This window comes from Lynx canadensis, chromosome C2 (genome assembly GCF_007474595.2).
Source record: "Lynx canadensis isolate LIC74 chromosome C2, mLynCan4.pri.v2, whole genome shotgun sequence".
Classification (NCBI taxonomy): Eukaryota; Metazoa; Chordata; class Mammalia; order Carnivora; family Felidae; genus Lynx; species Lynx canadensis.
The window spans coordinates 95,418,477-95,490,565 of NC_044311.2; the positions used below are offsets into that span (position 1 = coordinate 95,418,477).

The window sequence follows — 72,089 nt, forward strand, 5'->3', positions numbered from 1 at the left end:
TCTCCTTTCTCTTTCCTCCCTCCCTTCTCCCTCCTTCCCTCCTCCCTCTCTCTCTCCTCCTCTCTCCATCAGCCAGGTACACTGAAGCATCCTGCCACTTGGAATTCAGAGGAAAAGTGGTGGCTGCATAAAGAGGGCAATAAACATAAATGATACCTGTGGGTAATAGGTTTGAAATTGCTGTGTTCCTTGGTAACTGGATATAATTACAAGTACCCTGGATTCCATGGGGCTATGGTGCAATTATCAGTCTCATTTCCAGAATAAAAGGGAAGGATTACAACAGTGTTGCCACAATTCAGTAATGTGAGAAAAGGGATCTTACCAGAACATCAGTAGTTCTACATATTTTTCTCCGTGCTCATTTCACATTGAGAGACTGTGTATTTATAAGTCTAAAAACACACAAATCTATGTGATTAAATCCATATAAGTTATAATACATCATCATTATAGTGAGGCTACTGCAGGGGTCCTTAGTAAGTTTAAAAAAAAAAGTTGGGAAAGTAATGAGTGATATCACTGCATCATAGGCAGTGGGCAGGTTACCATATATTTTGGAGGTGATTAAAGACAATTGAGTGATACTTCCCAGCCTAATGAGTGATTCTGCGACAGCCTCGCAGCAGGAAGGCCCCTGTGTGTTACTGCACATTTCCACAGTATTTACTGGGGTAATGAGTGTTATTGCTGTGGTATAACAGCAGGGTGCACTGCTCACTGTGTTTCCCTGAGAGCTGTCATAATTACAAGGCAAAATGTGATTGCTGTTTTGCTAGGCACCATTCATGATCTAGTCCTATATGGTTCCATGGTAATTACCAAATGGCATAGTGCTATTTACCAGGGTATTTACTGTGGACAAACAAGGAATATATATGTGTGTGTGTGTGTGTGTGTGTGTATGCGTATATATATATGTGCGTGTATGTATACGTATATATATACATATATATATATATATATATATATATATATATATATATATATATATATATTTGCTATTGTGGCTTAACAGCATTGTTTCCAATTTGGTTATAGTATATAAAATTGCGAAATTGTTATTGACTTGTAATCACTGACTCATACACCATGTTTGACCTTGCTTCTGGGCCCTGGATGTAGGGTTGCTCTTGTGACCATGGTGCTGTTCAAGCTTCACAGCGAAAACAGGAGGGAAGGTCTGGCAGAAAGGAGAAGGCAGGCCTGTCACAAGTGGTTATCCTTTACACTTCAGCAGTTATATTTTGAGTATACTGCATCTACATTCCTTCCTTCGATTTTAAGAATAGTATCGGTACATCAATCAAGAGGACATATAGTCAGCAGAACAAAGACTCAAATCAGCCAATATTTTGATTTGACTTTACGTGATGTAAGTACAGAGAACCGTCTTGGTTTAAAGTATTTTGACTTACTGTCCACATCAATGACTAGAAAATTCCATGGATTCTTGGTGTTTTCACTTTGGAATCTGTCACTGTCTCCCACCTTAATTTTTATTTGGGAAAATGTGATCAGAGTAAGTCTGGGAGAATCCCTTTGGATGGGAGGGTCAGAGTATGTGATTCCGATCTGGCTCTACCATTACAGAGATCACACTTGACCATAAAGAGTGATGGTAAAGGATACGTGCTTTGATGTTTGATTGCCCGAGGTCAAGTCTTGACTTTACCACTTATGAGCAGGGGATCCATGGGTAAATGTCGTAATCTTCCAGCCTATTTCCTCCCTAGTTAAAGGGGGGGAAATGATAGTACCTGTTCATAGATTTGTTACAAGACTTAATGAGAGAATTATGTAAAATGTTTATCAAAATGCCTCTAAAGAATAAATTGTTATTAAATGTTAGTTAGGATTATTTAACTTGCTGTGTCATAATAGGAAAGAGTTATTTGCTCCTAAGGTCCCTTCTATCTCCCTAAAACTTGGATTCAGTGATGTTTTCTATTTGTGGCTATGTCAAAATAAAGCAGAGAATAGATACACATACACAATCAGGCTGACTTCATAACATGAACTATCTTGTCTAGTCAGTTTTCCAGTTTACACAAGACACCATCAAGAAATCTAAACTCTAGGTCAGACTGATCAAATAGGAAGAAAAATCTGTCTACCATTAACACTGGTATTTACAGCACTCCATGTGGAAAGGATCTCAGAAGTGTCAGCCAAATGAGAGAAAGCTGTGATGAGATAAAATCAGTAAGGTATAGGGACTGCTCTTCCTCAAAGAGTCTGGGTGAGGAGGGTTGAGAATTTAGGACTTCTCTAAAGAAAGGACTTAAAAGTGAACAACGCCCACCTATCCATTTTCATCCGTGTACTATTTAGTTTCCCTGTAAATTTCTTTAACTTGAAATTGCTTTATACCAACAGGGATCCTGGGACTAAAAGAATTTCTCCCATTGCTACATAGCACAGAGAGACTTAGGAAGTGGGTCTCTCAATAGGTAGGCTAGAACTGTAGTCAGTTAGTGGAAATAAACTACTATAGCTAGTGTTGTGGGAAGTGAGAATTGGAAGAGTGAACCTTCTGTGTTAGTGCTTCTGTGCACTGCTAGACATTAGGCATTTGATGCAAACTTCACACTTATGTTAATATGGAACACTTAAAGAATGACTCTGATTTCCCTGCAATCAGTGTTCAGCATCCCTAGATATGGAAGCCCATGCTACAGAAATAGCTTGAGAACTGGATGTCAAAGATCCACCAAAGACATAGACTGGATAGAATATAAAGTTAGGAAGACGCAGACACTTTTTATCCTCAAGCCATGTATCTGTGGATTTCAGCAACCCATACTGTGTTATATCATAGTGTTACATGTATAATAGCATACATATTAACTGTTCAGTAAGTCAGATGCATTTATCATTCTAGCTAGTGGATTCTTAGAGTGTGAGTTAACCCTTTTATTGTCTTCATAAGACCCTGGATAGAGAAGTAAACAGAACAGATCAAGATGAAAATTGCAGGCAAGGTTTCTTACATGCCGAGATGCCAGGCTTGGTGGGTGGTACCCCTGCAGAATTGTTCCTCCACATGTCTTATTTCTTGTCTAGGTCAGCTACATGGCACACGTGGCCCAGCGAATCTATTCCCTGCTAATGCTGTGTCCTCCATCATTTCACCATGGCATGTCCGTCCATCTTTGTGAGCACAGTTTTTTATTAATCAGCAAAACGTTTGGACCTTTGAAATTGAAATGGATTTCAGTCTTCTTTATATATTAATTATTGATAAATGGAGCCTGGGAGACAAGGAAGAAGCCTGGCATGATTATAGACAGATAGTTTTTAATTTTATGTCTCTTGCAATGACAGAGAAATTTAGTTTAATAGGAGTAATTTTTCAAAGGAGATGCAATCATGAGAGAGAGGGTGTAGAAAATGGGCAAAGCATACTAAAAAAGAAATAACTTGTAGGAGATATAGCGTCCTTTCATAGATTACCTAAAAATTTCCTAGAAGACCTTATCAAGAAGTAGGGGTAAAGGGATACAGGAGTACTGATACATAGGGGCACTTTTAGCCCAATGTTTATAGCAGCACTCTCAACAATAGCCAAATTGTGGAAAGAGCCTAAATGTCCATCAACTGATGAATGGATAAAGAAATTGTGGTTTATATACACAATGGAGTACTACGTGGCAATGAGAAAAAATGAAATATGGCCCTTTGTAGCAACGTGGATGGAACTGGAGAGTGTGATGCTGAGTGAAATAAGCCATACAGAGAAAGACAGATACCATGTTTTCACTCTTATGTGGATCCTGAGAAACTTAACAGAAACCCATGGGGGAGGGGAAGGAAAAAAAAAATGAGGTTAGAGTGGGAGAGAGCCAAAGCATAAGAGACTCTTAAAAACTGAGAACAAAACTGAGGGTTGTTGGGGGGGGTGGGAGGGAGTGAAGGGTAGGTGATGGGCATTGAAGAGGGCATCTTTTGGGATGAGCACTGGGTGTTGTATGGAAACCAATTTGACAATAAATTTCATATATTAAAAAAAAGAAGTAGGGGTAGAAATCTTTCAGTTTTTTCTTATACTTTTGCAGGTAAGAACGCTAACCCCCAAACCAGATCCTATTATTTTCAAAAGGCCCACATCTGCAACTAAGACAATTTCATGTCTTTTACATAATATTACATACTTTCCTAAGTTATACAATGCCTCAAACAGCCTTAATGATGTGTACCCCGAACATTGTGTAAAGAGACCATGAGGTTTAGTCGAAAAGGTGCCTCAAGGTTAAAAAGACTGTTTCTCCATATGAAAAATGGGAATGCTATTCCTTCCAGGTCCATAGGTAGTTTCTGAGGGTCAAATGAAGAAATTACCACGAATAGTTTCTGAGGCTCTTATTAGCTCAAAAAAAAAAAACCCAAAAAAACCCCTAAGATATTCTGATAAAAGAGAAACAAATCTTTTTATGAGTCCATCAGTTACTATTTACTCCATAAAACTATGGTTATTTTTTATTCTCCATATATGTGACTAATCCATTTCGACACCACAAACATAGTTGAGCCCTATGATAATTTTCCTGGGATCTGGAGATGAAAACAAGAAAACAGAAACCTACGATGCACCCCTCAGGATACTTCATTCTTCAAATCTCACTTCGTGTTGAAGTATCTGCATTTTCATGGGCTCCTTCCTATAAAATTGATAGGACCTCTCTGCCTCACTGCCAGTTTAGCCAGTGAGCCCTCAGTTGTTATTTAGAAGAGTGAACCAGGAAGGGGAAAGCATTACATTATGATGGATAACACAGGAAGAAGGAAGGAGAGAGACAAGGATTTGCTTTTGTTTAGAAGTGGGAAAACAGTGCTGGGTGGAGGCTTAGCTTCCAGTCTGCACACTTCAGACACTTCTGATTGATAGGGGAAAAAAAATTCCCTAGACACCTCCCTGCTTTGCCTATTTTAGTGATTATCGCTTAACTGGCATTCCATATTAATCTTCCTAAAACCTTTTCATTATGTTCTTACCCTGCTCAAAAGCCTTCAATGGCTCTCACTGATACCGCACTAAATCCATCTTTCTGCACTTCTTTCCTCTCTCCAATCTCTTTCCTCTTCACTTTTTTTCATATTTGGATGTGTCTCCTATCTCCTCAATAATATTGCTGGCTTCCTTAGAATGTGAAGTCTGTCTCACACAGTTATTCCCTTGTAACTTTAATAGAGGAGGGAACTGATTAAATTTTTCTGGATTGATTGTAACCCTGTAATTTAGCACTTGCTTTTGCAGTTTTATGGTCTATTCTGATTTTTGCAAGCATAACTGATTTCACAATGCATTATAATTTTTTTAAAATAATGTTGCCTTGAAATTCTCATACACCTGAAGGATCTATCAGCTAGATTTTGAAGAGGTCTTTGTTAATTGATTGATACTAAGATGCGAGTTTTTTTGGCAATAAAACCATTTTTATTCATGAAGTTCACAGAAAGTCTTGTCACGTGACATCCTTTCCTGGTCTGCCTACCCCTTCCTTTCCTCTAGCAGTTCAACATACATGTGCACACACAGGGACACATAAACTCATCAGGAATAATTACTGTTCAAGCCGCATTCTGCAGAAGGTGGTACAGTCCATTTGTCTTCTCTGGACACCGGAATCTCTACTGTGATTGACAGAGCCGCACTCTGCACAGTTATCTGTCTCTAACCTCTGAAAGCATACTTTAAGGACACTAGGACACAACATATACAGTAGTTGAGAAAGACTAAGCTTCTACATGTAATGAGAAGTGCATGCAATTTATCACACAAATAGCTTAAACATGCTACTAATTACAGACATTGCTTAACACGCATAAAAATGAGCAAGAGATTAATTGCCCTTCGGGTCCATTCTCTATTCTTCTTTCCACCGTTTAGTTTCTGTATATCTTCTTTGGTATAGTCCACTTCTTTTTCCCTCTCATGTGGGGATTGGTCAGGCCTTTGTATTGAGGTCTTATTACTATTTTCAGAAAATTCTAATTCTTTATCACAGTTTTACCAAGGAGGCTTTGCTTCCCTCCAATGAGCTTTGTATAATGCTGGCTGCCAGCCTTAGTTATTAGGCCAGAAATGACTATGCTGTGCCCCCGCTCACCCTTTTTCTAATCTGAGGACTCTGGGTTCTAGCCAACAGCATTTAGGCGCTGCTGCTGCTTCTTCTTCTTCTTTTTTTTTTTTTTTAATTTTTTTTTCAATGTTTTTATTTATTTTTGGGACAGAGAGAGACAGAGCATGAATGGGGGAGGGGCAGAGAGAGAGGGAGACACAGAATCGGAAACAGGCTCCAGGCTCTGAGCCATCAGCCCAGAGCCTGACGCGGGGCTCGAACTCACGGACCGCGAGATCGTGACCTGGCTGAAGTCGGACGCTTAACCGACTGCGCCACCCAGGCGCCCCTTCTTCTTCTTTTTTTAAGTAGGTTGAGGTTAGTTGAAACGTGAGCTGAAAACACATTCTACCACTACATAGATACACACTTCCTCTGTCAAGGTATTAAACAGCCCCTTGGCCTCAAATGTGTGGCAGGGGACCAGGCGTATGGTCTGAATAGGAGGATATCGTGTACTTATCGCTTGCAGTATTGGATGCACATATTCTGAAAATAAGTTCTCAGTGAATTACCAAGGTAAGTTGGTTTCCAAGGACTCTCAGACTTGGAATATAGATAAAGCACTTCTCATTACACTGAATACTACTCCCGAGGCTGAATAAAGAAACACAGACCCCAAAGATACTCAAATTTATAACAAGAAATATAGGACATTTTGCTCATTGGTAGTCACTGATTTAGTTTGAAAATGCAGATGAAAGATACCCCAGGTCCAAATGATACTTTGCAAGCTAAACCACAGTATAAATTGTGAACTCTGTCATTTGCCAGCACATTAACCTATATATAATGCAACATTTATGGAGCCCAGTGAAAGATTGGATCTGACTCAGTAATTTCTAACACAATTGGTCTCCTTCGTTCTTTAATTATCCTCGCCAATTTCAAGAATTAACCTTAACTTTAAATTACGTAGGCCTCCTCTTTTGGATTTGTGTTACAATTGTAGGCTTATCTAAATGTTAGATGGTAAGGGTTTCTTGTTTTGCTTTGTTTTGTTTTTCTCTTTTCGCTGAATAGAGATATTTGTTCCCAGTTATTATTGTCATAATGACCCTGCCAAAAAATAATAATATTAGAGGCCGAGAGTGTCTCCAACCAGGCTATTGTGGGACCCCTGATGCCAGAGCTAGATTGCCTGGCTGAAAATCATATCTCAACATAATTGGCTGCAGTGACAAAAAGAGAGAGTGAGAAATAGAGAAAGAGAAAGTCAGCAGGTCTGATAGGAAGGTTGCAGGCATTTATATCTAAATGGTCTCCAAATGTACCATTTTGCTCCTAATGACACAGGATTAGGAAGGGAATATAATGAGGTTTTATCAAATGTTAAAATAAGTAGCCTGACCCCCCCCTTCTCAGTACCCCTTTTTCTCCCTTATATAGATTTAAGCGTAATAGAGTTTAAGGATTAAGAAAGGCAAATTTAGCAGAAGGCTGGATGTCTTTTTTTGGCCTTTTTTCTTATTTTTTTTCACCCTTCTCCGCCCCTATCATAATTAACCTTTGGAATAATCTCCCTTGTGATGCTGGTTACGCTACTCTTCTTTTTCCCGTTTCTTACTATTCTGATGTCAGAGCTTGTGTGAGCATCTTGACAAAGAATGACAGATGTCTAGAAATTGTACGAATTTATCTGGGAGTGTCAGTGTCCTTTTGAGGCGAAATAGCAATATCTGAGTGCGACACAATGGGATGCATGAACACTTGCAAAAGGAGATTCAAGGGCTAGGACCTGTAAGCACATGTTTTTTCCCCTCCCCTTGTCTTCACTGGCCAGACTCTTATTGCCTTCCTCTGCAGTGTCACTTCCAGCCAAATACTCCCTTTGTTCTTCTTCAGTTTACCTTCTCTTTACTGCATCTATGTTGTCCTTGCTCTGTAACCCTCTGTCCATCTAGGTATACACTGCTTTTCCCACTCATATGGCATCAGCACCTTCATAAGCACTTCAGGAGGCAGAACAGCAACTTCCACACATTTGTTTTAGCATTTGAAGTTGATAAACATTCAGTGCCTACACATAATATTCTGATTATTTGGCAATGCTAGATCAAAGAAATAATCTATTCCTTCATTTTATATATACACTTTGAATACACACACATAGTCCCGTTATGTGTGGTACATTTTACTAGACACCATGGGAATTAGGAAGATGAATTAGATCTGTTCCCTTTACTCACAATTATAATTTAGTAGTTTCTTGCACCATCTGCATAAAAGTGATTGTTAGAGCCATGAAGTGGATAATGTCCTAGTGAGAGAGTAATATGAAAAAAGCAGAAGGCAGAGGTTGGAGCCACAGGGATCAGTCCATGTTTAAAATGCAAAATAAGCGTGGGGGAAGCCAGTGAGAGAGACAGATAAAAACTGACTGAAATGACAGAAAGGAGATGGCAATAATGTAGTGCCAGAAAGATCGGAGAGTAGAGTTGCAAGAAGGAGGTGGGTATGACAAAGTGTCAGAGAGGCCAAAGAAAATCATAGCTAAGCAAAGGTTATTGCATTTGGCAATTAGGCAGATCTCTGAAGAAAGTGGTTTTTATAGATAGTGGGAATGCAGCTGAGTTGCATGGGGTTGAAGAGTGTTTGGTGGGGAAATAGACATAGCAAGTAGATTCTTTTGAGAAGTTTGATGCTAGGGGGAAGATACAGAAGAAGGAATTAATGATAAAGTAGTATGCATGCTTTGCTGTTTTGTGTGGCATGTGGGGGGGGGGCGGTGTGGTTGTCATGTAAGTATGGTTTAGGGGCAGCAGTATACCGGGTGTGTGAGTTAAAAACGTGGGATGGATAAGGGAGGGAGGGCAAGAGGGAAAGAGAGAAAAAGAATATGAGGAACCATGGAGTGGTTGATGGAGCCAGATCCTGGAAGAAGTGGAGGGATATGGACTAAAGTGGGAGATATGTTTTGTTTTGTTTTTCCTCTGAGAAAGAAAAAATCCAGAAAGGAGGGTGACATTTGGAAGGATGGCAGGGCAGGCAGGCAGTGCGTGGCTATGCCAGAACTCCTCAGTTGACAGGTTTGAATCATGACCTGAGTGTCTGGGCTTGAGGGGTGCATACTGGGTTTGCACTGCCTGTGGTAGACTGCAATAGGCAGTAAGCACGGATAAACCCCAGGTTAAGGAATGGCTGTAAGGATCTGCTGAAGTTCTAGAGTGAGAATTTTCAGACAGTTCAGCACAGCATTAAACCTATTTTTCTCATAATGATAGGTGACCAGTAGCTGCGTGTGCACAGCCAGGGGATGAGCAAGATCCGGAGCTCTTGAAAAGTATTTAATTAATAGGTATTCTAAGAACCTTTAATATATTCCAGACACTGCACTGGGCTCTGTGATTTTCTTATGGCAACCACATCACATAGCATTAATCCTCTTTGATTAATAGGAAACTTGACCTGGGGAGATAAAGTAACTTGACTCAGATTATGTAACTGGTAGATAGCAGAGGTGGAACAGCATAAAATCTTAGACTATGGAGCCACCTAATTACCTAGGTTTGAATCCCAGTTCTGTTATGTAATTTTGGGCAAATTCCTTAATCTGTTCAGACTACTAGTTTCTGTATCTGTAGTATGTATTCATTTGCTTTATACAAGATTAAATGTGTCAATACATGTAAATCACAGCAAGACTTGGCTTATTTTAATATTAGCTACTAAATACTGTCGTCATCATAATTCTGATCTCCCAAGTTAAAATTCAATTTTGTTGTTTCTTACTTTACCATAATTTCCCAAGCTGTGTCTACAAACCATAAATCAACTGAGGTGTTATCAGGTCAAAGAGAACACCATAGCTACAAAAACTGGAAAAATAGATGTTAGATCAAATTTATCAAACTTCTTTACTACGAATGACTTGGAACCTCTAATGGATTAATACATACTAGGGACTTCTAATATGGAATATAACAAAACCACTACTTAGCCACAGTCTATACAGAACTTATTTTTCCTTTCAAATCACGAACATTTTGAGAATTCCTATTTTTCTGTGGGACATACTGAAAAAATATATATATTTATATATAATATATATTTATATTTATATAAATTTATATAATTATATATAAATATATATTTATAATTATATATAAATATATATTTATATTTATATAAATTTATATAATTGTATAAATTTATTTTATTTATTTATATTACAAATTCTTATTTGTATTTATTGTATTACAAACTTTTATTTATATTACAAATTGTTTTTATTTATATTACAATTTATTTATATTACAAATATAATTTGTATAAATTTATATTTATACAAAAATTATACTGTATTAAATTTATATAAATTATAAATTATTATAAATTATAAATTTATATAAATTATATATATACATGTATATGTATATGTGTATATATATACACATATATACATATATATACATATATATGTGTGTGTGTATATATATATATATATATATATATATATATATATTTCTGCACTTTGGCCACTAAAACAGAACAGTTTCAAAGTTTCAAAAGACTTCTCTATGCTTGGCCCAAGTTGGGTTTGCAAGAAAAAAGAGTCAGAGGACTGATGACCTTCCGAGGATTGTCAGGGTTTAGAAGAGTCAGGCTGACAATGAAGGCAAGGAGTAGATTCAAGAAATGGTAATGAGTAGGAGAGAGAGGTGAGAGGGTGGGAAAATAGATAAAATAACAATCTCAATACCTTGGAGGCAGACCCATTCTTCATAAGGACAAGTCCCCGATGTGAGTTATTGTATGTCTCTCAATTTTAAAGAAAGTAAAAGTCACTTGAGTTCAAAAGACCAAGAAAGTATGAGATCAAGATTCCAGTGCTTCATCATATACATCATATACATGTACATCGTAATACATTATGTACAATGATTGTTTTATACTTGCATAAAAGTAGAAGGGAGGAAGAGGGGGTTTGCTTGTACAAACCTAACTAAAAAACAGCATTTGAATGTTACTGTTTATTATAATGAAGATAAAACATTTTCCTCTTTTTTGCAAATTTTCCTTTTCTTTAAGCAGTTACATTCTTTGTTTTCTATTCTAGGGTCTTTTTTTTTTAATTGGACAGGTGTATTTGAGAGCATTTGGTGTCAAGAACCAAAATTAATTATTTTGTTATTTCTGTGACACTGTGAAATACAAAACAAAGATGTTGGTAGTTATGTGGAGTTTGTAATGTAGATATTAAAAATAAACTATTCTCAATTATTCGAGATTATTGTAGTAAATAAAGTAAGGGATGGAACTAAAAAGAGTTATCTTCTTTTTAGGTTAATCTCCTATAAACCTAGAAAGGGTTTGAGAGCCAGAGACAAACAGGACATCTTTATTTATGTTTTAATCATCAAAACTGCATCCATTCTAGAAACCTTGAGGGATGTTTGAAATATTCCAGCTTTGCATTGTTTTGGTAGATGTGTGCATTGACCAGATTTGCTATCAACACATTTTTCAGGAAAGCAAATAATCAAGCATGAACATAATCTCTAAAAGCTATAGAATTTAGAAATGACAGATATTTATTGAAGTATACCAAAAGTTAAAGTTTCCATTACCCATAATTACACTTCCTTTCCTTTCTTCCAATAATTTACTCAACTTATTCCAACTTTGGGCCAAACACTGGGCTGGACATTGAAGACTGAAAGATGCATAAGATACAACTCCTGGTTTTAAGGAATTGAAAATCCCATGAGGATCCAAATCTGATAAAATTTTCTCTACATTTCTTGAATTCATTCTTGAATGCATCAGGCAATGTTCTAGGAATTCAAAATGTTTGTTACTGGTACTTATTATCAAATATTGTGAAAATTAAAATTGAAGTATGAAAGGCTAATAAACAATAGAGAACAAATCCCTAAACTGACATTGGAAAATCAAAAAAATACTTTGAGAGTTGCACAAAAGGTCTAAGTAAAAACATAGAAAGGTCAAACAACAAGATCTATTTAAGGAACTTCATGTAGTTCTGTGAATCTGGAACAAAGGTGGATAGGATAGGAAGTGATAGGAGATGGTGGGAGGTGGGGGGACTAACATCTATCAGGATCTGACCAAAGTATGCTGTCGTTAGAGAAGAAGGGTAATTAAGAGTTGAATTCAAAGTAAATCAAAGGGATACAGAAAGGCTGAGAGGAAAGGGAAGCACACTAAGAGCTACTTGAAAAAAAAAAAAGAGGGGCTACAGACACAGGATGGTTATACAAATGTGTAAATTAAATCCTGTGTGGAATAGAAAGTCTAGAGCAGACACACAGGAAAGATGGGTGCATTTAAGGGTCACAGATAACGACAGTGGCAGACTTGAGATCCAGAGTAGCGGTTTTGCTTCATGAAGTGGATGACAAGGAACCATTAGTGTCATGAGAAGAGGTACAATGGTCCTGAAGTGGTGTACTCTATGAACTACTTAGGTTCTTTCCTTCTGTCCCATGAGTACTTCATGAGAGTACAAAGTGTCAGGCAGACACTGAACTGGTGCCTAAGGAAGTTGAAAGATCAGATAGAATTCAAGCTATCTGCCTAATTAACTCCCTAGGGTGAGCCCGAATAAACCCCAGGGATTGATGCTATTATTTCAATAACACTAAAATTGGCTTGTGTCAATTAATTAGGGAATTAATGAGCGGTTAAGATGCCCACTCTGAAACACGTGGTCATTTATAATGATTAGTATGTTATGCACTGTGCTGTAGCAAAATAGTGAATTTCAGCCCTAAAATATTCAAGGCAGTAGTAGGCAATGAAAGAAATGTTCCACCATAAAAATTATCTGGAAAAAAAGTATCCATTTGTCTAATCATCCATAGCAAATATTTTAACCCCGGCTTGAAAATAAGCCTTTTTTCTACTGGCCTAAGATGAATACTTATTTATTTACTCTGATTGCATATAAATAAACTTCTGATATTCCATGTTTTTTTTTTACTGTTGTTAAAATTTTTAATGTTTTTATTCATTTTTGAGACACAGAGAGCACTAGCAGGGGAGAGGCCGTGCTCAACCAACTGAATCACCCAGGTGCCCCTGATGTTCCATGCTTTTTAAATAATAGAAAAGGGAAAAATAATCCTCATTCCCTGCTCCCCCACATAAATATGTGGGCCTGTCTATATACATACATACATATGTGTATCGTATATGTATTTGTATATGTATGTATGTGTGTATGTATGTATGTATGTATGTATTTATGTATTTCCAGGCTAAGATAACATTTAAATAACCATTACTTTTCAGCTTCAGGCTTACATAGACACACCAGTAAATAAAGTAATTTATTTCTGTGAACTAAAAAGGAAATTGCTACCCATCGTTCTGAGTTAGGCTTCTGCTTATGATGTAGCCATTTCTCAGCAGGTGAAGCCCTTGCTAACCAACAGAAAAACCACATGATGTTGTCAGTAATACAATGGGCTCTTAGTATTTTAGATGAAAGAAAGAGTAATTGGTTAATGGTCTCATAGAGAGAGAATGATGATAATAGATGTAGTGTAGTGTACCTCCCAGTTACTAACTTGAAGTACTGATACCTATCACTGTATAAGGACTATTTCATGAAAGTACACAGATTTCTGTAGTCAGTCTTAAGAAGATGGCAAAGGTACCTGAAAGCATACCTGACAGATTTACCATAGAACAAGTTAAATGACTCACTTTGACCTAAAAAAGATATATCTGTTAAAAGTTGTGTAGTGCATCAAAAAATTCATGTTGAAGTACTTTAGAAAAAATTATTCAAAATTAATATCATAAAAAAAACATAGGATTAAAAGAAAGATACTATGTTCATGTGTTTTCAATTTTTAGGTGATTAGATATACAAAGTCATAGATGCAATCTCCGCCCTGCTGCACATTGATTTATACAATGCATTTTGCTATGTTCTAAGCTTTTATTATCAATTATGGAAAAAAAAAATGTTTGGGGATTTAGTTCTTATTTAGAATTCACTCAACACTAGTTCAGGTGCAGAGGCTCTTTGGGGGATGGTGGTGGTGGGGAGAGGAATGTGTTAGTTATTTATTCCAGTTCCTATATAAAATACAAAATGATTTGAGAGGTAAGCATCAGTATGTGTTCTCACTGCCTAGAAACTTGGGCCAGTATAAAGAAACAAGGAAAAAGTAGCCTGTAAGTATTCTGTCTGCCTTTCTGATTCTTCCTTCTTTGCCCAGGAGAGGAAGGAATTAAGGACAAGATTAATTTTCTCCAGAAAGAGGGAATGGAAGAGAACATAAAAATTTAGTGTTTACATAATATTTTGCTAGGCTGCCTCAGTCTCCCTACAAAAGTTTAGACAAAGTTATCAACAGCTGTCTGATTGGCTAGGTAATTGCACAAATGCTTTTATTAGAAACACTTGCATAAACTGGGTTTGCATCATATCATATTGTAAGAGATAAAATTCAGTTCTTTGTTCTTTTTTGCTCCTTCCCTCCACTCTGGGGAAATAGGGTATGCTATGAGCAGGTGTACACTTGTCTAACCTATTTCAGTGGTAGGACCAGAGGGACTCGATTTCAGATGCAATGAGAACTCCTGGAATAACCACTCCAAGCTTGTAGGGAGCTGCTTTCTTTCACTGTCGTCTACATTTGGGCTGAGATTTAAAAGTGATTGATACTATTTACGGCTAATGCTCACTGCATCAATATTTTTAAGATTTATGAACATGTGATGTTGTTTACTTTTGAGACTTCTTCTTGGGGACTAATGGGTAACATTAAAATAAAACTATTAACATTTACAAACTCCAGGTCTTGCTAAAACTGTTGTGTGCCCTCTATTAAAATTAATAATTGGGCAAAAACTATTTTAAATATCAACAAAATGGGAAAAATGTGGCAATGCTGAATCCTGATGAGACTTTCTGAAGGCCATAAATAGCCCAGTTCATTTGAACATAGAAAATTCTTTAAGGAAACAGAGTCTGTTTAGGATTCCATTCCTGAGTCCATTGAAGATACTTAGTTTTTGCGTTTATCACTGTGAATTACACCTTCCTCTTAGAAACAGTAGAAAGGTTCTCTTTTTGGTTTCATTGAGGATTGTGCTAATATGGAGGACTCTGTTGCACATATTACACAAAACAAACACCTCATTCCTATACATTTTCCTCTTGCATTGGAGAAAGATAATAACAGCTAAAAGAAATTTATTTTCTCCCTCTTTACTGTCTTTTTGTCATCTTAGAATGTATTAAAAATATGTCTTCACTATTACCCTTTCTTATTTATTGTTTTAATCTCTTCTTTTTCTTTTTCTTTCCTCCAGGTAAGTCCTGCTGCTTTCTAAATCTTACCAGAATGTCCTTTAGACAAAATGGTAAGTACGTCTCTCCTGTAATATGGTTTCATTTTCCAGGGTACAAAGAGATTATCTATTTTTTCTAAAGCTGCATTTGGTACCAGCCCATTTCTTGGTTTTTATCCATTAACACTAAAAAACATTTGGTCATGAGTGAGGTAGCAATTTTTTGTTTGATACTTTGATGGATCCTTGTTACTTTGGGTTTTCAGAGTGTTTTTCTTAAGACTTCCTAGAAAATTGGGAGTGTGTTGTATATTAGAGAGAGGCTGTATATTAGAAATTAAGTGTGTTGTATATTAGAGAGAGGCTGCCCGACTCCTAGTAGGCATTGAATTTTGGGTGGCCAGAGATTATAGATCGTCTGTAGCTGGTTCAGAAGATTAAAGGAGCTTGCATTTATGAGTGTCAGATTTTAGAACTCAGCAGGTAAATATTGTCCCAGTGACATTAGATAACAGAACCTTTTTATAAAGCATTCCATTGCAAAGCTACCAAAGGAAATGCAACAGTGAAAATAAAGAGCAAAGTTCACAAAGCCTGGCTAATTAGTTTAGTGCTTCAGAAGGAAGAATATTGGCATTGTGGTCTTCATCTGCTGGAAACAGGTTCATGGTCCACTAAAAAAGGCACAAGTTTAGCTTTGTATATTGCAGTCCTTCATATTCAGAGATGATGCAAGTTGTGCGGAATTTTGATTCATCTTCCTTAAGAGGAGAGTGTGGATGGTATAACAAACTGAGATTATGACTTCTTACTGCTGTCCCCTATTTTATTTTGTGTCCTTGGTTTCACTCTTGTACATAATTATACCTATACTAGAATCATATTCTGTGCTGTTCCAAGAGACCATTTCAAAACCTTTTTTCATGACACTGAGCACTCATTTGATGGCACTAAAATTAAATAACAAGCACGTGAAAGGAGATTTAGTCAAGGCCATGAAAAACAGAATCAGAGAGTTTCATTTCTCAAGCTTTTAGCTAGAAGTCTCCTTAAGAAAAAAAAAGAAAATCTTAACATTTAGGTGCAAGGACGTGGCATTTATATTACATGTTATTGTGTTATCAAGTCATATATTTTTTATAATAACTGCTTCCAACACCTCAATTAAAGAAAAGTCACTAGACTTTTTTTTTTTTTTTTTTTTTGGTGTGTACACTCCTCTGCATGTAACTCTTTAAAAGTAACTTTGCATGGGAAATTCAAGAATTAACTGGAACACGTGCTGTATTGTTTGGGTCTCTTGAATTCTTGAACAACTATCTTGCTTACACCCACCACAAGATCATCTCTAACCCTTGAATTTTTCTTTCAGTATCACCTTAGTCCTTTTTCTGTTGTAAAAAAATAGAACACTCAATGCAACTGGTTCAAACAAAAAGGAACTTTGTGGGATTATGTAACTAAAAACTCTAGGGATAGATTTGGTCAGGCACCAGTTGTTGAAAGAACCTCTGTAGGACCTGGTTGCTTTGTTTCAGTATCTCAAATGTATTACTTCTGGCTTGGCTTCTTGGTCTCTATAAACTCAGTTTGAAATCTCATGGAGAAAGCATAGACAGTAACCCTGTGGGTAGTCACAGCCAGAGACCCAGTGCATCTCATTGATTCTGATTTTTGTCTTGAACATATCTGTGATGGGAATGCAGTGAACTAATTTATTTATGTCTAAGTTATATGTTGTAGCCCTGGTATTGGGGTAGGTGGAGCCTATCCAAACTCAGGGACAAAATGAAAAAGGGGTGGATTGCCAATCTGCTGTTATCTTCACTAAGGTGAATAGAGGCTGAGAAGCCAGGAAACAAATTAATAAATATCTACTTCATCTTCTTTATTACTGTATTTTTTTTCCCTTGGACAAAGATTATCTTTCTCTTTTTTGGAATGGTGTGGGGAACTTGACTAGTTCTGCTTCATCGAAACTGGCCACCAGCATAGCCAGCCCAGCAAGTGTGCATGAGATAGTGACATGGGGTTTCTGGTATTTCTTCTGTTCGATCTATAGTACCTGAGCCAATAAACCGGGGACAAGAAATGCTAGATGAAAGCATCATACTTTAATCAAATTTTCCTCTCTCTTCTGCCTTTCTTTGTATGTTTTGTTTGTTCACTCAGCACAATGAGAAAACAGTGCTGAGACTACGTTGTACTACCAAAGTATTTCTTGTTTTAAAGATCAAGTCTTTAAATACAAGAGCACTGTGCATAGGGATAGAGCATCTAAAGGTAGTCGATTTCACATGTGAAAGCTCACTTCAAAGAATAGCTTTCTTCTGAACATTAACCCATGAATTGTCCACTTTAACGTCTTTAAATAATATCACTTTCCTTTCCCTGCTTATATTAACATTTTACAACCAGAAACTTTGGGTTGATAGAAATTATTCTTTCAAGGTAAAGGACAAGTTTAATATTTAAAATTTAAAATTCAAATTTAAAATACTAAATTTCTCTGGAATGTTATGGAGGTTAGTGCCCCTGGAATTGTATAGCCCCAAAGTGTTGGAACCCTTGATCAGATTTTAATCCCAAAGTGCTCAGGTTGCCACGAGGAAAAAAGATTATTGTTTCGTTTAAAATATAAACTACCACTGCTTAGAGAATTAAACTATGAACAAATTCCTGGAAATGTTATCAACCTTACTAGAGCATAGCCTCTCTAGATTTTGACAGTCTAATTGATGAAATTAGACATTTTTATATCATTTGTGAACACTGTTAACCTAAATGAAGCCAAGCTATTCAGTGAAAGCCTTAGTCAAGTACTTACTGAAAGACCATCTACCTGCTTAGATGTAGATTATTCAATTTTTGTTTAATCCTTGTTTTTCCTTTTTAAAATTTAATGTTGAATGGAGGAGAATCATACCAAGAGTAATAATGCAATTGTTAATAGGTTAAACCTCATTAGTACTTAAGGTGCTATACAATGTATTTTTCAAAAGAAAGATAACTTTGTAAAACAAAATACATGTTTTACAATTTCTAATTAGATGTAGGGTCACTAAAATATATCAGCATAATGATTCTACCTGAAAGCTGTTTATCTTTCCATCCCCCAAAGCACCTAAAACCAAGTTTTACACATAGTGAATACTCTGTATTCTTAAGTGATGGGTAAAATAATGACAAATGGAGGACAAGTGAATGGGTTTTTGCAAGACATATTTTCCTGCATAAATATAATATAAAATGTGAGAAAAGTTGAAAATATAAAAATAAAGATTTATGTGTATGTGTGGTTTTCTTTTTATAAAATTGTAAAATATATCAAGTGATAAGATTCAGCAACAACTCTTCTTGAAAAATGTCACTTCAGATATGAAGAGAACAAGGTAATTAGAACAGCTATAAAAATAGCTAATAAAATTAAAAGCAGCTAAGAAAAATCAGAGGTCTAAGGCCTATAAAATGCATGTTTTCTGCCTTTACAGCATGTATTGGTCCTTGGCACCTACCCTTCTCTGGTGTCAAGGGGTCATTTGTCCCTCGCCCACTTCACATTCAGCTTCTACATACATTTGTAAGGACTGCCACAGTATTTATAATCTGCTTTAGAAAATAATAAAATTTCCTGAGACACAGACTTGAATTTTACAGGAATATCATCTAGTAGTCTTTCAAGGCCACTGGCACATGTTTATTGTTATCTTTTCCCCTTAAGAGTAAATGTATAAGTAAGGGGCTTATCACTAGTCTGTACAGTGTATGATTTTGCAGAAGTTTTAACAGACACATATCATGAATGCTTTTGTCATCTGGGTTGAAAGTTCTTTGTCTGGACCTCTTTCGCTTGACAGAAGCCTAGCATAGCTCAAATTTCTGGAGGGTTTAACAGCCCTCTTCTACCAGTTTGTCAGTCTATATAAGGGTTTAGTACTTTGATGCCAGAGTAAATATTGATGATCCTCAGAAGATCTGGGAGGGTATGTTACTAAGTTGATAAACTTAAATGTAATGAAATATTTATTTATTTATTTATTTATTTATTTATTTATTTATTTTCAACGTTTATTTATTTTTGGGACAGAGAGAGACAGAGCATGAACGGGGGAGGGGCAGAGAGAGAGGGAGACACAGAATCGGAAACAGGCTCCAGGCTCCGAGCCATCAGCCCAGAGCCTGACGCGGGGCTCGAACTCACGGACCGCGAGATCGTGACCTGGCTGAAGTCGGACGGTTAACCGACTGCGCCACCCAGGCGCCCCTGTAATGAAATATTTAAATGTAACAACATATTTAAAATTTTAAAAGAAAAAGAAAACCACCAACCTAGAATTCTATATCCAGTGAAAATATCCATTACAAGTGAAGGAGAAATATGTTTTTTTCAAACAAAAACAGGGAATTCATCACCAGAAGATCTTTTTGCAAGAACTATTAAAGAATTTTCCTTAGGCAGAAGGAAAATTATGTGGGTCAGAAACTTAAGATCTACATGAAGAAAGGTAGACCAATAGAGAAGGAATAAATGGAAATTAAATGAAATTTTTTTCTTTTTCTTATATTTAATTAATCTAAAAATAACTGTTTAATGTCCTTACAGTAACAATGTATTGAATGATTTTACCATATGGATAAGTAAGATGTCTGACAGCAATGTCACAAGGGATGAGAGGGAGGAAATGGGTGTGCAAGTGGAATAGTATTTTTTGAAGGTAGAGTTAGTTAGAAACATATGCTGTAAACTGTAGGGAAAGCACTAAACATTTTACTTTTAAGTGTAATTGAAATTAAGACTGGAGAAGGCAGAGGAGAAAGAGTGTCTGACAATAAATAGAAAGCAATTACAATGATGGTTGATATTAATCCAAATATATCAATAATCACTTTGAATGTGAATGATCTACATATACCTAATAAAAGACAAAGATTTCCATAGTGGATAAATAAACAAGAGACAACTACATGTTGTCTGCAAGAAGCTCACGATAAAAATAAAGACGCTGATAGGTTAAAAGTAAAGAAAGATACCATGTTAGCACTAATTAAGAAAAAGCTGCAGTAGTTACATTAATTTCAGGCAAAGCAGACTTCAGATCAAGGAAAACTATCAAGGATAATGAGAACCATTAGTAATGATAAAAGGGTCAGTTCTCAAAGGAGACATATTAACCTTAAATGTGTATGCATCCAAAAACTACATTAAATTATGTGATGCAGAAACTGATAGAACTGAGATGAGAAATAGATAAATAGACTATAATATTTGGAGACTTCCATATCTCCGTCAGTAGTTGATAGATCAAGCAGCCAATCAGTAACAATATAGTTGACCTGCCAGAATATAGTTGACCTGAACATCATTATAGTCAATTTGATCTAATTGACATTTACAGTATATTCCATCCAACAATGGTAGAATGCACATCTTCCTCATGCTTGCATCCCTATTCCAAGCTCACATGCAACATTTACCAAGACAGATGACATTCTGGGTCATAAAACATACCTTAACAATAAAAAAAAATAGACAAAGTGTGTTCTAAGACCATAATGGAAATAAACTATAATTAATTGGATGTCTCCAAATATGTGGTAATCAAACATTATCCATACAAATAACATGAAGTCCAAATAAGAAATCTCGAGAGATTAAAATATATTTTGAACTAAATTAAAATTAAAACACAAATTGGAGACATCTGTGAGATGCAGTAAGAGGGAAATTTAGAGCTTAAATGCATATATTAGAAAGAAAGAAAGATGTAAAATCATTAGTCTAAGCTTCCACCTTAAGAAAGTAGAAAAAGAAGGGCAATTTAAACCTCAAGCAAGCAGAAGAAAAGAAAAAAAAAATGGAACACAATCAGTAATTTGAAAATAGGAAAATAATAGAGAAAATCAATAGAACTAAAAGTTGTTTTTTATAAAAGATCACCAAAGGTGAGAAACTTCTAAGCTAACCAAGAATATATATATATATATTATTATTTATATATTATATAAATTATATATATATATATGTAATACAAATTATTAATATCAGGAGTCAAAGAGTAGTCATCACTACTGATCATATGGGTATCAAAAGGCTAATGCTAATAAAGGAATACCATCAACAACTTTTCATCCATAAAATTGGTAAGTTAGATGAATAGACCAATTCCTTAGAACATATAAACAACCAAAGTCACATAAGGAGAAATAAATAACCTGAATAGCCCCTATTAAATAAATTGAATTAATAATTAATAACCTTCCAAAAATGAAGTCACCAAGCCCAGATAGTTTCACTAGTAAATTTTGCTGAACATTTAAGGAAGAAATTATACCAATTCTCCACCATCTCTTCCAGAAAATAGAAGAGGGAATATTTCCTAACTCATTCTATGAGGCATTACTGTAATACTATAAAGTATAAAAGTACAAGATCATATACAGACATTATAAGAAAGATAAACAGTAGACCGATATTTGTCACTGTCAGAGACACAAAATCCTCAATGAATTACTAACAAATTGAATCCAACAATGTGAAAAAGGAATTTTATACCCGAACTGAATTAGTTTCTTAGGGCTACCATAATAAATTATGACACAGTGAGTGGCTTGAAACAACAAAAATTCATTCTGTTACAGTCCTGGAGTCTAGAAATTCAAACCATGTGTAGACAGGGCCATCAATCAATCAGTCAATCAATCTATCAACTAATATATGTAATATGTATGTAAAACTTATTATAGAAAACATAGAAGGAAATATACGTATCACTTTTGGTTTGGTGATAGGTTTTTAAATATAACACCACTAGTACAATCCAAAAAAGAAATAAGGGATAAATTTGATGTTGTTAAAAGTTTAAAAACTTATGCTCTAAGAAGGAGAATTAAAATGCAAGCCACAGACTTAGAGAAAATATTTGTAAAATATGTTGTCTCATAAAGGAATTGAATTCAAAATTGTATTCAAAATGCAAAATTCTTTGCATTTAATGATAAAAAGACAACCCAATTTTTAAATGTACCAAAGATCAGAACAGATACCTAACGAAATATGATGTACAGATGGAATTAATATGAAAAGATGCTCAGTATAATTTGCATTAGAGAAGTTCAAATTAAAATGACAAGATACCACTCTACACCTCCTAGAATGGCTTAAATCCAAAACCATGTAACACCAACTGCTGTGAAGATGTGGGGCAATAGGAATTCTTATTCATTTTTGGTAGAAATTCAAAATGGCAGAGCCACTTTGGAAGACAGTTTGGCAGTGTCTTATGAAACTAAACTTAATCTTGTAATATGGGGTAGCAATAACTGTGTTAGGTATTTACTGAACTGATTGAAAAACTTATGTCCATACAAAACCTGCATGTGAAAACTTGAAGCAGCCAAAATGCTCTTTAAAGGTGAATAAACAAATTGTGATACATTCATAGAATGGAGTATTATTCAGCTATTAAAAGAAATGAGCTATCAAGACACAAAAGGCATGGAAAATTCTTAAATGCAAATAACTAAGTAAAATAAGCCAATCTGAAAAGTTTCTGTGCTATATGATTTCAACTTTATGCCATTCTGGAAATGGCAAAATTATTGAGATGAGAAACAGATCAGTGGTTGCCAGAGGTTAGAATAGTCGGGGAGAGGATGATTGAAAAGGTGAAACACAAGATTGTTTTTAGAGTGAAGCTTTTCTGTACAGTGAATAGAAGACATTAAACAATTTGTTAACTTATAGAACTTCACAGCACAAAAAGTGAAACTTATTTTTTTTAGGGTTTAAACAATCATTTAAGGGGTTGGGAAATCCCAGGGTGGAATGCAGAATGTGTTAAAATAATCTAAATATATTATAAAAACATATAAACACTTCCCTCAAAGGGTTGAGAGAATAAGGGGGGAGAAGCTGTAATGATCCATGTAATAATGAATCAAAGTTGGAGACAGTAGTATAATCTTACGTTTAGCTCAATATAGATACAGATGGTCTACAAGTAAAGGAACAGATGGATTTCAAGGTGGGCAAGAGCATGGCAAAGCAATAATTTTAAGAGAAAAAACAGTCTGAGCTATTCATCTATCATGAATCCTATTATTATGTAAAATAAACAAATAATAAAAACAGGAACAGACCCTGGTGGGTACCCACAGTATCTTTAACGCAAACCCTTTTCAGCAAGAAATCTAACTGAAGGGAATTAGATTTATAAATGAGCTTTAAATTCTGGTGAACTTTCATACAAGGATATGCTTTAAAACTCAGCAGTATTTGTTCTATGAAGATGAATGTATTTGAACTGTGTAAAATTTATTAATAATGCTAAATGGGACATAGAGATGTTTGTCAAATTCCAGAGGTACATTATTCTTCATGTTTGAGAATGGGATGTTGGAGTCTCAAAACACATGGAATTAATTAGTGGAAATTCTGGTGGATGCTAAAACTTCATGAATGACAGATTCCTAGTAGATTAACGGGTAAAGTTAATGGTTAGTGGTCTGTTGTGGGGAAAAATGGTACTTTTCTTAAAAAAAAAACAAAACACCACTTAGCTCCCCTGGAAAATATGGGTATGATCAGTAGACAGTTTCTTATTTCTCAACAGTTTATTACAGTTGGGGGGCTACATCAGATCAAAGTAAAACAGCTCATCAGCACAGCTTAGTACTAATATATGCAATAGTATAGACTCCAGTACACCCTTCATGCTGTCTAGGATTGAGTTCACATGATATTTAAGGAAGGATCGAGGTAGACGAGCATGGGATGGAAATGAGATAGCTCGGAGAACAGCCTAGTCTTCAGAGGGAGAAATCGTTTAAAGAGATATAAAGGCTTGATATGCAACAGTTTCTTATAATTTCTAAGATAAAAGTTATGTAGAAACCTTTGTATCAAAAAGTAATATTAGTGATACCCTAACAATGACATATATTTTTGTTTTGTTTTCCAGCAGTGTTGATGGATGTTTATTAATCTATGGACACTATTCCACTTAGTTTTTAGGAATTAGTCGTCCACATTTACAGGTAGCTAAGCATATGAACTCTTAACAGAGTAGTTTTCATAAGGGCTTATAACATGTGATCTTTACCTCATTAGTATGACATTTTAATCCTTTGTAATATGAGTAAAAGTTTGCACCTCTTTATCATGCATACAGCTAATGATCTGCACTTTAATACATTCATTAAAAGGCAGAATTGTGTCAGTATCTTTAAAGATGTATCTTTGAAATTCCAAGCAGATTAGAAAATATTTTCATCTTATTCTCAAGTCAGTTATGAATCTTAAAGGTTTTTTACAATCTGCTTGGGAGCAGAGCCTGATGTAGGGTTGATCCCACAAACTATGAGACCATGACCTGAGGAGAAATCAAGAGCCAGATGTTTAACCAACTAAGCCACCCAGGTGCCCCTATATTTTGAAATCTATTAAAAATACAAGTTGAAATTTTTAAAGAGTGGGATTAAGTAAATATACAACTCACCTGGGCTAATTTATTACTATGATTGGGTAATGTATTTACCCTAAGATTCCTAGAAACAGAGGCAATAAAAACAAATGCAGTGAATTATGAAGTCCATATTATTAACAAAAGATAACATGACAGTTATTCAGGAAAAGGAGAAGTAACAGTTTCCTTTGCACTTGGAAAGAATTTGTAAAGAGACTTTTCAAGTTGGTTATTGGAAAACACAGAGACTATTGACTTTATCAATAATGTTGTAAGAAGTGGGGAAATGCATTGACCCTTGATTAGGCAATGTCCATAGAAGTAACTCACAAGTGGTATTCTGCATGCATGTAAGCTACTGAGCTCTGATGACACTGCCTTATAATGCTCTAACTTGTTACAAATTTGGAGAAGATGATGGCCAACATACCCTTTCAACCATCTTTGTGGCACATTGTTTTGTTTTGTTTTTTTTTTTTTTACAATTGAAGAGTTGGGTCAAGATCCCTCTCTAGTTAGCAAAGGACGGATGCCTTTCCGTGATGCTGCTTATTTTTGGTTTGTTAAGGAATTGTTTAGAAAGGCTAGGAAGTTTAGAATCCTCTCTCAGAAATAGAGACTAAGCCCTCTCATTGTGTTCAGTTCCTTTTTTTTTTTTTGAAAACTTTTTTTTTTCCCACAACATATTCATTTTAAACAGACAATACATACTTTAATATTCCTGGTTTTTCTTTTGAGAAGAAGGAATGGATGATAAAAAGAATTGGTGAGTTTTGCAAGCTTCATCTTTAGGGAATTAGTGTGGTCAGGGTCATTTGACTGGCAGCTCATTTACTTTCAGCATCTTCCATGATCCAGATGATGAGTATTAACACAGAACAAGAAGTATCGCCTCTGACCTCAATTATCTTCACCTCTGTGTTCCTTTGTTCCTGTATTATGTTTTAGGACCTGATTTCTGTGTGAAGTAAGTTTGAGGAAGAGGACTTCCCATTTCAGATGTAAAGTCATACGCCTTTTTGTGGGATTTTAAATAATGAAGAGCATGAAATGGATTTAGTTGTGGCTTTTCTTGTGTCATATTCTACTCCTTCCCAGCCTCTCTCATTTCTCTTTTATAGCCCTAATGTCTTTTTGTTAAAATAATAATTTTTTTTCTCTGTGTGAGATTCTGTCATTAGATGAAAGGTCATGGTTATAATATGAATCCTGGATAATAAATACAGTGCAAAATGGATTGAAATGCACAGAACAAAAAGACTTTCCAATTAAAAACCACTTTGCCAAGTCTGCACCAAACACCATATAGACTCTGCTTTCTCTTCGCTTATAATTAGCTGCCACTGGAAGTTAATTACTTTCAGGATCAAAGGAAACAAAACTAGAAATAAAATGGAAGAATTCCTTTTAGATTTAAAGTTTAAATAAATGTTTGCCTTAGGAGCAGACCATATGCCGAACCCATCCCAGAGGGAAAATATGCTTAAGAATCTTCAATACATATAGACCGACTTTAAAGTTCATTGAAGGTGGGCAAAGAAATAAGGCAGGTTTTATTTCCTTTGGGAGCATCAACTGGCAGATTTTACAAGGGAGAAGCAAAGACTCTTTACATATCCTCATTTTTGTTTTATCAGCAGAACAGAAAAAGTTTGTGCCATTTGGAAGATTTATTCTTGAAATGCTTTCTTCTAAGAAGACTGCTAAAAACTCCAATTGGATTTCTGATTTCTCTGAATGACAGATCTGCCTTATTAAAAAGGCTAATTGATTGTGGGGGTGTGAGGGGCTCTGATCATGTGCTTACCTACTTAAAACCAGTCTTCACAGAGTCATGGCAAACATTTTTATTGTTTCTCTCTCCTAAACTTAGTGCAGTTTTTCTTCCCCCACATATGATTTAAAAAAGAAAATCAAATGTAGAACACGAATGGGAATTCTGTAATCATATTTTTTTCTAGTTTGTTTCCAAAAACAGGTTATGATCTTTTGCAAAACACATTTCAGAATAAGATGACCAAGTTCTGTGCTGTTTATGGGAAAGTTGAGAGAATGCATGTCTAAGGTTGTTCAGGATCGTGGATAGAAAAGTATAGATGAGTCAGGGGCAATTCTGCTTTGCTCTCTACCCTGATGTTAGTTTAAGTTGTTCATCCCAAACTCTGGGCACAACAATAATGTGGATATAACTGGTCTTTGAACACTCACCAACAAATCTCCACCAACATTAGAACTTTCAGGAAGCCACTAGTCTCATCCCTAATCCTGCAGTTACACTTCCTCTTCCTGACCATACAATTAAACTACTATTGATTCTGTGCTTACCAATGTCCTAACACTGAGCTCAATATTTCACACTTATCTAAGCACTTCTTATAATAGTTATACAAGGTAAGAACAGTTATTGTCCCAATTTTACCAGATATGAAGTCTGCTGGAGAGGTTAAGTAACTTGCTGGGATCACGTGGCTAGTAGAGGACTAAAGCCAGGCATAAGCCCAGGTTAGTTGGAATCCAAAGCCTGTGTTTGTTACCACTATGTTGATGTTTTCTTCCTATAACACATTGTGTGTGTGGGGGGGTGGGTGGTGGATGGGTGTGTGGCTAATAATAATAATAATAATAATAACACAAAATTTGCCATCTTAGCTATTTTTTAAAATATAGTACAGTAATGTTAATTATATGCACACTGTGATACAACAGATTTTGAGACTGTTTCATCTCACAAAACTGAAAATCTATGCGCATTGAACATTCGTTTTCTTCCCCCTCCTCAGCCCTTGGTAACCTCATTCTTCTTCTGTGAATTTGACTGCTTTGGATACCTCATTTAAGTAGAATCATGCAGCATTTGTCTTTTTGTGACTAGCTTACTTTACTTAGCATAATGTCCTCAAGATTCATCCATGCTATAGCATATAGCATTGGTTATATATAAACTTGGTTACGTTTTTTCCTAAGTAACTTATTCTTTGTAAATGAGAATGTTTTCTTAATTTTCTTTTAGTTAGTTCATTATTATTGTATAAAAACATACTGATTTCTTTGTGTTGGTTTTGTGTCCTGCAAATTTGCTGAACTCATATATTAGTTCTGATAGGTTTTTTTTTCTTTTTAAGAATCTTTTGAGTTTTCTACATATAAGGTCATGCCATCTACAAACATAATTTCGGTCCTGCCTTTGAATTTGGATGCCTTTTATTTATTTTTGTTTGACTTCCAGTACTATGATGAATAAAAGTGGCAAGAAGAGTCATCATTGCCTTGTTCCTGATCTTAATGGAGAAGATTTCAGTTTTTCCACTGAGTATGATATTAGCCATGATCTTTTTTTTTTAATTTTTAAAATATTTATTTATTTTTGAGAGAGACAGAAACAGAATGTGAGTGGGTTGGGGCAGAGAGAGATGGAGGCACAGAATATGAAGCTGGCTCCAGGCTCCTAGCTGTCAGCACAGAGCCTGATATGGGGCTTGAACTAACGAGCTGTGAGACCATGACCTGAGCCGAAGTCGGACACTCAACTGACTGAGCCACCCAGGTGCCCCAGCCATGATCTTTCTCTTAGCCATGATCTTTATTTTGTTGAGGTAATTTTCCTGTATTCCCAATTTGCTGATTGACAAAATTCAACACCCTTTCATGACAAAAACAGTGATTTTTTTGGCATCAATTGAGGTGATAATGTAATTTTTATGTTTTGTTCCGTTAATGTGATATATCATATTGATTTTTGTATTTTGAACCATTTTTGTATCCTAGGGATAAATCCCACTTGATCCTTTTAATATGCTGTTAAATTTGGTTTGCTGTAATTTTGTTTAAGATTTTGCATAAATATTTATTAGAGATATTGGTCTATAATTTTCTTATAGTACTTTTGTCTGGCTTTGGTATCAGGTAATATTGGCCTCATAAAATCAATGTGAAAGTGTTCCTTCCTCTTCAATTTTTTGGAAGAGTTTGTGAAAGATTGGTGCTAATTCTTTTAAAAAAGTGTTTGGTAGAATATTTCTCTAAAGCCATCTGGCTCTGGACTTTTCTTTGTTGAGAGGCTTTTGATTATTATAATTATAACTCAATCATGTTACCAATTACATGTCTGTTCATATTTTTTAGTTCTTTATGATTCAGTCCTGGTAGGTTTATGTTTCCAGGAATTTATCCATTTTCTCCTGGTTATCCAATTTGTTGGTATATAACTGTGTATCATAATTCTTTTTTTTTGTATTATCATTGTAATATTTCATCTTTCCTTTCCAGCTTTTGTTGAGTCTTATTTCTTTTAATTTTTAATGTAGGTAAATGTCCCTTGTGTTCATCTTTTTAAAAAAATCTCAATGTTATTGATATTTTTCTATTGTAATTCTATTCTCTGTTTTATTTACTTCTTCTCTACTCTTTATTATTTCCAGGCACCTAGATGGCTCAGTGGTTAAGCATCCTACTCTTGATTTGGGCTAAGCTCAAAATCTCACAGTCATGAGATCTAGTCCCGTGCCGGGCTCTGTACTGGGCATGGAGCCTCCTTAAGAGTCTCTCTCTCCCTCTGCCCCTTTCTTCTTTGCTTGCTCTTAAAAAATAAAATAATCTTTATTATTTCCTAATTTGGGGTTTGTTCTTTTTCTAGTTCCTTGGGGGTATAAAGTTAGGTCTTTGATTTGGGATCTTTATTCTTTTTTAAGGTAGACATTTACCACTGTAAATTTCCTTTATAGTATTGTTTTTTATTTTCTGCATCCTATATGTTTTAGTATATTGTATTGTTTTCATTTGTCTCCAGATATTTTCTAATTTTTTTCTTGTTACTTCTTTGATTCATTGGTTATTCAAATATTTGTTGTTTACTATCCACATATTTGTGAATTTTCCAGGGTTTTTTAAATTTATTATTGATTACTGATTTCATTAGATTTCAATAGAAAATCATTCAGAAAATACTTCATATAATTTCAGTCTTCTTACATTTGTTAGGACTTGTTTTGTGTCTTAACATATATGACCTGAAGAATGTTCCATATTCACTTAAGAAGAACGTGTATTCTGCCATTGTTGCATAGAGTTTTGTTTATGTTTGTTAGATCCAATTGGTATATAGTGTCATTCAAGTTCTCTGTTTCCTTACTGATCTTCTGTTGAGTTCTTCTATCCATTATGGAAAATGGGGTTTGAAATCTCCTACTCTCATATTACGGGCTATTTCTTGCTTCAGTGTTGTCAAAGTGTGAGTCATATATTTGGGTGCTCTGATGTTAGGTGTGTATAAAGTTGTTTTATCTTTCTGATGCATTGAGCTTTTTATCATTATTTAATGTCCTTCTTTGTCACCTGTGACAGTTTATTTTTTTTAAGTTTATTTATTTTGAGAGAGAGAGAGAGCATGTAGGGGAGGGTCAGAGAGAGAGATGGAGAGAGAGAATCCCAAACAGGCTCTGCACTGTCAGCACAGAGCCCAAATGGGGGCTCAAACTCAACAAACCATGAGATCATGACCTGAGCCCAAATCAAGAGTCAGCTGACTGACTGAGCCACCTTAGTGGCTGACTGAGCCAGCCAGGCACCCCTTAGCTGACTGAGCCACCCAGGCACCCCTTCTGTGACAGTTTTTGACTTAAAGTCTATTTTGTCTCACACAAATATAGCCACCCTTGCTCTATTTTGATTACCATTTGTATAGAAAATCTTTGTTTTTTCATCCTTTCATTTTCAGCCTGTGTGTCCTTAGAGTCTCTTATAGACAGCATAGAGTTGGATTTGTTTAAATCCTTTCAGAAAGTGTCTTTTGATTGGGGAGTTTAACCCACTTATATTTAGAGTAATTGTTGATAGGGAAGAACTTATTATTGGCCCTTGCTAATTGCTTTCTGTATGTCTTATAACTGTCTTTCCTGCTACCTTATACTTTGTGTTTCATTGATTCTTTTTTGTACTGACATGATTTGATTCGTTTCTCTTTAACTTTTGAGTATGTTCCATAGGTGTGTGTGTGTGTGTGTGTGTGTGTGTGTGTGTGCGCATATCTTTACCATATGCTGATACGCTACCATAAGCTGATAACAACTTAATTCCAATGTCATACACAACCTCTATTCCTTCATATCATCTCCTACTAATGTTCTTAATGTCACAAATTACATTTTTTATACTGTGCATCTATTAACATACTTATATGGGTACATGATTTTTAATGCTTTTATCTTCAATTCTATATCAGAGTTAAAAGTGATTTACACACCACCATTACAGTACTTTAGGATTCTGTGTTTGTCTATATGTTTCCCTTTACCAGAAGGGAAACACATTATATTTTGCTATGTTTTCATGTTGCTGTCTTTTTGTTTCAACTTGAAGAACTCCATATACCGTTTCTTCTAAGGTAGATCTTAGTGGTAATAATCTCCTTCAGCTTTTGTTTATCTGGGAAAGGGTTTTTGTTGTTGTTGTTTGTTTGTACATTTGTTTGAAGAGAGCATGACAGCTGGGAGAATGGCAGAGGGAGAGAGAGAGTCTTAAGCAGACTCCATGCTCACCATAGACCCCATTGTGGGGCTTGATCCCCCAACCCGGGATCATGACCTGAGCTGAAGTCAAGAGTCCGAGGCTCAACTGACTGAGCCACCCAGGTACCCCTCTGGGAAAGTCTTTATTTCACCTTCATTTTAGAAGAACTATTTTCCAGATATCATATTCTTGGCCAGCAGGTTTTTAGTGGGGGATTTGTGTGTGTGTGTGTGTGTGTGTGTGTGTGTGTGTGTGTGTGTGTGTGTGTTTTATGTTAGCACTTTGACTATACTATCCTACCCCTTTCTGGCCTGTAAGGTTTCTGCTGAGAATTAAGCTGATAATCTTATTAGAGGCCTCTTGTATATGATGAATTGCTTTTCTCTGGCAGCCTTTAAGATTTTTCTCTTTGGTTTTGACTTTTAACTTTTGGATTATATGTGTCTCAATGTGGTCTTCTCTTGGTTTATTCTTCATGGAATCTGTTGAGCTTCTTTAATTCAGATGTGTGTTTACTTTGCCACAATTGAGTAAGTTTTCTCTTTCTTTCTTTCTTTCTTTCTTTCTTTCTTTCTTTCTTTCTTTCCTTCTTTCTTTTTCTTTCTTTTCTTCCTTCCTTCCTTTCTTCCTTTCATTTTATTTTTAAGTAATCTCCACACCCAGTGTGGGATTATAACTCAAAATCCTGAGATCAAGAGTTGAGTGTTCTACTGACCAAACCAGCTAGGTGCCCCCATTATTTCTACAATATATTCTCTTGGTTCTTTCTAGACTCCCATAATGTACATATTGGTCCTCTTGATGGTTTCCCATAAATCCTAGGTTTTCTTCACTTTTCTTTTTCTCTAACTTGGTAATTTCAAATGATCTCTTTTTGAAATTGCTTATTCTTTTTTCCACTTGATCATGTCTGCTGTTGAACCACTCTGGGAAACTTTCTATTTTAGTTATGGTATTCTTCAGCTCCAGAATTTCTTCAATTCTTGTTTATATCCTTTGTGGATATTCACATTCTGTTCATGTGTTTCTTTTCTGATTTCATTCAGTTATTTATCTATGTTCTCTTTAAGATTATTGATCCTCAAGACAGTTATTTTGAATTCTCTGTCAGGTAATTCATATATCTCTGTTTCTTTAAGGATTTGTAGAGATTTGTTTTCTTCTTTTTATTGGATCATGTATTCCAGTTTTTGAACATGCATTGTATTTTTTTTTCTGATGCTTGGGCCTTTGAGAAAAGAGCCACCTGTCTCATACTTTACAGACTACCTTCTATAGGGTATACTTGCACCAATTAGCCTGTAGAGATTCTGGGGGCCTCTTAAACCTTTAATGAGGATTTGTCTTCTGTAGGCTGTGTGAGTATAATCTCCCAATTAGAAATATTTGCCCCTTTCTTTTTTGGGCACACATAATCTCTTCCTCTTCCTGGTATCATTCTGTGGCACTGCAGATTCTCTGGTGCTACAGCAAGATGCTTAGGTCTCTTTTGTTCTCAGAGGTATCCAGGCGTCTGGAGTATTCCACTTGTGTCAGCCTAGTGAGATGAGACAGAAACCAGTCCCTTGGACAGCCTTCCAAACAGGAGAATATTAAACACATACTACATTCTTCTCTTTACCTCCCAAAGGAGAAACTTCAAGTTGGGTGTTTTTTTTTCCAGTCATGCTGAACTGTGCTAACTCGGGGGTAGGTAATCACAGAATGAAATGGCTTTTCTTACCTGTTTTAGTATGCCTATTCTCAACTTTGCATGGTGTTATTGGGACTTCTTCACTGCTTTTTAGAGTTCTTATAAAGGCATTTCAGTCTTTTACTTTTTTTATTTTTTTAAATTTTGTATTTTAATTCCATTAATTAACATACAGTGTTATATTAGTTCCAGGTGTACAATATAGTTGATAAATTCCATTTATCATCAGTGCTCATCACAAGTGCACTCCTTGGGCATCCATCACCTATTTAACCCATCCCTCGACCCATATCACCTCTGGTAACAATCAGTTTGTTTCCTATAATTAAGAGTCTGTTTCTTGGTTTGTCTCTATTTTCCTCTTTTCCTCCCCCATTTGCTAATTAACAAATAACAAATAACAAATTGAGAATTTTATTTCTTAAGTTTTACATATGAGTGAAATGATATGGTATTTTTCTTTCTCTCAACGACTTATTTTGCTTACAATTATACTTTCTAGTTCCATCCATGTTGTTGCAAGTGGCAAGATTTCATTCTTTTTTATGACTGAAATATATATATTGGAGATTTGAGAATAAATGCCTTTTAGTTTTGTTGATTGTTTCCTTCACTGCGCAGACATGGGATTTCAGTCTTTGTATTGTTTCTATGAAGGGAACCAGAACAAGACTTTCCCATCTTGCTAACATCACACTCCCCTCTCATAATATTTTTGGCAAATATATATATGTGTGTTTGTATGTGTGTGCATATATACACACATACACATATATGCACACACATACATATATATGCACACATATACATACGCATACATATACACATGCACCACATCTTCTTTATCCATTCATCAGTGATATCAATTGATAGACACTGGGCTGCTTCCATATCTTGGTTATTATAGATAATGCTACTATAAACATAGGAGTGCATGTATCCCTTTGAATTAGTATTTTTATATTCTTTGGGTAAATACCCCGTGGTGCAATGTTTGAATTGTAGGGTAGTTCTATTTTTAATTGTTTGAGGACCCTCCATACTGTTTTCCACATTGGCTGTACCTGTTTGTATTCATATCAACAATGCAAGAGGGTTCCTTTTTCTCCACATCCTCACCAATGCCTGTTGTTTCTTGTGTTGTTGATTTTAGCCATTCTGACTGGTGTGAGGTGATATTGTAGTTTTAATTTGCATTTCCCTGATAATGAGTAATGTTGAGTATCTTTTCCTGTGTCAGTTGGCTATCTATGTGTCTTCTTTGGAAAAATGTTTGTTCATGTCTTCTGTTGAATTTTATTTGGATTATTTGTTTTTGGGTGTTGAGATTTTTTAAGTTCTTTATATATTTTGGTTATTAACCCTTTATTGGATATGTTGTTTGCAAATATCTTTTCCCATTCTGTACATTTCCTTTTAGTTTTGTTGATTGTTTCCTTCACTGTGCAGACATGGCATTTCAGTCTTTGTATTGTTGTGAAGTTGGGTTTCTATGAAGGGAACCAGAACAAGAGTTTCCTCTTCTGTCACCTTGCTACCATCACACTCCCCTCTCATAACATCTTTGGTATCACAGCAAGATAGTCTTGTCTTAAAGCACAAAATCAGTCTGATAGAAGAATAGTCCTTTTGGCTCACAGATACAATAAACATGTTACTCAGGCTTTGCCTTAAGGCTAGGAGTTTAAAGGCAAAGATAGAGAAGCTTACGGGTTTTCAGTGACCAAGCAAAGACTTAGGAAAACATCAAGAGATCTTGATACAGTAAGAAATTAATGCTTTTATTTATTTTTTTAGTTTTCATTTTTTTAACATTTATTCATTTTGAGAGACAGAGACAGAGCATGAATGGGGGAAGGGCAGAGAGAGAGAGAGAGAGAGAGAGAGAGAGACAGACAGAATCCTAAGCAGGCTCCAGGCTCTGAGCTGTCAGCACAGAGCCCAATGTGAGATCATGACCTGAGCTGAAGTCGGACGCTTAACCGACTGAGCCACCCAGGCACCCCAAGCAATTAATGTTTTTAAATTATTTAATTTTATCCAGAAAAACTTGTGATGACTTAAGGAATTTATTATTGACAGATAGTTAAGCCTGTGAGAAACCATAATGCTTTTGAAATCTTGCAGATAGTTTCTAAATGGCTTATAAGAGAACTATGAGCTTTACAAATATATTTTTTTATTAAATCCAATATTTTGCAGTCTTCTTCTGTCTTCAGTTATTCATGAAGAAGAGAATGTTTTAGGTGTAGTAGAAAGCTACCAAATGTTTAGTAGATACAGATCCGGGTGTAGCATTAGTGGCAACAGCCATGAGGAGTCTGATGAATAACACTGCTAAAACTAAGGAGATTAACAGTGATAGGAACAGGAGAGTTAGCACAGCGGAAGAGCTCATAGTAGTAGCTACAACTACCATGTAGTGACTCAACATTACACTCCAGTTTATCTTCCCTTTGTGTCTCTTCAACGCCTTGGGTACACCTTGACTCGGGTAATATTTTTATTTCAGTTTATGAAGAACAAGCTTTGACTCCTCTTGCCCTGACTATGGTGTAACCCAGGATTATACTGGGTTTGAGGAATTATTTTAAATAGATTTAGCAGTTTCCACTAAGGTTAGATTAATGACCCCCTAGATACCTAGTCACCTTTTATATTCTGCTTACCCTTAATTAGGTCTTTATTGTGTTTTAATCAGGAGCCATCCTGGGAATAATCTGAGACAAGGTTAGAATTTTATGTAAAATAATGAGAAAGGGTATGAGAGGAAGAGAGACGATGAAAATTTAAAAAAAAATTGAAAAATAGTAAAATTCAATTTCATAACATTAAAATTAAAGCACCTGGATATTCATTCTAAAAATCCACTGGCTTTTTCATACCCAGTCATGTGAGCCAAATGCTAGGTTAATGATAGTCTTACTAATCTGTCATCAGACTATTAAAAGACCATATGGGGCAATGACCTTTGTAATTATGCTAATAGAAAATCTTTCTTTACATCAGAAAATACTTGAGGTCTGTGAGAAAAAAGCCTCCTTCCTTAGATTGGCTTCATATAAACTCTTCATTTTAGATTAAGTACATGCACAGGAAGAGTTTGATTTCTTCTTACCCACTCCACCCCCAGATTTGTTATCATCCTGTGATATTTCTTTATGCTCACACAGCTAGTTACCAGTGTTAGGCATGGAAAGGTCATTTTTACTACCATTGCAAAGGTTAACACTTGACAGAAGAACACAAATATTGACATTCCTGCAACAGGACCCCAGTGAATTGAGTAAAGAATTATAAATGCTAAGAGTTTGGTAATCTGGGGATGTTTGGGTTCTAGGCTTAACTCTATTACTTATTGTCTTTGTGACTTTAGGTAGATTATCTAAGATTATTGTCACTTTTTTAAAAGTAATCCCTATACCCAGTGTGGGCCTCAAACACACGACCCCAAGATCAAGAGTTGTATGCTTTACCTATTGAGCCAGCCAGGCACCCCAATTACTGTGACTTTCTGTAACTAAAGAATAGACATAGATTGAAGTTATAGTAATGAACTCCACTGAAGAAAAATAGATAAACAAAATCAAAAAATATTGGTCACTTTAAATCCCTCCAACAGAGTCATGAACTATTAATAAAATGGTATATTTCATTTTGTTTTCAGGACATAAGTATAGACACATGTGCACAGACACATACACACAACACAGTGGAATAAAGATATATCTATATTTTTTATGACCAACTCTTTTCTCTTAACATGAGATTGTGAGTATCTTTCTTTGATTCCATGTACATAATCATCATCATCATTTAATGCATATAAATCATTCCTTTTTTAAAATTTATTTTCATAATTTATGTAGACAGTCTCCATTTATTGGATGTTTAGCTTATTTACTGCTACAAATGGTTTTCATTAATGCCTTTAGGCATAGTTTGAAGATTTGTCTCCATAGGATAAGTTCTTAGAATTAAAAATGCTATGCCAAAAGGTATTCACATTTTTAGGCATTTGCCACAAATTGCAAACAATCAAAAGGAAAACTAGGTAAGAATACATGAACCAGCATTTCAAAAAAAAAAAGGAAATATTATGGCCAGTAAATAGGCAAAACAATTAATGATTGAAAAAATGCAAATAAAGACATTGATGATACACTACTTTACACCTATTCAGTTGGTGAACATTTAGAAGAATGATAGTATCAGATGTCGAATGTGTTCCACTGGATCATTTTGATATTGCCATTGGGAGTCTAGATTCATGTAACCACTTTGGAAAACAATTTTATATTCGAAGATGGAACATTTATATATCTAATAATTCAACTCCCCTCCCAGGTACCTGAGAGCATCCTTGTACATGTACAACAGGATGCGTATACAAGAATGTTCATGATACTAGAAATTTAGAAACATCTAAGTACCAATTACCTGGAGAGTTGAAGAAAAAACTGTTATATCCTCCAATGAAATACTATAAAGCAATCAATATGAATGAACAATATCAATGATTATTGGCAGTATAATAGAATGTTAAGCTCCACTCTCTAGAGAACAAAATAAGAGTAATGTGCCTATTCTCCCTCGTGTGTGCTCTGTATATACTCTCTGTATATATACATATATGTACATGTGTGTATATACATATGTATACTTATATATGTGCACGTACATGTATGTGTAAGCAATAAGACAATATTTTATTTTTTTTTTAAATTTTTTTTTTCCAACGTTTTTATTTATTTTTGGGACAGAGAGAGACAGAGCATGAACGGGGGAGGGGCAGAGAGAGAGGGAGACACAGAATCGGAAACAGGCTCCAGGCTCCGAGCCATCAGCCCAGAGCCTGACGCGGGGCTCGAACTCACGGACCGCGAGATCGTGACCTGGCTGAAGTCGGACGCTTAACCGACTGCGCCACCCAGGCGCCCCAAGACAATATTTTAAAGGAAACCAGTGGATGATTAATATGGGATTCAGGTGTGGGGAAAAAGGAGAATGACAGACACACACACACTCCCCAAATGAAAAAACAGTCTATGCCAAAAGTCCCACCAGCTAGAGTATAAGAATACCTGTTTCACTAAACTGTAGAACTCCCTAGGGATTATAATTATTTTCCTCATATTTCCCAATCTGATAATTGCAAGGAAATAATTTGCTGGTTATCTGCCTTTGTTTACCACTAGCTAGCTACTTGGCACATTTTTTCAAATGTTCATTGAATAAGGGAGGGAGGCTATTGATAATGGACTGAGCCCTAATATGGGGCAAAAACTGTGTTTTTGCTTTGTGTACATTATTGTTTTGACAATTCTAGGAGGTAAAGTTGTTCTCATTTTATAAACAATGAAATTCTGAGAGTGAAATGGCTAATATGGCTGCACCAGGAGTCTTTGTGACTCCAGAATGTGAACAGTAACACGAGGCCACGCTGCCTCGATATTTCTACAGTTTTATCTCACTTTTATTATATGAGAGTAATGGAAATTGTTGAATTTGAAATTATTATCATAGAGTAATCATGTCATGAAAGCCTTGGAGGCTAATAACAGTGTTTCATAAATAAAATAAAGGGAATTAAGGTAGTTAGGAGGGACAGGAGTGGCAGAGAGCAATTTAAGTTAGCATAATTTATTTCCAGTAGGCCATTATGTATTTTGAAGGATTTAATAGCATGGAATCACAGGGAAATATAAAAGTATCTGAAAACAAGCTTGCAGAAAGGAGGTAGTGACTTCTATGACAAATGAAAGCATCTGAAAAATGATTTGCAGATATGGAAAAAAAGGCCTTTGGAAATAGCTGCCTGGTAAAATAGTTCAAAAGACATACTGACCTTCTGAGACACAGCCTTATGGTAATATTTTTCCAAGTTGGTGGTTAGGACCTGATAATGACCTATGGATCTGAAGAGTTAGTGGTGCCTGCAAGACAAATTGTGGGTTTTATTGTGTGAAAGGAAGAACCAACAGAACCAGAAAGGACCATGAGACTCCTGGGCAGGGGTGAGTGGGTGAGTGGGAGTTAAGGGAAAAATCATGCTCTAACATGTCTCTCTGGGCCTCAATTTCTCCCATCTGTAGGGACAGGTTTCTTTGCATCCCTTTCTGGACCTCAAATTCTGTGATCTTCATGCTTCTGTCCTGTAAAAAATAACATTTTTTTGCTATTAATAGAAGCAGTATCCTCTAGCCATTAAAATATAATTGTCATAGCCACAATTTCAAATAGAAAATGGGGGTTACTTAGATAGCTCTAGCAATGGTCTGAAACTATGCAGTTTTTCCAAAATTAACATCTTCCTTCACTGATGTGACTCTGCAGGGTGGCAGGAATGACAATTAACACTTACCTGCAACCACCCTGGACTGGAATCTAAGGCACCAGAATATTCGTCCATATCAGTCTTTGTCACCATCTTCAATATACTCCCAGCCAACTTGCAAGTTAAAGCAACTCAAAAAGGCTCATAGGTATGCAGGGAGAGATGAGCATCCATGGACTCGTTTTTTTATAAACAGTTTCAAAAGAAATAATCATGAAGGGGAAAATTCAGCAATTGAAGGTGGGGGGGAAACCCTAACGAGAATTACAGTCTCCATTAACCCTACTCTAGTTTCCCAAGTAGCAGCTTTATAGTCAAGCCAGGTCTGTAATTGTGCAATTTATTTTATTTATTTTTTTAAATGTTTTTATTTGTTTTTGAAGGAGAGAGAGAGAGAGACAGAGCATGAGTGGGGGAGGGACACAGAGAGAGGGAGACACCGAATTCAAAGCAGCCTCCAGGCTCTAAGTTGTCAGCACAGAGCCTGATGCAGGGCTCGAACTCACGAACTGTGAGATCATGACCTGAGCTGAAGTTGGACGTTTAACCGACTGAGCCACTCAGGCGCCCCTATAATTGTGCAATTTAAAGGGCAGTCATTATTCTGAGAAGATGGTGTATGTTTGGTGGGCAGAGGGAAAAGAGCAGGGAGCAGGAACTGATTGTTGGGAGTGGAGGAGGTGCATACTAACCCTGTGAGCTATCTTTGGACTTGAGTCTGAGGGAATGTAAGGGTGAAGATGAAGTGATCCCCATGCCCCCAAAGGGCTTTATTGCCTTTCATTGAAGAAGAGGAGATCTCAGGTAGTTACATTCACGCTGATGGCACTGAGGTCATTGGGTGCTTCCCATTTAAGCAGTGTTTAAAGAGAAGGAGTTTGGCTTTGTTTTTTGGGATCTAGATTCTGGAACATATTTGGTACTTTTCCCTTTCTTCCTTCCTTCCTTCCTTCCTTCCTTCCTTCCTTCCTTCCTTCCTTCCTTCCTTCCTTCCTTCCTTCCTTTTCCAAATTGGTAGAAGTAACTCACAGAATAGAAGAGAGGATTCCCTTTATCACAGTGGAGGGAAATCTTTGCTTTTCTGTCCTTTGTCAAGCTGAATGGAACCTAGACTTTGTCAGGCATTCATCTTCATATCACAGACTTGACAAGGTCTGTCCATATCTGGATGGGTGACATGAGAAAGAAACTCCTTCTGTCAGTTCTTACTCTTTCCAGTCAGTTTTCCTGCTCATCCACCTGCCTTATTTCACCTGACCTTTTCTCCCAGAAAGACCCTTAAACATGAAAGATACAGAGAATTATTGACTGGATCCCAGGAGAGATTTTTGTGTTAGCTGAAGGTCTAATGGTAGCAGAGTGAGGTAATGGAAAATCTGATTACCTGGATGGAAGGCCTCATGACTTCTGTGATGCTAAGCCTCAGGTGGACCCTCTTAGCATCTGGATTCATAGAAAAAGAAGAAAAAATCGGCCACAATAGAGAGATGACTGAAGGATTCATCAACAAAGTTTTAACAGATATATTCCATTCTTAGGCAACTATAATACAGAGTTCCTATAATACAGAGTTCCTAAAATTCAGAATTCCTAGATGGTGGTAGAGAGCAGCAGTGTGGTGGTATTATCTATCTTTACACCATTAAATATTGAGTAGCCATAGACTTGGAGGACACATGGATCATACAAAAGGAAAGGGGGTCTGCACGTGTGTTCAACAAAAGCAAATGAAATAAAACCTTAAGCATACACAAAATCCCGTACATGTTTGCATTTCACCAAGGGAGGCAAGAAGTGTTGAGAAGATAAAAATAGGGAGCAGTTGGGGAGGCAGATGAATGAAATAGGGATAGGGCAAGATTCCCTTGTTGAGCTGAACTTAAATCTGTGTTCTGAACGGGAAGCAGGGCACCAAGCAGCAGAATGGAGAAAAAAACCTACAAGGGGTAAGGGTGGGCAAGTGTAGAAGCAGAGTTGTGGGAAAAAGCAAATCCTGTAAAAAAAAATGGGACAAAATTAATAATTTTGAGTGTTTAGAGAAATTATGTTGAATTGTAATGGGAGATGTAATTGATAAGTAGTATGCATGCTGTTGAGATTTTGAAAGCTAAGGTAGACAATTCTGGAGTTAATATGTAATACGATATATATCCTTAATACCTTTCCTATTTGCACTCTCCCTTTTTCTCTGCATTTCCAACAGTGTATAATTCTAGATTGGTCTCAGTAAAATAAATAATAGAAAATGAAATTTACCATGACTTATTTTCATTTATTTAGCTCTTATTTGTTTTATATATGATTCATGAGTACCAAAATTGAATTATATCCCAATTTGAGTCTACTAAAACTTTACTAAATTAGTATCAATTATAATTTACTTATCTGACAGCCTACCAAAAAGAATGTAAAATGGGAGGCCTGGCCTTAGGATAAGGATCATCCCATCTCACTATAGAGAATTTTGTTTGTTTCTTTAATTTTGTTCAATTATCATTATTTTTATTTATTAAAAACAATTTCTCAGTGGGTGAGATATGTCAGATTATCCCCTAAAGAGTCAAACTTCACGTAGCAGTTTTTCTTGTTTTGTTTTGTTTTGTTTTCAATGTGTTCTACCGTTAAAAATTGTACTTTTGAGCTGAAGTCTCTGGCCGCTTTTGCAAGGAAAAGAATGTCCATTTAAACCAACATGTACCAAGGTGTACTCTGACATTTCTGAAATAGAAATAGCTTTCTTTGTGTTGGGCCTCATATTACGTAGTTTAACTTGTGACTTATTATCTTAGTCATGTCGGAATGAAAAATGGATCTCTCTAGGGACTTCCATTATGTCAGATTGAAAAATCATCACTCTTGACTGCTTGGGGCAACTGCATGTTCAAAGCCTTTTGCCTCATTTCTCATAGTGCTCTGTGTGGCTGAGCCATCTTCCTCTTTTCAGACCCATTTCCACTGCTGATGACAAATCTCACACTCAGGGGTCAGGCCAGTTCCACATGTACACAATAATCCCCAAACAATTGGCAATGATTTATTCATAAGTTTGCTTTATTTAAGATACCGCATTACCAAAAAAAAAAAAAAAAGATACCGCATTACCTAAAGCTGTCTATTCCTTGAAATGTGGTATGTGTTTGTATACACCTCTAACAGTAAAGTAGAATTATTTTCTAGACATAGGCACACACACACTCACACACACACACAGACACACACACACACATGGTGGGTTGTGGTAAAGGTCATGTAGAGAAAGAAGGATCTTCTTAAAAAACGACATTGGCAATTTAAAGAAGCAGTGCATGAGCATTCTGATCTCAATCTTAGCCATAGGAGACTGTTGAATTCCTTGTTGGAGGACTACAAGTGCTCCTCCTAGTTCAGTCCCTAGGGTCTAGTTCAGACCCTCTTGAAACCATGGGGAAGAAGATTTTTGACCTTACTCCCTGGACCAGTGATCTTACTTCCTCGGCCCCCATCACCTTGTCAACCCTCTTACTCCTTTGACCACTCATGGTGGACATGGAAGGCAGGAAGACAGATGTATGTGGGAATCTTTTTTATCTGACTTTTCCAGCCTTCCCATTCATACCACCCAAGGCACCATAAACAGACTGTGTGCTTTAGGTGGCCCCGCCTATAGTTAAACCTCTTGATATCCTTTCCCTTCCTCTGAGGCTTTCCTCACATCTTCCTCTGCTCTGATACCCTTCTGATCACTCCAGCCAGGAGGGATCTCTTATTCTCAGCCCTGTGATACTACTGCCTTTGCATCACTTATGTGGCACTGGAACCATTCTGCCTGGTAGCATAGCTATTTGCCTGCAGATCCTGTTGGTTTTTCTAGGCTGTCACCTCCTTGAGATCCTGTGCATCTACATATCCTGAATAATACCTACATTAGAGCTCTGTAGCTGTTGCTGTTTGTTTTCACATAGCTATTCACTGAATGAATACATCAGGGGAGGTCAAGAAAGCAGAAATAAATTAATGAGACTCTTAAACAGGAAAATTTAACTACAATGTCCGATGTGATGGAATGCTCATCAAAGTGTAATGATTCATTCTTGAATTTGAAATAAAGGAGGCGTATATATTTAAAGGGCATTTTAGCTGCTAAAAAGTCACTGAGGCATTAAACATTATTATAGTGACCATTATTACTGAAAATTGGCATTTCTGTTTAAATGGCACTCTATAAAATTAGATTTTTCAATAACATATTAGGTGAACATACTATTCTGTAAGTTAAATTTGAGATTCTTTAGGAAGAAAAATAGTAGAACAAAGTATAAAATTCCAAACTAAAAATATAACTATCGATTTGACATTAAGTTTAATGACAAATGAGAAACTGAGTGTTGTAAGCAAAGAAATAATAAAATAATTCTGTTTTCTTCTTGAGTTGCTCCTTTAGATTTAATTTCATTTTTGATTAATCCTCAGAGTTTATCTAATCTGACTATCTTATTTTATGTTTGGAAAAATATTTGAGGCTTAGAGATTTTGGATGCCTAAGATGCTAAGTAAGACATGAGAGGCAGAGAATGGGAGGATGTGTGGGAGGGAGGTTTCATATGACATGAATAAAGAACAGAAGACACAAACCATAAATTTTTTCCAGCTATACTTTTGACTAAATTTATATTGTGTCCTATATGGCCATTATAGGGGCAAGAGTAAATAAGCAACCACGAAAACAAAATAAAATTCTACTTTTAAGTATTCTTTTATTAGGACCCCTTATTTTTAATATAAAAAATATGTGATATTTCATTGGAATTGGGAACAGCTGGCCATTTGCAGCGAAGCCACATGTAGAACACAGAGAGTGAGGGAACATTGGATGAAGCACTGAAAATCCCCCTAGAGCCATCACGGTTAATTAGTTTGCTTGAATACAGAAGATGTTTGTCGCTGACGTTCAGGTCAGTAATTAAGAGAACTTTTTAAGTGATGTCCTTATACTTTTCATTTATTTATCCAAAAAAACATATTTTTGAGTGGAATTGACCAAAATAGACAAAATCTCTGTTCTTATTAAGCTTACATTCACAGTGGAGAAGGCACAGGAAACAAGAAGCAACAACCCAATCATGATAGATGTCAGAAGAGGGAGGTACAGCAACAGGGTAGCGGTGTGCTATTTAAGAAAAGGTGATCATGAAAGACCTACCTCTTGAGATAAAAGCCACAGTAGCATTCAAAGACATGTTGTTCTGCATCATTCACAATTAAGAGACATTATTTCTCTTTGGAAAGGAAGGCTCAACTGAAGTGGAAAATTGGGAAATGTAAACCATTAATGTTTTGACCCAGGGACCTCACGGAATAGAAGAAATAGGGCTCCATGGGTTCACTGCTATCACCAACCCCATCCCAGGGCACTGTGCATAGCAGGGCGCACCTTGGAATTGGAGACAGGGTGCATTTGTAGAGTGATCTCCCAGTAACCTGTGTAGGTACTTTCTAGCCAGTTTTATCCTTTCCAAAATATGAAGAATCTTATCTATCAAAAGAAAGCAGATTCTAGAATGGCACATTGTCTAGAATTTAAAGATATTAATTTAGAAACATTTGAAATTAAAAACAAAACAACCTTCATAGTCAGAGGCCTCATGTTTGTGCCTTGAGTGGGGTAAAAAAGGACACCCCAAAGTTGCCCTTTTTCCTTATTCTCTCTTCCACCGTATGCTCTTTTCTCAACATGGCACAGCACACGTTCTTATATAATTTTTTTTAATTTAATAAAACTCAGAGACAAGATTTTATGCATATTCATGGACACTTGATTAATAATTGATGAGAAGGCCTGGGGCAGGTGGTTGAGAATAAAAAACATTTAGCAGGGAGCAGCGTGAAAGAAGGAGATCTCACACTACCCTCAGTCCCGAGGGGAATAGAGGCAGGGAGAAAAAGGATGAGGAGGGAGGGGCAGACCCAGTGTTGAATGTCATCAGTGCAGTGTAATTTCCTTGATTTACATATTTAATTGCTTTGTGTCTTCATCAGTTGGACTCTAGGATTCTGACACACTTTCTGAAAAATCTGAGGGCTGGAGGCAGCTGTGTTGTGTGGAAAGAGTCTGAGCTTTGCTAGTTGTCATCTGAGAACTGGAGAAGGATCGTTGCCATTAACAAAGGCTCTATCAACAGACTGACTCCCAAGACACGGTTGTCACAGAAAAGCTATTGTTGGGATATTAAAGAATAGGCCTGCATTTTGGAGACCATGAATTTCATAATTGACTAAAAAGATATTTAGCTCTAATGTCTTATTAAGTCATAATTCCTTGCATTTATATGGCCATTTATGGTTTACAAAACACTTTCACTTAAGCCTTGTAACAAGTCTCTGATGTAGACATCATTTCCATTTCTCACATGAGGGAACTCAAATATAAAGAGATTAAGTGACTTGTCCAAATCCCCTGTAAGATACAAGACAGGTTTTGAGCACAGTCCCTTTGGATTCTAGTCCAGAGTTGTTTTTACCATATATAAGGCTCACAATGTCAGGATTCAAGCTGTACTAAACACCTTCACATCTGTTTGGAAAAATGTAAAGATCTTAGCTTGAATTCCCAGTGACATCACATCATAATTTGAAGTATTGTGCTTTTATTAGGTCAGGTAAAATTTAAAATTTGAGAGTGCCATGTGAATATTCACAATTAACAGTTGTACTTCCATTATTTTAAAACCCCAAGTTGAAATCTTTGAACTATTACAGATCAAACAAACAGTATTGGGAAGTTAAGCACCTTATTTCTCTGACACCAGAAAACAAGATCCAGATTTTCACAAGGATATTCAGTAATTCTCTTTTATTTTTAGAAATGTATTGGAGCAATTGCTGGCATGGCCAAATTATTGACTATAACACAGAAAGGTAGGGAAGGTATAAATTGACTATGGTACAAATGCCTGTGGATGAGAAGAGGCGGAAGAATTTGAGGGATCAGGGCATTTATTTTCATGTTTACAATCCTCTCTCAGTCCCAAGGAGCACACTGCACTCTGTGTTTTTCCTAAATACAAAGGCGGATTTTTGAAGCTCACGTCATGTGGAGTGCACAAGTAGGCCCGGCCAATGTTAATTTATCATCATGATTTTTCTAACACGGAAGATAATCGTTTATTTATGATTTGGGCAGTCAAAATCAAAGCAATATTTAAAAAACAATGGCAATTCTGGCCACTTGGTCTCATTTTCTGTTATGGAGGCAATGATAAATAATAAACGAGCAGCTGATGCATATTTTAACAGGCATGAATCATTGCATAAATGTTAACTACTTATTTATTAATACTTAACTACTGTATATAGTACTTAATGACAACTACTAAAACAAGTGATTTTTTTCTTTCTCCCTTTGACATGCTCAAAAAAAACAAAGTTCACCCACATTTCCCAATTGTTACTATGCTACGTGATTCTTTCAGACGCCATTTCATGAAGTTTTAGTGACTGTTTCCCATTGGTAATTAGTTGAATATATTTTTATAATCTGAAGGATGCGAATGAATGTCAGTGTAGCAAAGTCCTGATTTTACATAATCCCTTCCCATTATAAGTGTGATTTTTTAAGTAACTTCATCAAACCCATGGTTTCAGATTTGCTTAATACTTAGGTGTTAGTGGCTTCTCTCAGTTGACAGAGGAACTTTGTCCCACTTCAGATGTCTTTTAAACACATTTGTTTCCATATTCCCCTAGTCTGACTGTCCAACTATTGTCTCAGTAATGATGTCATTACTGACTTTCTGTTCTGTCCTAATAAATTTGGAACTTGCTTGTATTTGCCATTCTGGGTTGAGCTGGTTCTCCTGTAGCCCTTCCTTTTATTAGGATCAGGTCCTAGGGTCATTTCTTATTTTGTGATACATTCTGATTGCATAATGTGAATGGAAGCTTTGATTCAAAATTGAGTATTTTAGCAGGGAGACAATTCTAGCACAAAACAAATTTTTCCTTTAATGACAGCCTGTTTCAAAAGGAGTTGACTGGCCCCCGGGACATGGTTTGGAGTTATGCTGTAAAGTGTCACTCAAAGCCTTTAGAAAGCATTTCCTCAACCTTCTGCTGCCTTGTGTTTTGATGACAGCAAAGCCCACCATGGTGGCCCTACCTCCTTCATACCTGCTTACTCAGCTTTTCCAGTTACAGCACATTAACCAGTAATCAGTTATTAATAACTTCAGTTGGAATTTAAGCATGAGTATCTCCTAACTTTTGTAGCATACTCTTAATGTAAGTTGCAAATTTGCATTATAAGAAAAAAAATATCTTCGCCCAAGTTAAACTGAGCACAACTTTTCTTTCTTCTTGGCCATACCTCTCTTAGCCTCAGACACCAGTTGTTCACAGGTAACATTCAGCTTCTTAGAGTTTTGGCCTTCCCCACTCCATCTGGGCTGCTGTTGCTCCTTGCTAAAAGTATCCCACAGACACATCACAGATTCACAAGAATTCTATAAGCTAACGGTTGCTAAACATGACTGTGCATTAGAAGAATTACTTTAAATGCCTTTAAAAAGGAAGATTGCTTATGTCTTCCCTCTGAAATTCAGATTCAGTGTATCTAAACATGAGGTCTAGCATCTCTAATTTTATGTAGCTCCACAGGTGATTATGAGACATAAATATTTTTCAGAACCACTGCCCTAACTGGCTATTTTGTGCTTTTACGCATACTGACTTAGATTCTATTATATGCATTAATCCTTTGTGATTTTTTAAATAAAATATTTTTAGCTCCCTCCAGTTATTAATTTATCCAAAGATATTTCTTCTTTCTTTATTTTATGTTTGATCAGTGAATATGCAGGATTTTGGACTAACAAACACAAACATTATTGGACTCACCCATGCTGTCAGACCTATTCAGAATATGTATAATCACTGATAAAGAAGATCTTTATGTTTTAATTTCATTTAGTATATAAATATAAAATATCAGAACCAGTATTAATGAAACAGTGGAATAAAATGGACCAGTGAAAGACTCAAAGATGAGGAAGAAATAGAACTATTAGATAACAGTGGCAGGAAAGAAGTTAGGAAATATGGGGTACCTGGGTGGCTTAGTTAAGAGTCTGACTCTTGATTTTGGCTTAGGTCATGATCTCATGTTTTGTGAGATGAAGCCACATGTTGGGCTCTGCTCTGACAATGTGGAGCCTGCTTGGGATTCTCTGTCTCCCTCTCTCTCTGCCTCTCCCCAACTTGTGTGCATGCTCTTACACTGTCTCTCTCTCTCTCTCTCAAAATAAATAAATAAACATGAAAACATTTTTTTTTTTAAATAAGAAAGTTAGGTAGCGTAATGAAAGGGTCAAAGACACTGGTATGAAAATAATCGTTGTGCCCTATCTGGTAGACTTTCCCAAGTGAACATGAGAAACTGTACCTAAATATTGAGGATTATATTAAGGTAGGGCAAGCATCTTCAGATGAACAACAGACCTTCATCTTTCACGCTTACTCTGCAATCATGCCTTCATTCTCTGGTATTAGGACACAAAATGAGTTTTCATATATACTACAGAAACTGCTAATTTATAAAGTAAAATGAAGAGTATATACATTTAATCATAATCATCCTACAAAAAGAAATTCAGCTTTCTACAAATGATACATGCTAACCAAAGTTTCTAAAGAGAGGTTGTCTTTGTTGTTTTTTTTATATCTCTGAGTAGGGTTGAAAATAAGATAGGGTGTAACCATATTGAGCCTACAGAGAGAGCAAAACTGGGATATTTGAAGATAAGATACATGAGGTAGGGCTAAATGATGTACTAACATTTCTGAATATGCTGACTTTAGTGTGTGTATGTGTATGTGTTTATATAAAGACCCTCAAGCATGTTATCTCAGCAACCAGATAGCTATGTCCCTAGAACTGTATGGCACTACATGTAGTAATTAATCTTGGGTATCATTTGCATCTTGGTCTAACTAGTTAAACAAGCAGTATACATACTCTATCATCTACAACAACATATTATCTCTATACACATGAGATCCCCATCTGGTATACAAGGCAACAGGGTTCATAACAAATGCTTTCTTGAAATTATTTTTAGGGGATCACTGAGCTTGGGGTTGAAAAGGCAGTACAGTGGAGATAGTCCAGGACTAGGGAGTGGACAGGTGATCAAGGACCAGTAGGACCTGGATCAAGGACCATCAAGGACGACCAATATGAGTTGTCTTATGCTAGGAATATTTTGCCCTGCTCTGCTTTGGTTTACCCCACACCCTTGCTGCCCTCTCACCTCGTACTTCTATGAGGATTCCACACATTTACTCCACTGTTCTGTGCTTCTACCATGATACTACGCCCATTTATCTTATTTCATGAAAGTCTGATTATGGAGAGAGATCATGTTTCTTTAGCATTTCTACCTTTATAAGATGACAAAATATGCCTTTAGTGTGTAAATGCAAGCTAGATAGGTCTCCTTCATACATTAATCTGTTAACCTAGTAGAGATGATACGTTTAACTAGGCTATCCAGGCTTTCTTGCTTCAGTCCTCTTTTTATTCATTTAACAAATATATAGATATTTTTCCAGACTTTTGCACTTGTGAACAAGAGGCATATTTAATAACTAGTCTAGAGTGGTCATGCGCTTATTTCAGAAAGGAACACCTGAGGACAGTATTGCTAAAATTAATAATTCTCAGATAGTTCAAACATGGGTACAAAAAATCTTTCTGTGGGAGCACTGACAGGCAAAGGAGACATCTAGAATTCCACAACCCATCCCAAGAGGCAGAAGCCTCCTCTATTCTAGCAAAGATCTGACAGTGGTAATGAGCCAAGTACAGCTGAACTTACATAACATATCAATTTCTACACACTGTTCTAACTGAATTAGCCTGAATTACGAGACTGATAGTACAGCATCCCTAGGAACCCTAAACACTTTAATGGGCTTATGTGTTAATTATCATATATTAATATATGCTCTGGAGTCCACCTACCTCGGTCTGCATCCTGACTCCAACATTCGTATACGTGTGACCTTCCCATATATTGGTAAATTCCTTTCCTCTACCTATTTCCTCATGGTTAAAATTGAACTAATAGTACATACCTCATTAAGATTTTGTGAGAAATTACATTCAAGTAAAACATCTAGAACAGTCCATGTACAATAGGACCATCTTCATTATAGTCTGAACTCAAGATGTAAACTAGACACTTAGGTCATATGAACAACAGGCGTGTTTTACTTCTTATTCCTCAACAACTGGCAGTTGCTCATAAGATGTTTGAGAACTTAGCATATCCTGTTTCATATATTCAGAAGACACTGGGCTGTGCCTCTTTCTTTGAAAATCTGTCATATGGCTGAAGCTTTTCATTCCTGCTCTGGCTTTGGACTTTTTCTTCCTGCTCTGCTGGCTGTGTAGCAAGACCAATCAGAAGTTACGAGAAGCAAAGTGAAGGCAAGCTTGTGAGGGTCATGCATGCCAGTTCTCTCAGTTTTTAATAATGAAGACAATAAATAATACTTGTTTGAGGAGAGGCTTGACAGGGCTCTCTAACTAGTTGTGTATTTGTTATGTTGTGTCAAATTAAATAGATGAAAGTGTGCCCATAGCAATGTGTGACATAAAAAAGAGTTGTGACCTTTTATAAAAAAGGATAATGAAGTGAGATTAGCATTTGTGGAAGGTGCTAGTTTGACTGCCCTAGAGGCTGAAATTCTTTATCTGGGAAGTAAAAATAGTATGGCAGCCACAGCAGCTGTGGAAACTTTCCCGACAAATTGCCTCCCCGGCAGAGAGGAAAGAGTAAGAGATAAATGAATTTTGTGAAAGTTGCAGATTCTGTTCAGATAAACACTCACATATTTCAGACTTATAAATATGTTTGGTATGGATTAGATTTAAGAGAATTTGACTTGACAATGTCATTTTATGTTTTTAACAAATTACTTGTTATTTTATTGTCATTGGAGACATTAGGTGATATTTACTGTATACTCGTGTTGTCAGAGCAGCACATTCAAAATCACAGATAATTTTGCTCTCCCTATTCTAGGAATGTATAAGGAAAGATTTACGCCTTTTGTTCTATTTATACTGGTGGGATAGGAGGTTGTATGTTTGTGTTTATGTGTACCTTTTATCACAGAGGAGTGTGAATTGCTTTGTCTGTTTGGGATGATAAAGAATCTAGATTTTATTTCTTAACAAAGGAGGTTCAATGGAGGAGGTAGAATTGAGTACACACTTTGATGAAAAATAATAACTTAATAGGTTTGGCGTGATGGGATATGGCCTCAAAAAGAAACATGCAAAGAGCAGATTATGACTGCTAAGGGGGAAAAAAATCAAATGATAGAAATAGGCTTAAGAATGCAGGAGGCAAAGAGAGGGGGACAGAAGAATCTACAAGTATTTTCTCATAGCTCCAAGTACAGCAGTGCAAACTATAATCTCCACCCTTAAGAGACTTACAAGGGTAACGTACATGAGCTATGATAACAATATAGAGCAGCATTGTGATAAGTGCTTTAAAAATACAGATCTACAATGGGTATTCAAGTTGTGCAAATGAGAGGTATAAGGTTGAATAAACCTATGGTAGCAGATTAAGAATGGTATTTCTAACTGGTTTTGATATCACACATTTAAATCATTTAATCTCAGAGTAGAAAAGAACAGTCAGGGTCCATGCCCTGAGACTTCATCCTGTTCATGAAATATGATTGATTCTCATAACATGACCAGGAAGTGAGGAAGAGGGTAAAGTGGCAAGAATATTTATCATGTTTCACGTATATGTAATCTGATAGAAAAGGGTGAGGGGAGAAGAAGAAGTAATTAGGACTCTGAGGAGAATTTAGTCATCTGTGTTCTACAAGCAAAATGGAATATAGGGATATAGGTAGAGGGGATAATTGATGGAGAGAAAGAGAAATGACCTGAAGTGTAGATTAGGGATCTCTTCAGGCCAGCAGAGAAAGAAAAGACAGAAATATTCTCCACCGGAGTTGAAGTAAATGCCCAAGAAATAAGGAGAAAACTGAAAGGAAGCCTCCATCAATTCCAACATGAAAGACCAAATGAGACTTTAGGGTTTAATTAGTCCAACTGTATGTTGAATGCTATAGTTGCACACTCATATATATCTTCAGCCCCCTGGAAATGTATTTTGTTCCAAATCACATTCTTTTTTTTTTAAGTTTATTTATTTTTGAGAGAGAGAGAGAGAGAGAGAGAGAGAGAGAGAGAGAGAGAGAACATGTGCAGTGGAGGGAAATAAAGGAAGACAGAGAGAATCCCAAGCAGGCTCTGCTCTTGCACTGTTAGCATAGAGCCCTACACAGGGCTCAGTCTCATGAACCGTGAGATCATGACCTGAGCTGAAATCAAGAGTGGGACGCTTAACCACCTGAGCCACCCAGGTGCCTCCTCAAATCACATTCTTATATTGTGCTCAAAATCCTCCTTCCTTTAGCTTTTACAGAACTTACTTGGAGCTTTGGGATCATAGGGTTTATATATCAATGTTTAGATCTGGAAAACCCAGTAGAAATGACTCCAAAATTTAAGACAGTAACAGCCATTTACAATTATTTTTGAAAATCAGTAAGAAAAATAAAATGAAGTTAGAAAATCTCTTGATATTTAATAGGGTGATTGAGTAATTCTAACTATACGTAGATAGCATTGTAAATTATTTCATTGGCTGAAAGTCAACTCACTGAAACACTTTCAATATCTAGAGGTGGCTCTTCAGTGAGAGAGATGGCTGGAAAAGAGAAGGTGAGAAAGTGTGGGAAGGAAACTAGAGTAAAATTTTTAAAAAAACTATGTCGGATTCATGTGTGCTAAGTCTAATATTCTGATTTCAATGTAATATTATAGGCATGATCTATGGTACATGACAATTATCCTTCATGTAAAAATAGCAGGTATTGGGGCACCTGGGTGGCTCAGTCAGTTAAGCGTCCTACTTTGGCTCAGGTCATGATCTCCCAGTTTGTGAGTTCAAGCCCCATGGTCGGACTCTGTGCTGACAGCTCAGAGCCTGGAGCCTGCCTCAGATTCTGTGTCTCCTCTTTCTGCCTCTCTCCTGCTTGTGCTCACTCTCTCAATCTCTCTCTCTCTCTCTCTCTCTCTCTCTCTCTCAATCTCTCTCTCTCTCTCTCTCAATCTCTCTCTCTCTCTCTCAATCTCTCTCTCTCTCTCTCTCTCTCTCTCTCTCTCAAAAATAAATAAACACTTAAAAATACTAGGTATTTACCAAGTCCTCCGATTTAATCTTTTAAACAATATAGTTTGGATGTATTATATAGTCCGTGTATATATAGTCCATCTACTATATAGTCTGTGTACTTATTTGAGACATTTGTATACCTACTTTTACTTTGATCTTTTTATGATATCTTTGGAATAAAGGCAGGCAATGTGAATTATTAGAAACAGTACTAGGGATCAGAATATTTAAGTTCAAGTCACATTTTGGCTACTCCCAGCATTTTTTTGTCACTACATATCACTCTTATCTCTAAATAAGAGCATTGGACTAGATAATATTTAAATTTTTTCTTAGGTCTAAAAGGCTATGATTTTACATTTATCACTTATTGGGGAAATTATAAGTTTTAAAAAAATCCTAGAGCAAAAATTTTTATGATCCCTAAATCTAAGACATTGTAACTGTTTCTGTGTTCTTTTCAATTATCTTCTTTTCATACGTTTCAGTTGTGTCTCTAAGTACAAAAGACCTAATTTTATAAATAGTCCCTGTGTAGGTGGTCAAGCACCATGGTATGAGAGACATATGCCTCCAATAGATACTTGCAGTGATTTCCACAGTTGTCCCTCAGTGGTTGTCTTCTTACCTTAAAGTTAGATCTGTTCTCTCAAGAGAAAGCAGTTTGCAGGGAGATAATAACTGCTGATTGGTATGCAAGCCTACCACCTGTCCACATTAGGGAACATTTACATTGTCTCAGGTCCTATCTTTTCATTTCCTTTGTCTCTTTTGTGTTACCGTGATCAAAGCTGTGGATAGCCCCATAGATACAGAAACTAAAATGGATTTAATAGCAAGTATAAACAACGATTTTATTGGCTTTTCTTACTTTAGTCAAAAACACATTGAGCTGATGACTTTGGATAATAATCTGCAACATTATTTTTGCCCTTTCCCCTGTGTTATAACCTGGCTGTAGTCCATGCAGCTTGAAATACTTTTTCTAAATGTGTCACTTACCATGCATCCACCTAACTATAATGCTTTTGACACTGCATTGTGAGCTCTTCCTACAGTTTATCTGATGATTTCCCTATCCAAGGGGCATGCTGATAGCAGATTGTGAATCAACTATCAAGGCTTAGGTAGATACAGAAGTGATTGGAGACCTCTAGAGATGTTCTCAATGAAGTAATTGATATAAAGTCAGATTGGAGGCTCTGGCTCATCTCTCCTTAGAAAGAACTGGAGTCATTTCCTTGCTGTTTTAGTTTTCCGTGGTCTTATTAATGATTAGTTGCCACCAATTCCAAGTTTTCTTTCTGTCAATTTCTCTTTTTACAGAGAAATAGATTAACTCTATCAATTATTGTTCTGCCATTAAACTATAGCCATTGCTGTCTGTGAAAAGATCCTTATCTGAGTATCAGTTTTCGCTATTTCAGTGTCTTGAAAAGAGTAATGTTGATACTGTAATATACCATCACTAGCTACTCTTATAGCATCAGTAGCTACTAATGAAATACTATGGCCTACTTCCAAATTCTCTGTAGATATTCCCATCTTTACCATTACAAATGGAATATGTGCACTATATGCCAGTAAGAGCAACTCATTATTTTAATTTATTAGCAATTGCACTTTTGATGGGTGACAGTTAACTTGGAATTTTATGTAATTACATAATTTTGAATTGTTGTAAACAACTCAAATAATATAGTGCAGCCATTCAATCAGAACTCTCCAGAAAACTCAGAATTCATTTTTCATATATATTTATTTCCAGCACAGATTTTACTTCTATTTTATTCTTCTACCTCATCATATGTCCTCTGAATATACTGTAAGCCTGTAGATGGAGGAAATCAGTAGAGTATTCAGAGATTTTGTAAATTGTGGTTTGCTTTTCCATTGTTAGAATTTTATGCCATCTAGATTTCTCTTTAAATTTCTAGTTTGAGCTTTTACAAAACCTCAGTGTAACACTCAACTTCTATCTCTAAGTTTTACCTCACTTTTATATTAAATCCAAGACAAACTAATTTCCTTTGAAATTGGCAGAAACTTTTATTTTCCAGAAAGTTTTGTGACATTTGTGAGTATTCTACAAAAATGTCAGAGTTTGCCTGGCTATACAGTTTTATCAAGAAATTCTGGTCTATTCTAATACAGCCTGACCCCAGGTAGAGAGTATTTTACAAATGAGTTAGTGTAACATATAGCACACGCAGACAGAAATAAGCCTTGTTAAAATAGAATTCTGCAAAGGGAACCACTATTTTCTTATTTCCTATTCAGAACACTTGAGTTTTGACTGGAACAGGGCAGTCTCTACTCACGCAAGAAGTCTGGAGGCTGGAGCGGGGTGGTGGAGGAGGCGGGGGAGCTTAGGGGATGATGTGTATACAGGTGTGCACGTGAGTGCTGCAGAAAAATGTGTTAACTTAAGGCTTTATAAAGGTAACAAAAGAATTTGTTAAAATGACTGAGTCCATCTCTCTTTTAAGAATGATGTGTACTTTTGGGGTGCCTGGGTGGCGCAGTCGGTTAAGCGTCCGACTTCAGCCAGGTCACGATCTCACGGTCTGTGAGTTCGAGCCCCGCGTCGGGCTCTGGGCTGATGGCTCAGAGCCTGGAGCCTGTTTCGATTCCGTGTCTCCCTCTCTCTCTGCCCCTCCCCCGTTCATGCTCTGTCTCTCTCTGTCCCAAAAATAAATAAACGTTGAAAAAAAATTAAAAAAAAAAAGAATGATGTGTACTTTAAAATATATATTTATACGTGTTGAACTATTATCTACATACTACCTACTATGCAGTGATTTTTAACAAAAAAATCAGTGATAACCCTTACTTGCAGCTTAGTAGAGTTCTAGTGTTTGGTTCTTATTGACTCTTCCTCAGCTTTCTTTCATAAATGTCTCCAAAATGTCTACACTTTGTGTATATTTTTATGTACACATGCATTCTTTATAAAGAGCAAGTGGTAAAATTTGCTCTTTGTTACATTCTTAAACAGTGAAATTAAGCTACCCATATAATCCATGAAACTCATGGATTGCCTCTTTCTCTCCCTCCCCACCTTGCCAATTCTTGTCTCTCAATGAGAAAAAGATTTTGTTAACTTAGTTTTTGGGTCTCCAAACTCCCAGGTTAGTGTGATGGTTTCCCTTTCTATTTTTCAATGTCATTATTTATTAAAAGAATAAACATGAAAAGAGAAAGAAACAGTGACATCTGATCTAAGACATTTCCTGGTCAGGTTAAACAAGATATAATTAGGATGATCTTGCCACATCTGATTCTTAATTCAGAGCCTATCTGTGGGTTTATGAATCTCTAGGGAAGAGTGGAGCCCAACTGATCTCTAATTGTGCTTTGTTAATGTCATCATTTAAATGTTTCTTTTTCTAACACATTATTTTCAATAGCTATTATATCTTTTTATGATGTGGTATAAATTGTTCTTTTTTTTTCTTTCTGCCTTTGAAAAGGATGTTGAAATTTCAGCACAGTGCATTGAAACATATTGGTTTAAAGAAATCCTGAATAACATACATTGTCCACTAAGCTTTTTTTTTTTTAATTAAAAAAATTTTAACGTTTTTTCAGTTTTGAGAGACAGAGAGCATGAACAGGGGAAGGGCAGAGAGAGGCAGGGGAGACACAGAATCTGAAGCAGGCTGCAAGCTCTGAGCCACCAGTGTAGAGCCCGAAGCAGGGCTCGAACTCAAATGGTGAGATCATAACCTGAGCTGAAGTAGGCCGCTTAACGGACTGAGCCACCCAAGTGCCCTCATTTTCCACCAAGCTTTAAGCCATGCATTTGACAGGGACATTTCTAGACATTTGGGTGGGCCAGAAATGATGCTAAAGACTGACAGGAAGCCACATTGGTGACACTGAAGGGGCAGTACTTGTCTGGTGCTCTTATGGGAAAAAAGAGGGGGGTGGATAAAAAAGAGATCAATTATGTCCATTGGGGCAGAGACCCTCTCCTGATTGAATTGGCTTTTCTTCCATTCATTGGATTCAGAAGCATACTCTAGAAAGTTACCTTCAAGTAAATGAAAGGAGAAAAACCCCTGCCTTAATATTCTCTCAAATTTTCTTCCTCTCCTCTCTCCTTCATCCTCTATTCCTTTCTTTTTCCCTTTCTTTGTCCTCCCTTTCTGCCCATATCTACCTTTCTTAGTCTTCTCTCTCTCCATCACCACATTTCTCTTTTCTGCCTCCTTTTCTCATCTTCCAGTAAATTCTTCTTTTATATTCTTTAGGGGGCTTGGAGATACCACAAATAGCAAAAAAATATCTGCAAAGTGCCAGAAATTAACAAATTGACCAGATATCGCCCCTGTCAGCTTACTTTTAAAGAATGGTAATGAATTCTACCTAGTCTTTAGTAGTCATTATGGAATTTTCTCAGACAAGGCAACTGAAAGAATGTTCTCTCTCTCTCCCTCCCTTCTTCTCTCCCTCCCTCCCTCTCTCCCTCTCCCCTTCTCCCTCCCTCCCCCACCCCACCCCATGTGTATATGTATGCACATAGACTAAAATATACTTGCTTCATTTTGATGGGCAGAAGCTCATGAGGCACCTGTTGAGATGTTGTTATCACTATTTGTGATATAACAGTATTAATTATAACGTTTTTAGAAACAAGCTAAGCATCTCTAAAGGAGGTACTAATTATGGAGGAGTAGATTGACCAGGAGTGGCTCTCCACTCCAGCTGTATATTAGAAAAACTTAGAGAGCATTTTAAATACTCATGATTGCATCTCAACTCAGGCCAGTTAAATTAGAATATATGGTGGAGGCTGTCATTATAGTTGCAGACAATTCTCAGGTGATTGTAATGTTTAACCAGGGTTTGAATCCCTGGTTTGGAGGAATTTCCAAGTGGTTAAAAATAAATTCCATTAATTACACAATTTGAATTCAAATTTATATACCTTGTATTTCAATAGGGGTGAATTTTGTGTAAATGTAACACAGGTGAAATTAAGGCAGCTATCTGGTTCCTGCCATGTGGTCCCCACCACGATTCCCTTTGGAGATTTTTGAATTTAGCTTGGGATCTATAGGTACAAGCACAGTGAATGAGTAAGCATGTTCTTCCTCTCATCACTTTTGGTTGTTTTTGCTTCCCAGATGGAGGCACACTGATAGAGCCTTAGACAGCAGATTACTGTGCCAAGCATAAGCATATCCAGGCTGGCCAAACAAAATCTGCGGAGATGATGTTTGTAGCTCCTCAATTTTGAAAAAAAAAAGAGGGAGAAAAAGCAAAGAAAAAGAAAGAAAGCTAGGACATAAAATGAAGAGAAGAGGTAGTGTTAGTGCTGCCAGATAAAATAGAGGATGCTCAATTTCAGTGTTAGTTGAACAATGAATAATTTTTAGGGTAAGTATATCCCATGAATTATTTGAGATACACTAATTTTTTTGTTTATCTGAAATTCAAATTTAATTGGGTACCATGTTTTCCTATTTGCCAACTTTGACAACCTTCGGCAGAACATTAAAAACAAATTTAAAAAAAGACCACATGATTTACAAATGCTCAGACCCTGACAAAAATGAAGAATACAAACTAAAAGGTAGAATAAATACAAGTAATAGATAAGACTGGAAAATAGAGAATTACGATTAGTTTGACTTCTTTCTTTGCTAATTGAAAAACCTCTGTTTCCCTGATGGAAAGAGAGGTGGGTTTACGTTTTATCTTCTTATTTCAGGGCTATGCTTAACCCAGTGAGAGAAATTGTAGTTCCTATGCCTTTCCTGTAGCAATGAAAATTCAAAGAAAAGTTTCCCAGGAAGGCCATAGATTTACCAGATTTGGGCCCAGGAGCCCCCTGCAAGGACAGGTGTTTTTTGTTCAACCCATAGTTCCAGTGCCCACAAAGTACTTTGTGCTGGAGCTTGTGCTGTTTTGCAAAGCAGCTGCAACAGGTAAGAAGAGTGTTTACCCACAGCAAATGCCCTACTATAGGATAACATAAACTATCTCCTTCCCCTCAGGTCCCAGAAGTATACAGTAATTGAAAACCACTGTTGGATTTTTAAATAGGAAGAATGGGCTTGAAATGTGCCCTTTTTATCTACTTTCCCTGTAAGATTGAACAATTCCCAACATCTTGTTTATAAATTAGTGAACTAACTGTTTTAATCTATTTTCTGATAGCCCCCAGTGACTCCTAGTCAAATACAGTCCTTGGATGAAATCCATAATGTCAATCACTTGAACATATTTAAGCAGGAATCTATGTTATTGTGGTGGCTGCCAGAGTTGTGGTAAGGTCAGGGCTCATTCTGAGCACGTACAAGAAAACAATTCTCTGTCCCCTTCGTGGGATCCTACTATTCTGTTTTCCCTTTTAAAAGAATCATTTGATCAAAAGCCAAAGATATACCCTGAGAATTTTATATGATTTTAGTATTCTATTCTCTAGAATTAAAACATGATTGGAGATTAGGAAAATTAAGTGTATTAAAAGAGTAGGCATTTTCCTTCCTTCTCAGTGTCTCAGGCAATAGATACTTGATACATATATTTGCTAACTTGTATTGATTGCTTTCAGCTAGCATTAGGGGCAAATGTCTAAAAGTCTGCTTATTATCTACAGGTTGTCTTAGGTAAATAATGCTGGAGACAGATTCTAAAAGGAGGTTAGAGCCCTGGCTGGCTGATCATAGGTGAATCCTCATCTGTGAAATGGGGATGAGAATGTCTCTTCCACTAACTCAGTGAGGAACTATCACTGAAAATGATAAATGATACATTCAAGTGGAAGTTCTTGGTGAATAATGAATTTCCTCCTAAATGTAATATATTGATGTCACCTCAGTGGTAAAAATAAAGGAAAGAAAACAAGGAAATATGACATCCATACATACTAACGATGAGAAAGGCAAAGGCCTTAGTGACAAGTCATGGTGTTAGTTCAGGTCTATAGTTAAATTCCTGATACAGCCAGATGATCTATCTTATTTTATAGCACTAGCTGTGATTAATCAGGATTTATGGGTTTTTGCAGTTTAACTTTTGAAAAAGCTTGTATTTGATGTTCAATCCAGAAAATTTGGCAAACACAAAAGTATTTAGAAATTAAAAATCTCAGAAACATTACCATGACATGATGTTAATATTTCTCTATACTTCCATTCAGTCTCTTTATCCTCGCATGTATGCATACATAAATATATAATTTATATTTAGTTAGTATTTATATCATATAGTTCAGCCTTTGCATCCTGTGTTTTTTAAAAGAGTGAGTGTGTGTGAGTGTGTGTGTGTGTTATGTAATTGTAGTTTGAGTTTTATTTCACATTATCAGGGAAGTTTTCTTTCCAAGACTAGAAATTTAATAAGATGTTCTTCTATTTCTTTGTTATTCTAATGTTTTGCTCTTTTGAGACCCACTGCAATAGAGTTGGTACCTTTTTGACACTTGAGAAAACTAATTTACAAGCTTATTTTGAAAATTCTCTATGTTTATATAGCACAGTATACAAAATGTGACAAGTATTTACTCAAGTGTCCCTATTGATGTCCCTACAAGGCATAGCATACCTGTATGCTGACTTATTGAATGTTACTTTCACCACCTCGTCTGTGACAGGATTAGTAATAGACAGAACTTCCTAATATTCTAGAAGAATGTGAGGGGCATATGTCTTTCATTTCCTGAGAGGCAGTAGTGGATATTTATCTATGGAATGTGTTGAGTCTCTACTACACCTCTAGATCGCTATGCCAGAAGAGCTCATCCAAGGGAAAGGATAGAGTTTGAGTTTGCCATATTCTATGGGATGGCTTGTTATAAATAGCTCCCTGGGAAGAGTTATTTGAAATAGGATCACAAAAATGACATAAGGAGAGGAAACATCTCTCATTTGATGGGAAACAGTATCTCTAGCTCTATCTCAGTCTCTAGATTCTTTTGACTCTAATTCAAAATGCTATCTGAATTTAAAGGAGAGTCATTAGATGGAATAGTTTAATTATTTCCACTTTTTTTTTTACAATATGGATGGATAACATGAGATACATGAGACCATAGGATTTTATAATTCAAAAATTCAAAAGCAGGGTGCATTTTGAGCTAAGAACAAGACTGTCAAATCACTCAAATGGTAATTGCCAATCTTAAAATACAGAAACAAAATATAAAATATAAACTATATATATATATATGTATATATTTATATCCCAAACCTTAAATGATATATTTATTTTTAAACTACCTGCAATATGAGCCAAAAGATAAATTTTAAAACTAATACCTGTGCTCTATTGTAACTGACATTTCAGCTATTCCATCTGACAACTTTCTCTAAATTTTTGGTCACTGAAAATAAACCAATATAGAATCCGATTCCTGAGACAGAAAGTAAAAAAGAATGAGTAATTCAAGGTATTAAAAAAAAAAACAAAACTGGAGTTTAAATTCAAGTTGATTTTAGCTTAACAGAACACACACACACACACACACACACACACACACACACACACACACAGAACCTGGGCCATGGTTTCTTTATTTAAAAATTTTGTAGAAAGACTGATACTTTTAGTGTCTATAGTGAAGAATAAAATTGACTCACCAGGAAGATAAAATTAGAAATCAAGGATGAGGGTCAGATTCATCCACCCAACAATAACCAAGATTGAGGTTCCACTAAGTACTAAGACAATAATAATGGACCTTGTTTAGGAAAGGTTATTCACATTCTTTCTTGAGGAGATAACTTTTGTTGAGTCTCAAAGCCTGAGAAGAATCAGTATAGCTTGTTTGACTCTTCTTTGCCTGAGAGGCTTGTTCATTTTCTTCACAGCATTTAAGCACAGATTATGAATATTATGATTATTTGTCTTTTAACTTTTTTCTTTCTCTCCCCACACAAGAATGTAAGCTCTTGGCAGGTAGAGACCATTGGCCTGAGGATAGTGAGGATGGTAAAGTTTCAGGTGATCTCAAGTGATCCAAGATAAGGTAGAAATCATGCAGGGACTACTCCAGGGATCTAGGTGAAATCATGGCTTTCCAAACTAAGTAGACAGCACTGGGAATTGAGTGATGGAGACAGGTTCAATATGATATTTTGGAGCTAAAAACAAAGGAAATCATTGATAAATTGGATGTGACAGGTGAGAGAAAAGGAAGAAAAAAGGTATCTCTAAGTTTTTTGCCTTATGTAACTCAGTGGGTGATGATGACTTCTGAGGTGAGTAAATTCAGAGTGAGGGACTGGTTTAGCAATAGCATCAAGACTTGTCAGGGCACCTGGGCGGCTCAGTGGGTTAGGCAGCCAACTCTTCATTCGGCTCAGGTCATGATCTCATAGCTGGTGAGTTCAAGCCCCATGTTGGGCTCTGCACTCATGACACAAGCCTGCTTGAGATTCTCTCTCTCTCTCTCTCTCTCTCTCTCTCTCTCTCTCTCTCTCCCCCTTTCTCTCTCTCTCAAAATATATAAACTTAAAACAATCTTCTATTTTGGGCATTTTAATTAAATGCATCTATGAATCAACCAAAAGAAGAGGCCAAAAATATAGTTAGATATGCTAGCCTTGAGTGCCAAGTTAGACGTGACTTTACAATTAATTTCCACAGATATTTAGTAAGCACCTATTAGGTTTCAAAAAACTATAATTCATCTTCAACATTAAGGACCTTCACCATCAAAGGGATAAAAGAAGAGTAGAGGCCTGAAGAAGAAGTAAAACTATGTGGGGCAGATGTTCTGTGGTCTTAGGAATAGATTATAGAGGGGGTGGGGGTATATGGAGGTAAGTAAAAGAAATACATGTCTTTTGTTAACTGACAGACTACTTTATAGATATGATGTTGAGGTCAAGGTTCACTCCACTTCCAAGGTGTTAGCATGGGGATGGAGAAAGAAAACAGCATAAAAGTATATTATACTGTAGGGATCTGCGTGCCAGATGATTCCTGTTCTCATCTACACTTAAAACTGGCCATTATCCCTCCCTGACCTTCCCTCTGATTCTTCAGCCAAATGAGACATGTCCTTTCTGGTCTACTTCACAATTTACAGGGCAGACACCACCAAGGTCAGGCTGTTCTTTCTAAATAGAGTGGAGGGATTCAAAGTAAGTGTAAAACTGGTGATCTTTCTGCCTGTCCCTTTTTCTTTCTGCAACCAGAGAGCCATCTTATGATTAGGGATATGAAGAGCCAGCATAGAAGTGTTGCTCTATGATTGGGGGGTACTGTTACTAGACAGATGGTCAGTGACTCCTCACCTTATTCTGGTTATTCTGTTTTTGTTTTTGTTTGTTTTGTTTTGTTTTGTTTTTTTGAACTAGAGGAGGAAAGTTAATCAAATGACAAGGCAACAAATCTTGGCTGGACAAAGCTCGTGCTCTTTTATGTGGGGAATAATTAACCTATGAAAATCACTGATGCTGGACAATATTAAGCAGGTAATTTAGGGAGACTCAAAAAGGGGATGAAGCATTTATATGAATATAATTAACAAAGGCAGTTTGAGAATGTAGAATAACAGCCTGTGCATCCATAAGTTTTGAAGTTTTGATTTAGAGAATAAGCAGCTTAACTCCCAGAGAAGAGCCAGTCCATATTGTCCATACTCACTGCAGAAACTAAGCATCTTGTATATTAAGCCTTACATATGAAGCAGCTTTTATGAAGAATGACTGGTGACGGGATGTTCTGGTTAAAAGAATATCCTCTTCACTGGTGAATCATTATTACCATTTATTCAAAGTGCTCTCTCTCGAAAATTTGAAGTTTCTACCACATAAACATCTATTAGCCTTTAACAGGATGATGAAGGAAAGACTTGCTAAATTGGGGGATTACACAATTCTAGATTCGTAAACATTATTATAATATGCATCATGTTCCTTGTGCTGATCACAAACCAGACTGCTCAGCATCCTGAATAAAACATTTTTTTTTTCCTGGAAAGGCAGTTTATGAGGATATCTCTAAAAGAAACTAAAATCGTTATAGATGGATATCATTAAAAGCACAGACACTGAGGTAAAAAAGACCAAAAAAAGATTTAAGGGCTACACAATTTATTAAAAGCACATTTTCTTGGCAGATATTTTGCTGTGTGGGGACAGGGCATATAGTTGTACTATTCTGCCTGACCATATTTAAGCTGAGCCATTAAAGATGCTATTGCCTCATCCAGCTGTGTTAGGACAATTAGCCATGTGACAGCCAGACGGGAGAGTAAGATGGCAACAGCCATCTCAGCACAGACATATGTCTCTTCTTCGTTACAAAAAACATGGGGGAAGGAAAGGCCGAGTGAATTAACACTGGTAGAATTTATTACGTTACCTCCCTTCAGAGCGGTTTGTCAGTTTGGCTGGAATCCGAATCGTCTTCCATCAGACAAGAGTGTGACAGGCCTTGGGTGTTTTAATATTGTTTAAAGGTTGATTAATTGAATATCCCAGGTAATTTGAATTTAAATGTAGCAAAAGTAATGATCCTTAATTTTTAAAGTTCCTAATGAATCACAAACTCCCATTAGCTTTAAAATTAGGGCTGAAGGTTAAAGTATTTTAAGGAGAAACTGCTAAATAAATACTATGTTGCAGTGTTACCCCACCAAAACTAAAAAGGAAAACTACCATTCAAATGTTATTCATTTTACTTTAAGACATCACACAGACAGGAGCACCTGGGTGGCTCAGTCGGTTGAGCGTCTGACTTTGGCTCAGGTCATGATCTCACAGTTCATGGGTTCAAGCCCTGTGCTGGGCTCTGTGCTGTGTCGGGCTCTGTGCTGACAGCTTGGAGCCTAGAGCCTGCTTCAGATTCTGTCTCCTTCTCTCTCTGCCCCTCCCCCACTTGCACTCTGTCTCTCTCATAAATAAATAAATGCTAAAAAGAAAATTAAAGAAAAAGAAAGACATCACAAAAGTAAATGTACATTTGTATGAGTTTATTTTGGGTAAAGGTTCAAATCCAGGCGCCCTGAAGAGCAAGAATGTAGTGGGTTCCTTTCTCCGTGTCATTGTCCCAGCTGGCATTATCTCCACAACGGTCCTATCTTATGAGTGCTTATCCTCTGAGTTTTAGGAATTTTAGGCTACCAAAGCAAAAGCTCTTTTAAAGTTTTCTCTCTCACCCCACAAACACTTTATAATGGATGTGGAGAGGCAGCAGCCCATCTCACTAGACATCGACAAGGCAGTAAATAAATTTTCCACTCTGGGCCTCTGCCAAAAGCAGTCATCATTCTGCAGTCCCTGCTCTCCTGGCCAAGAAAGTCACACAGAGCATTAGTCTCCGTCTCCAGATTATTGTACAGGGAGGGTGAAGAAAGTTGAATAAGAAGGGAGTAACCTTGAGCCTGGAAAGTCATCCCTGAAGGGTGTGGAAGGAAGATTAAAAAAAAAAAAAAAAGATAAAAATGATTTTCTACCTCTAATCCTCTAATATCTGTTTGAGACACTATGTACTTTAGTATCCTCAAAACATTATCCCCGACCCCTTTAAACTGTTTTCAGCCTTTTAAAAACTATATATTTTATTATTTGTCCTTAGTTGTTTCAGCTTACTCTGCATTTTAGATCTTACTGTGATTTCCATATCTCACTTATAGATTGTTTCTCAGTCCTTCTGTAAAAATCTGATTTCCTCTTCTAGCCTGAACCTCTAATTCTTTCCTCCTCCTCCTCCCCTTCTCCTCCTCCCCCTCCTCCTCCTCCTCCTCCTCCTCCTCCTCCTTCTTCTCCCCCCTCTTGTGTATTTCCCTCAATATGTAAAGAATCCAGTCTTGCTTTCTGAGTCTGGGAGGAGTAGGCTTATAAAACGTTTGGTCTCAGTGTGTGAAGTGAATGGCATTTTTATCCTCTCTTCAAAGCAGCTTTAGTGATCCTGCAATATATAATATGGCTATAGTACTCCTAATGCATGGAGACATTAATGTCACTGATGGCCTCATCAGGCACAGAACAGTCCAAATCCCCTGCCCTCGATGTTGCCTTGTATGCCATGGGTGAAGGGCTTCTCTTGCCTCTGCTGGAGCCAAGTTTTATGGAGGATGGATATGGATCATCAAATGAGATTTTTACAGTACAGTAAAGTGTGAATCTAATTGCAGCCAGAGCCAAAGAATTGTAGCAGGAAGACAGTTTCAAGCAAGAAATAAAAGAGCCAACCTGGGTCTGTTCATCTGAAGTGCTAGCCATGAGACCATTAGGATCAGGGTGCCCCAGGGCATCCCAGTTGTACAGAAACACTCAGGTGATGCCCAAGGGCATTTAATTACATTATTCTAATGTGTATTATTAATGACCATATTAAAGCACAGGCAGACAGTTGGGTAGAAATTTTAGAAGAATCAAAGAGAGCATAAATATTCATTTCCCCCCATCTTATCACTTTGCAAAAACATATAGAGCCAGCCATTCTCTCTGACACAGGCCCATATCCCAATCTTCATTAAACACAGAGCGATATGCCCTCAGGAACAGTGCTCTGTAGATATTTGCATTTTGGCATTGCCACTTTCTTCCCTGCAGAGCAGTTATTCTGCCAAATTGAGAATATTGCCCCTGATGTTTGGTGTCTCTTAGAATCAAGCCTATCCATGTAAGTTGAGTGAAGGAGAAAGGAGAAGGGTACACCTGTTTTTTGCTATATCTTCCTCAGGGCTCAGGGAGAATCTTTTTTTTTTTTTTTTTTTTTTTATTTATTTTTTTTTTAATTTTTTTTTTCAACGTTTATTTATTTTTGGGACAGAGAGAGACAGAGCATGAACGGGGGAGGGGCAGAGAGAGAAGGAGACACAGAATCGGAAACAGGCTCCAGGCTCTGAGCCATCAGCCCAGAGCCTGACGCGGGGCTCGAACTCACAGACCGCGAGATCGTGACCTGGCTGAAGTCGGACGCTTAACCGACTGCGCCACCCAGGCGCCCCTCAGGGAGAATCTTAATATATACTAGAATGAATAAACTTGGAATAAATGCATAAGTGAACTATAAAGTCCTTTGTTGGAGAAAATATTTTTTTTTCTTACCAATTTGCATAACTGTCGGAAGGAAAAATGTCAGCCAGGACACTCACCAAAAAGTATAACTCAGTAGAGCTTTTCCTTTTTAACCAGAATGACTGAGTTGAACCATTGGTCATTAAACCAAAGGTCCAGAGAAAAGCCAAATCAAAAAAAAAAAAAAATTCTGAGATGTGATTGGCCAATACCTTATTTTTTAATGAGGTATGGATAGAAAATCTGAAGTTAAAACAAGTATTTGTAGGGGGGGTACCTGGATAGCTCAGTCAGTTAAGCGTCCACCTTTGGCTTAGGTCATGATCTCGCAGTTCATGAGTCTGATCCCTGCATCGGGCTGTGTGCTAACAGGTGGGAGCTCAGAGCCTGGAGCCTGCTTTGGATTCTGTGTCTCCCTCTCTGGCCCCCGTCCCCTGGCTCGCACTCTGTCTGTCTCTGTCTCTCAAAGATAAACATTAAAAAATATTTTAAAAAATAAAACAAGTATTTATACTTTCATTTTTTTAAAAAAAGGATATTTCTTACAAAATTGGAGCAGGGGAAGAAAAGGAAAGGGTGATAAGCCTATGAAGGAAGGGAAAGAGTTCTCATCTCACTAGCTGGTCTTCATAATGAGACTGCTTCATGGTGCCACAACTGGAGAGCAATCTCAGGTTTATTTGAGGATAGAATACTTAATGTTTTCTAATGATCCAAATAAGAACTTAGCATTTATATTTTTCAAAAAAGAGCTACCATTACAATATATTGTGAAAATTAAATTCACTCTAGTCATGAAGGTGATTCTTGATTTTTGCCCAGAAACAGTTTTAGAAGTGACAAAAGAGGCAGAAAGGAGGAATATTAGAGAGTGTAGACAAGGGTGTGCAAGAAGGAGGAAAGTTGAAAGGGGAAAGAAAGCAGGATTAAGAAGGGCAAATCAGGGTGACGATATGTTACTACTTTTTCCAAGGGTAAATCTGGAAAGGTATGGAAGTGATAAAGTAAAAGAGATAAAGACTTTTTTTCTTATAGAAGCTGCACGAGAAGTGAAGCTGAATGTGAAAACGAATGAGCAGATTAATGTGTGAGGGCAGACAGAAAGGGGGGGAAATTACAGCCATAAGGTAATAACGTTCGTTCTAGTGCATACCATGGGCCAGGTACCATAGTCTCATGGATAGTCAGTTAATACTCAAGCCCATTCTAATGGTGATAGGTCTTAGGTGATAGATCATCCTGATTTTTTAGGTAAGGAAACCGAGACGAAGAAAGTTACCCAACTTGCCATCATCACAAATTGGAGGAAAGGCTAGGTTCCCAGCAGAGTCTGCTTTCAGAGTCTATGGCGTGTAGTACAAGGACTCCCACGATATATGTGAGAAGAGGACCCAGAGAAAAGGATAAAACAAGGACAGTCTGAGGAATTAATGGTGCTCAGTGTTTGGTTTGGGTAGAAAAGTGTTTTAGGCCTGAAATTGTACCAGCAGCCCTCAGCAGCCTTGCAGCAGAGAGCAGAGGCTGGGTTTGTTATGGGAGTGAGGGAAATGGATAAATAATTGATTAGGCACAGCACGCTTTGTGTGTGCAGATCTATAGGGAGGAGAGCGGTCCAAGAGGCAGAGCCAGATGGCGAGCTGTAATGTGCCCATATTAATAGATGTCTTCATTAGATGACATAGTCACAGGAGGCCAGGGCAAGTGCCTTTCAGCCATTGCCAGGGACAGACAAGGTCTGGAGATGAAGGTGACACTTACCTAGAAGGTATTGGAAGTGGGGCACTTTGGTTGCAACGGGAATGGAAATATAGAGGCTTCCTCCTTCACAGGAGAGAAGAAACTTCTATTTCTAAAATAGTCATTACTCTCTTCGTGAGTCCATCTCCAGATATATGAAATAACAAGGCTCTCCTATCTACTCCATTGCCATCTGCATCCAGGATACAAATCTCTTTCTTCGCTGCATTTCTTTGAACACTGCTTTCCATTGTTTTCCCCCAAGTACAGCTTCTCCCCTCTCCCTCCGCTCATTGATTTCCATCAAACGCCCTTACCGGCTCTCTTCCTGGACATTTACTCCCTGGCCACAACCTCTTGCACTTTCTTTGCTAATATTATTACACTCTGTCACAACTGCCAGTAGGCTGGTCCTGTATTAGTGGACAGTTAATGGTCAACTCAAAACTATTAAGCAAATGTTGAGGCTGAAACTTTTATATTATATGTGAATTAATATTGGTGACATTAAGCTTAAATACCCTTGAAATGTTGCTGAGCAGATGTTGAATGTTTCAAGGACTTTGGCTCTCTGTACTTTTATATATGCAGAGACACTACACACATATTACTCCTCCAGAGATTAAATATTTTGTCATAATTGGAATTCGACATAGGCCAGACTAGAGAAAAATTTTAGCAGAATGATGTTTGGTTTGCACAGCTATTATCACTGACAAATAATGATGCACCCAACTACTGCTCTAGATTACCCCCCACACACACACACACCCAGGGGGAAAAATGTTATTCATAACACAGTGTCCAAGTTTTAGAACATTAATGATAGTACATAATTTACTGAGCACCTACAGAGTATACTGATGGTGCTGGGTGTCATGGAATTTAGAAAAGTTGGTCAAGGAGCTTAAGCTATCAGAGAGAATGTGTTGTATCCTAAAAACTAAATCATAAAAACTTTGAATCAACAGCCTATGTCTCCACCATAGAGTGATTATTTCTATCATAGTGGAAGTGTAAAAATAATTGCCTAGACTTCATTTAGTTTCTGATTCTTTTTCCAGCTTAACCAGAGTTCCCTACACTCAGATTGCCAAACATATCTAGAGCTGTATATTAGGAGGTAGTGAGGAGGTGAGCAGGACCCACACATTGCTTCTTCAAATGGGGAGGTGTTATGTTTGTGTTCAGAATTGATTGTTTGCTCCATGACAGGGAAAGCACTGCCCTGGGCATTGCCTTAAAGGCAGGGCTCAGGGCACTCTTGGGTTACATGGGAGAGACATTTACCTACAGAGGTGAGCCTAATTTTATCCAACCAAAGTTTTAAATGGATATGAGATTTGCTTGATTTTTCCTGATTTCAGAACATAGTTTGGTAAAATCCTTTGTCTTGCTGATAATAGATCTCAAAATTTCCTAACAAGCTTGACCTAAATGGAAGCAACTGGGAGGAGATTTTGTGTCTATATTTTGTCCCTTGTTCAGCTGGAGTTTTCAGTGAGTCTGAAAGTACTATTTTACTTTTATTTGCAGAATGGTTTTTCTTTTTAAATTTTTTAATGTATATTTTTGAAAGAGAGAGCACAAACGGGGAAGGGGCAGAGAGAGAGGGAGACACAGAATTCTAAGCAGGCTCCAGGCTCTAAGCTGTCAGCACAGAGCCTGACAGGGGCTTGAACCCACGAACCATGAGATCATGACCTGGGCCGAAGTCAGAGGCTTAACGAACTGACCCACCCAGGCGCCCACAGAGTGCTTTATAAAAGAGATCTCGATAAGTTTTACAGTCATCAATAATATTCTAAATTAGGGATGATTTTGACCATGCTTAGAATTTTCTAAATTTTTTTAAATGTTTTTATTTATTTTTGAGACCGAGAGAGGCAGAGCATGAGCAGGGGAGGGGCAGAGAGAGAGGGAGACACAGAATCCAAAGCAGACTCCAGGCTCTGAGCGGTCAGCACAGAGCCCGACGCGGGGCTTGAACTCACGGACTGTGAGATCATGACCTGAGCCGAAGCCGGATGCTTAACCGACTGAGTCACCCAGGCGCCCCTAAAATTTTCATTTCTAAATAACTACTTTTTAACATATCATCTATAAACTGCATTTTGCCCTCAATTTATCTTTTGAGTCCCCTAAACTATTTATATACAACCTGTGGCAGTTACTGCCACACTCTGCTACTCCTCTCTTCCCTTAAGGCTGTTCATTTCTACTTTTGAATTAAGATACAAGATGCATTCCTGTTCAGAAACCAGTTCTGGCCTCAAAAAAAAAAAAAAAAAAAAAAAAAAAAAAAAAAAAAAAAAAACCACACACACACACACACACAAAACAAACAAACAAACAAACAAACAAAAAAAACACACACATACAAAAAACACAAAAAATCCAAAAACAAAAAACAAATAAAAATGAAACAAAAAATAATTAAAACAAAACTATAAAAAGGACTTTGAGATCTTTGTTATTAAATACCAAGCTTCAGTCTTTCTACAAATATTGTGTGTTTATTACCAGACCCTTTGTCCAGATCCTGCCCTCCTTTTCCTCCATTTGCTAGATAGAAGGCTTGGTAGTCAAGAGAGGAAGAAATCATTGTGGTTGAAAGTACCAGCTTTAGAGTCAAGAGTGCCTAGGTTAAAATTTCAGCTCTGCCACTTTCTAGCTCTGTGATTTTAACTACCTTGTTTGAACCTCAGTTCCCTCATCTGTAAGG

The 72,089-nt window shown here is 36.7% G+C and overlaps 1 long non-coding RNA gene across 1 annotated transcript; it reads right to left on the minus strand.

The window, feature by feature from the left end:
* Positions 1–7,565: 7,565 nt before the first annotated feature.
* LOC115524252 lies at positions 7,566–28,848 on the minus strand. The gene is made up of 3 exons (XR_003971989.1): positions 28,741–28,848; positions 17,759–17,760; positions 7,566–7,581 (listed from the first exon to the last, which is right to left on the minus strand). It is a non-coding gene; the product is annotated as an uncharacterized LOC115524252 (long non-coding RNA).
* Between the last annotated feature and the right edge of the window lie 43,241 nt (positions 28,849–72,089).